General features: G+C 35.4%; 2 pseudogenes across 1 annotated transcript; both read right to left on the reverse strand.

Annotated features, from left to right (window-relative positions):
* Window positions 1-33,840: 33,840 nt before the first annotated feature.
* Window positions 33,841-42,455, reverse strand: LOC149541547 (pentatricopeptide repeat-containing protein At2g13600 pseudogene; annotated as a pseudogene). Its single transcript, XR_016355339.1, has 2 exons — window positions 37,599-42,455; window positions 33,841-37,370 (listed from the first exon to the last, which is right to left on the reverse strand). The product of XR_016355339.1 is annotated as a pentatricopeptide repeat-containing protein At2g13600 pseudogene (transcript).
* LOC149541548 (plastidial pyruvate kinase 2 pseudogene) lies at window positions 34,320-35,025 on the reverse strand (annotated as a pseudogene).
* Window positions 42,456-72,089: the final 29,634 nt, after the last annotated feature.

Here is a 72,089-nt window from a genome sequence, read left to right on the forward strand (position 1 = left end):
TATATGAATCTACGATTTGGGCTGATAATGAATAACAGGATGCAAATGGCAAGCGGTCAAAGTGGGCTACTTGGATTTTGCAAATTGAAACAATGATAGGAAATCAATTTTTGCAAATGGAATTGACTTAGGAAAGTGTGCAAATGGATTCATCATGACTTGCAAATTGACACACTTGGAGTATTTTAGAGGACAACATAGTGGTACAATCCATTTGATCTCACCCATCATATAGGAGTTATGAAATCACGAACAAGGGTACTGACAACTCTGCAAATGCTGACACCAGTAAAAAAGATAGAAATTGCGTTTGGAATCGCATTTGAAAACTGATCAAATGGATTCATCATGAACTAAAACCTGAAACATTACAAGTCTTTTACATCTACAATACAACACAAAAGGAAATTTAGCATTCTGGTCAACTAGGTCAAAATTATAACTTGTCAAATAGGGCCTTCTAGAATTATGAAAGTGTGCATCAGCATGACATTGATAACTGATCAACTTTGAGGGATTCAAAAATTAGTCAAATGGACTCAAAATGACTCAAAATATAAAACATAGGCTCTCAGGTATGGACACTAGATACTTTGAAAGTGGAAAATCATGAAACATTTTTGGGTGTGAGATATTCAGATGCAAACAAGGCCTCATGTCACTGTTTGACACAGGTGAAAATGTAGATTTGACATTAGCTCAAAACAAGACTTCACGAAATGGCTCGGAATGATAATCTAACTTCATGGAACAAGTGCACACACTAAATGAAAGGTGTTAGAAACATTAAACACCTCATAGGGCTCAAAGGTACAGTCAGGTACACGTTCATCAAAAAGCATTTTTAGGGCACATATTTTCTCAATGGTACTCAAAATTGACGATGCAATTTTTAGTCCCAAAAAGAACTTTGAAGAGTGACATATTAGATCAAGCAAGGATCAAGTCAGTCAGAGCAGAACAAGGATTTGGAATCAACAATTGGAGATTGCAAAGCTATCAAGTCAAAGACTTTCTAATACTCTCTAGCAATTGTATTAGATAATGGAAATCCTATGGACTTAGGTTGGCCTAGCAGCCATTTGTAAATCCTTTAATAGGGTGGTATTCCAAGTGAATGTACAAAAGTCCTCTAATCAGGCCTACTTTTAGTAGGGTAGTGAAATCCTTTAACTAGGTCACTTTTGACAAAGTGTACAAGTTTTTAACAGGACAGGCCTTTCACAAGGCAAACCATTAGAAGTGGTAAAATATTGTAAGCTTGAATAGTTACACATTGCTACAGTGATATTTGTGGGTGTCATCCCCACCCCAGTTTTACCTACTCATTTTGGAGGGTTTCTAGGTTACCATATTTGTGTGCTGTCTATTTTCATGCATTTCTTTATTTTCAAGTTCAGTAGATAGATTGGATGCATGTGAATGGTTTTAGTTAAAATAATTTGAAAAAGTAAAAATTAGTTACTTCTAATTCACCCCCCCTCAGAAGTAAATCATCCCATTTGTTAATTCCAATACCCTTAGCCCTATGCCTATAACTAGAGGCAACCCCCCTAGAAATCCACTCATTTGCTCGCTTTCTCTCTGGATTGTTGCAACCTCACATGTTCACACATCCTCTCTTTGTGACATCTACACTTTCTCCAAGAAACCAAGGTAAACCTTGTGCAAACATGCACACATTATTCACCCTCACATCTATACAAGGTACAAGATGTGTGCTACCTACACCTTGTCCTCGCCAAGGCATCAACTCCAAAACCATGCCTTCCAAATCCATCGTAGTTGCACATCTTGGGAGGGTACACACCTATGCATGTGTATAAATGCCCTTGGTGTGTATGATCAAGCCACAAGGTGCATTAGTCATACCTCTCACACATGTGCCAGGTGGACCAAGTGTGCACATGTGCCAGGTCCAATACAGGAGTAATTTTTTTCTATTTTATCAGTTTCTTGCTGGTCTAGTTGTATTGGTCCACAACTTTCAAACTTCTAACATTGGTATACTAGCATCTATCTCTTGTGTAGATTAGAATGACATCTTTATCATCCCCCATGGCAAAAAAGATCGCATCAAAAATAGTGACATTCAAATTTTAGGGTGCATCAAAAAAATCTTGGTTCATAGATAAATACTACAAAGTTCGTGACACTAAATTGGGCCACATAGACTAGAATGTGTTCTTGGTCCTATGTAACAAGCCAAGGGAGAGATCAAAGATTATATTTTCATTGATTTAATGTGGGTTGGTGAATGTGGCCTCACACTTCATATATTTTTAGTCCTATGAGTTGATTGTGGCACTATCCTATCATTACGTGCTTCAAGAGAAGGTAGTGAAAAGCATCACTAGATAAATGGTCTTGGGCATCCGCCTTGATAATATTGAGAAGGTATTTCACCTATAACCTCTCGAATAGTTCCAAAAAAACCTATTATATAGTAGATAAATGATACTAAGAGCATGAAAAAGAGGTGAAAGGCTTGGTGTAAGAGAAATAACTTCTCACCAGACTCCCTCCTAATAGAAGAGTTGGAATGGTGAACATGGTCTATGGGTACATGGTAGATGACATTAGTTACTAAATTTTCATCTTTAGTAGAGTCATCAGACTTCCCATTATAGGTCATTTGGAGACATAGATAGTCCACTTCATAGAGACCATCAAGAGGAGAGGCTTGTTGATTAATTTGGCTACAATCATTAGCACCAACCTCAATGAGTAGCTCATTTCAGTGAAGTTGGACCCTCAATTCTACATGACTTCCTACATTGTATATCCTTTGGTAGAAAGGCCAATAGATTATCTAGGGTTGCTGAAAAGAGGGAGCATGCAGTATGCTAGCACATGGCCATACATAGTATACCCTCAGTTAGTAAAGAAGAAACTCCCATTCAAGAGCCCAAAATACAAATTGGTGGATGATGGTTTTGTATTTTCTATATTTTGTTTCCTTGAAGGGGATTATGCAAAGAGGTTGTATGTGGAAGCTACCACCAAAGTAGCACAAGTAGGTGCTTACTTCATTTAGTTTAGTACATTTTCATATATCTAGGTAGCTAGGACCCTCATGTTCCCTAAGAAGCTTCCTTGTTATCCATCTGATAGATTGATATTGCTGGAGATAGCTAGGAAGTTGGCCTCAACTAATGATAGAGTATGGAACCAACATAAGAAAACATGGGTGTGGCTGATTATTATTGGAGCTTTTGATGTCAAGAAATAGAAACATATTGCCACATATGAAATTGAGTGGGATCAATATTCCTTGGATGATTATCCATTACCTTGCCCTTCTTTGATAATCATCTCGTAGGGAAGCAATTCATACCTGATGCTACGATTGAAGATCATAAATGAATTATGTAGATGACTATGATGTTCAAATCAAGAACTATTGTAGGATTTTTCTACAACTCTCAAAGAAGGAGCTCAATCTAACCATACCCTTGAAAGTATAGAATAAGGATAGTCTCGAGGTGTTGGATCCTCTCTATAGTAGGGACAAAATTTTTAAGCATCCAATAATGAATGTAGATATTGGGCATGAAGAAAATAATGATATACAACATTGGGCAAGCCATATTATTTAATTGATAAAGGATTGAGTTAAGAAGCCCTTTCATCTAGAGCCAGTTCTCAACACCAACTCTACAAGTAACTACGAGGCCCAAGAAGGGTAAAGGAACCAAGGTCACAATTCTGACATACCCAAAAAAGTCACCTATGAGACTAGAGATTATATACAAGCCTAAGTAGGAAGTAGCATACTTTCACAATGAAAAGTTCAAGGAGAAAAAGAGGAAGAAGGTTATGCAAGAAGAACAAGCCCAACCAAAAGAAACTCAACTTGATAAAACCCACACTTAACCTAAAGAAGTCTCATATCAAATAGAAGTCTTTCCATTAGTGTTAAAGAAGTCTAGAACTAAAATGGTGGTGGTAGGAGCGAAAAGGAAGAAATTAAAGAAGAGTAGTGCTCTATCTCCTCAAATCCTAGAAACCATAACTAAGGGAGAAGAGGAAGAGAAAGGAGACCATATTGAATAGCTCCCTTTGAATAAGAGGAGCTAGTCAACAAGGGTTATAGAAGAGGAGAGATAAAGGAGTGCGACATAAACAACCTCAAATATACAAAGGTAACCAATCTAGGTTGAAGAGTCTACATACTAGGAAAAAGAGAGGTGGACCGCATTTGTGAAGGGAGATGGATGTGATGTCTCTGATCTCTTAGAGTTTGATTTTATGCCTACCAGGACTCATTTGAAGGGTAGAATGATAAGGGATACTCCATAGAAAGAATAAATAGGTGATGATTGGAACCAATTACCTCCACTTCTGTAAGGGCTAGTGGGTATACCTTCTATGCCACTTGGGAATCTACTGTCACCCCCTACTCCTCTACAACAATAGGAAGCCACTCCACTACTACCACCAATCACATAATCTAAAAGCTAGATAGTAGGAGGGGATGAATTTAGGAAACATCACATCGATAAGGTCTCAAAAGAGGGATAAATTTTTGGAGAGAGGGAGAAAATGCTGCCTATGGAAGAGTCAAGATCCTCTCCCTAAGGACAATAATGGCTACTCCAGTAGAAAATTAATATAGAATGGAGAAGAACACAAAAATGACTAGTAGGGGGAAAAGGGTAGCTTTAGAAATGACCTCATTATCAGGTCAATAAATGTCTCCAATGGGTACCACTCCAACATGGTTGAAATAGGACGTACATGGAGTACATAGAGGTGAAAGGATTGGAGGCATTGACAAAGGTAATAAGGATATCATTGCCCATTTAGGGTGATCCCAAGCAACTGGTCTTCATCATGAAGAACCAGAGAAATGATCTGATAGCTTGTATATCCATTGTCCCTCCTTGTATAGTTATTGAGGACATTGCTCCGAAAGAGTATCAAGTAAAGGAGGTAGTATTGGGAAAGCCCACTCAAGATATGACCAGAATTTTGACTACTACAGGCCTTAAAAAAGTGTTCCAACACTTAGATGAAGATGAGGCAAAAATTTTGTAGTTAAGGGAGAAGAGTGATATGTTACAAGAGTATGTGAATGATCTAGTGGGCCCATTAGACCCTAACCATCTTGAGATTACTTTATTGGTTGCCCTCAACAAATGAGATCTTGCCACCGAATAGAGCAACTCAGTTTTGGATACATGCAAAAGATGGCATCACAATTTTAAAGATAGAGGCATACAAATAATTGAGTCAATAGTGAACCAAGATTTTGGGTTAATAGATAAAGTGACCACCTAGAATAATGACTTGGAAGCATCAAGAATGGTCAAGGAAAAGAGATATTAAATGTTGCTAGATATATATTTTGTGGATGAGTTAGATAAATTTGATGACTAGATAGAAAAAATTATGGTTGGTAATAGAGTTATGATTGGGCTATATGAAGATATCAAGAATGTAAAGAAAAGGGCCTTCAATCAATTTTTTAAATCTATCAAATATTATAGTGTGACTATCTTAGAGATTTTTTAAGATGATTCCAGGACACAATTGATCTTAGTTGAAGTAGTGATGCAAAAATTTCAAGCCTCATTTGAAACATCATCCTCAAAAGATAACATAAGGCACATCTTCATGGTTGAGAAAGCAATCGAAGAGTTAGAATCCAAACTGGAGGATTTTTTAGAGATCTAATAAGAAGTTAGTAAATATATTGCAAGGAGCCAAGGAAAAGGTATGAGTCCTTAGACTTTCCAAATACCTAAGAAATTTTCATCATAATCTAAAAGTTCAACACAATGCATCTAGACATCATTTTGGTAGAAGGGTCATAAAACCTAGATGTTGGAAACTAAAATATTGGGACTAGAAAAATTTTGCTAGTTTTGGTCATGTCACCTCTGAGGTGTGCTAGTACATAGGTGTGATTTTTGCAAGATGCACAAGTGTGTGAACAATTTTGGATCAATTGTGGTGGTGTTGACAGTTAACTATGAGTTCTATTTTTTAAGTGTTTCATGCACCAAAAATACATTTTGTGGTAGTTTAACTAATAGGCACATAGTTGAGCTTGAGTTTGCATCTAAAGAAGTACCAGAGACTCCTAGACCATCTAGAGTCTTATCTCTTCTTATATTCTCATTTTTTATGAGTTTCTAATTCATATAAAGGTCTATGCACCATGTAATTAATAAAATAAAGAGTGCAGGCCTACTTAGCACCTAGTTAGTAGTTTGTTTGTACATAATTTGCTTAAAATTAGTGATTATAGCATTTTTTTGGAAGAAAATATCCCTGGATTTAAAACTGGTATTAAGGATGGGGTTTCCTATAAATAAAAAGATGTAATATGCATTCAAGGCTGGTATTTTGATGCAATAAAGTATGTTATTGGTTCTCTCATTCCATGTGTGGTGTTTCTTGTTGGAATGTGTGTTTTCTTTATAAATTTTGTGTTCATTAACAAAGATGAAGCCAATGGTTTTATTGTTTGTTAATGATCATGTTATCTCTTAGTTTTGGTGTTCAGTTTTGACAAATTGGAGAAATGATCACCTTCAATTTATTACATAGCAATTTGTCTCATGTAAGCACACTTTCTATGGCTATATGATTTGATCAGTTGTGAAACATCTTATGGTTTTCATTGTTTCCTTTGATGATTGCATCGGTGGATTTGAGGATGCATTGCTCCTAATCTCACAAGTTTCTACTTAATCTCTTTCAAAGATTTATTTTTCATAATCATTGTGGCTATAACTTATGTCCATTAGGAATTTTATTTTTAGCAATTTCCTTTAAATTTCATATTTCCCTAACTCTATTATTTTATTTTGAACATGTGGTTGGAATAGGAACTCATATAGATGCATTGCTAAAATTTGCATTCATCATAAAAATTAGAAAATACAAAAAAAAATTGGTTTGTGGTTGTATTTCTTTAGAGTTTTTGTTGATTAAATTACCAGCAAAGGCCTCCTTGTGAACATTCACATTTATCTTTAATTGAGCTACCTAGTAGGTTGAAAATAATCATCCACAACCTTGGAGTTGGCCAATTTGATCATCTTTTCAAGTGAGAAATTCATAAGATTTTATGTTGTTGGTGTTGTGTAAATTGAACACTCAAAAAAAGTGGTGCTCGGAGGGAATTCTACAAATTTTTAAGTGTAAATTTCCATAGATCTACATATTTTTAAGTCTATATTTTCATAGACACTAAGGTGCATAGGTGCGCTAGTATCAGGGTGCATCGATCAACAAGGTGCTTTGGAGATTAAGGTGAACCCAATATAATAGTGTGTTCTCTCATAGGTATGAAAACTATAATATTGTGACCCAACGTCTTCCTTTTAGCAAGCATTGAGATCCTCACCCAACAAGCATGAGTTATTAGAACTTCACCATTTTCAGAAGCCTCACAATGACAAAAACATACCAAAGCTCTATCTGTTCACTCCATAAATCCCATCATCATCACTTTCCTCATATTCCATTTCTTCCATTCACACTTCACAAAACATCTCACAATAGTAAAGTAAGCCACCATCACTTCCATGCATGACTTTCATAGAAAACGCATAGGATTTGCCTATCAACTTACAAGGTCCACTTCATGGCCTCCCCAAGAATCCTAAAAATTTATACCCAAATTTCATCTACATTGAGACACAAACAATAGAAGATCACATCAAAGTCTTCAAAAAAATATGTAACAAAAAGAAAATTTAGCATGAAGATGTTGTCCTTCATATTTTCCTATACACTTTGGGGGAAGTTGTATTAAATTGGTACATAAATTTACTAGTGGCATCTATTTAAATTGGGCATCTTTTGAGAAGTTTATCCTAGATAAATTCAAGAACTTTATCAATCTAGCTATCCTACATCATCAATTCCTATGAATAAAAAAGGACCTAGTACAAATGATCTCTTAATTTAACCATCATTTTGACATGACATGCTAAAGATTGGAGACTCTCTACATCATAATCCTAGAGGTTGTAATTCAAATCTACTTGAATTCTATGGATCAATTCACTACTATATTCCTAAGAAAGCTTCTTTCTACAAATATTGATACTTTACAAAAGGTTTTCAAAGAAATGAACACTTTCACCAAACAAGACAATCCTAATGGTGGAGGTATGATGATCCTAGCTAATTGTTAGGATAAACCACAGACAAAAATAAAAACTACATGCAAATATAACCAATAACAGAAAATAATAGAACACACAGAAATGAACACAAGGCACCAAGATTTAACGTGGTTCACCCAATCCCTGGGCTACGTCCACCAAACAACAAGTTCGATCTTATTACAATCCAGTGATTACAACTTGATTACAATCCGTAATCCCTTACAGCTCAATACCGCCACAAGAACCAATTTCGTATCACAACATTATGAAAAATATCCAACCCTAAGCCCTTTTATACAAGTATTAAACCGCTTTAGGGTTATAACATGTCGGCCATATGTCATCCATAATATGTTAGCTACCATGTCGGCTACTGCCCAAAAAAAATTTTCGGGGCGATGCCCCGAACTCCACTATTTATGAAGTATGTACAGTACTTTCCTGATTAGTCATCACAATCTAACACTAATGCCTCCACAATGGTGCCACTATATCTTGTGGTGATATTGATGATGCCCAATCAATATACCCCATTGAATCCAATACCAGTGCAACAAGTTCCTACAATCTCAACCCCTACCATAACCTATACAAGATATGAGCCTTTGAAAGCAATATTTTACAAATAGGAGGTTGAACCAACTATTAAGGAAAAGAATAACATGACAACCAAATTGGAACAAATGAAGAAAACCATGTCCCAAATCACAAATGATATCACTCATCTATGATTTTCATAAGGAAAAAACAACAAATTCTAGTGATCTAATAGAAACCCAAAGAACAATAGTTGTGGGAAAAATTAGTCAAATAACTTTAATTCTTATGAGAATAATACTGTTGAAAATAAATTCAACCCATCAGATCATAACAACAGATTTCCTAGATAGAACCAATAGTGGAACAATCGCTTGAACAATGGAAGTGTACTAACTGACAACAATAATAATGTTTAATTTGTGAAAGTCAATCAGGTGGATGTAAACCAAAGTACATCCAATGAAATAACATTCTATAGTGAAAATCTGGACATAGGCCAAAGCTCACATGATACTAGTGATATTCCCCCTATCTAGTTCAACACAATATAGTTGGAATCATATGATACTCTATTGTATACTGAGATGGAAGATTTCACCAATAAAGAATTTGTGTTCTCTTTCAACCAAGAAGCATAACCTGAACTCACTGAAATGTTTTCCTTTTACAATGACAACTAGAACACATACAATTTGTGCAACTAGAAGGAACCACTAACTAATGGAATTTCTCCCAGATTACAACCTACTTCTCTTGATCCATGAGAAATTAATAGTTATGCACTTGTATGTACACCCATCTAGGTACAACAGTCTTAGGCACAAGGAGTTGTGCCCACTTTATTAAAAAATCTTTCTTGGTCTATAAAAAATACACTATCATCGAAGAATTGAAAAGGATCAAGGAAAAAATCTCTATGTATGACATGTTACAAATTTGTCCCACCCAAAGGGAAGCACTTTTGAAAATACTAGATCATACTAAGGATCCACTGATGTCAACATTCAAAGGTGAACTCTCCCCAAGTCAATACCATCAAAGCTCTGCCAACTATGTTCAAGACAAGATGAAAGTGCCTCCTTTCTTGCTAATTAATAAAATATTTAGGAAGAACCTCCATAATTACCTTGTTGATTAAGGTGCTTCATGCAACAACATGCCACTCAATCTCTCAAAGGCTAGGAGTCACTCCACAACCCACTAATCGGGTTGCAATCAATCTTGATAAGATAGAAGTAAAGGCCATTAAGGTACTTAAGGATGTATGCATTTGGCTAAAAAAAATATCCTTGAACCTAGGACGGCATCGACATTCATGTAGTAGACATTCTTAAGATATACAAAATGCTCTCATAGGGAATGGACTATGGCTACCATGGAAAGGACTAAATAACCAAATTAAGATCAACATTGAGACTAAGATAAAGAGGATGATCAGAGAGTACAGTGTGCCTAGCAAAGTATTGTTTCACCAATCTAACTTAGGGTGTTACAGAGTAACATCACTTGATACCCTCTAAACTAGGAAATCCAATGATAATCCTACAACAAGTTGGAAAAAGTCTATTCAGAAAGAACTCATCAGTCAGTTCAATAATAGAATGGTTACCAACTTTCATTACCTCATAGAGGATACAAAACCAAACATATTTCTCCTCCTTAGGTTTTGTAGGTTGTATTGCATGAGTCATTCAAAGTTTGAGTGTTCAAGTTGTCAAGACATTGTCACCTAGGTGTTGACCTAGCTATCTCTATCTACAAGTAGAAAGTTGGACAACCTCTCAATACTAGACAATCAGGCTACATATGATATTTAAGAGGATACTTTAAATGCCCCTTAGGAAATGACTAACATTAAGGAAGGAAGTTTAATATGAAGTTTAATGCATCATACAGTGAAACATCCTTAGATGGAGGGACTTTTTCCTCTCCTCCCAAAAGGTTAGTCACCATACATAGAAGGTGACACTTTATAAGAAGTCAAGGCTAGATCTTGTTGGTTGTACACCCTCTCAAAAGTGACTAATAGCAACTGACCCACATAAGGAAAGATGCAGTGGGTTCCCAAGAAGTCATTCTAGGATAAATCAAAAGAAAAGTCTAGAACAGATAAATATAAGTCTAAGATACCTAAATAAGAACCAATTTGGACTCTTAGGTTTGATGGATCTGAGTGTAAACAAAAAGCAAGAGTTGGGATTGAGCTAATCAATCCCAAAGGTAAATCTTTTAATGTTTACTATCGCTTGCAAGTCATATGCACCAACAATGTGATAGAATACAAAGCTCTAGTATGAGGACTTCTCTTCACATTAGAGAAGAAGGTCAAAGTCCGTATGGTGGAAGGATACTCTCAATTTTTGATTAAATAAGTCAAGGAAATTTATTCTTTTAATGACAAGAGGTTAATAGCCTATCACAATTGAATATGGGACTTGGTGGATGAATACAAGGCACAAAATTTGAAATCTATCCCTAGAAGAAGGATTATAGTTGTTGATGCATTATCTATCTCATCCAATGCACTGCAACCCATTGAAAGGGAAAAAAATCAAAAGTTTTTATATTGAACTTGTAGCTACCCCATCAATCCCAGACTACATCACAAACTTCCAGGTTTTCCAAGATGATCAACATATCTTAAAGTTCATCATGTGTAGTGGTTTGTTTAGAGGACAAATAATTGACAACAAGCCCAAAGAAAAATCAAAAGACCATGAAGAAGAAGATCAAGATGGCATCCTAAACCTCAAAACCAACACTATCCCCAAAGGGATAGTGGAATTAGAATGCATATTTGATCATGATGTGTCTTCATGCCATAAGAAATCCTCTGAAGAAAAGGGAAATGATGAGTTTGATTCCTAAATGTTGGGTATTAAAGATGATAGCAAGATGGTTAACATTATGAAAGCATGTACCATGCAATAAAGAGATGAAATGTTATGCCTTCTCACTAAGTACAAATATTTCATCACTTGAAGCTATCAGGAGCTCAAAACTTATGACCCCAACATCATCACGTATAATATCCCATTGAAGCCAGGTGCTAAGCCTTTTCATCAAAGGCAAAGACTGATAAATTCAATCATTTAGCCACTAATAATGAAAGAAGTTCAAAAATTGTTGAATGAAAAGATCATGTTTCCTATTTGGACTTCTACCTAGGTGGCTAGCCTAGTGCCAGTAAGAAAGGAAATCAAAGAAATAAGGCTTATATTGATTTCAAAAACCTAAATCGAGCATTCCAGAAAGAAAACTACCCATTGCCTCTGTTAGATGAAGTGTTGTAGATAGTGAATGGTACCAAGATGATGTTGGGTGGATACTCTAGATATAACCTTAAATGCAAAAGCCACATTTCAATGATCCATTGACAAAGCATTCAAAGGTTTGTTGAATAAATGCATCATCATCTACATGGATGATCTCATAGTTTTCTCAAAAGATAGAAGTAATCACATTGCCAACTTGAAGCAAGTACTCAAATGATGCAAAAAATATGGTATATCCCTCTATTCCCAAAAGTGTTCATTTGGAGTTACCAAGGGGAAACTCCTTGGACACATCACCTTAGAAACTAAAATCTCCATCAATCCTAAGCAAATTGAGACAATACTTAAATTGTTACCATCCAATAGTCGTAAGCAGTTTAACTCTTTCTTTGGAAAGATCAACTTCGTGCAAAAATTCATTAGTGGGTTTCATGGAAATAGTAGGTCCTCTAAATGATTTGTTGAAGAAGGGGATAAATATTGAATGCACATCTGAAGTCAAGAAATATTTTAAAGATATCAAGGAGGCTATTTCCATTGCCCTAGTTCTTTTCATCCCTGACTATCAACTTCCATTTAATGTCTTTTATTTTTCCTGAGAACATTCATGTGTTTGCATTCTCACACAAAATAAAGATGGTCAAGATGAGAGGCCAATTGCAATCATAAGTTTTCCTCTAAAGAACATAGAACTGAATTATCTGAACCTTGACAAATTGTCATTCACTTTGGTTAAAGAAATCAAGAAGCTCTTCCATTATATATTATATAATAATGTGTATGTCATTGTTTGTAATGTGGTAGTTGATTCATTATTGATGTAGAATGAGCTTGGAGAAAGGAGATGGAAATGGATAGCTATATTATTGGAATTTGACTTGGAAATCCAACCAATGAAATTAGTGAGGGGGAAAGTGTTGACCAAAATGATGATTGATAATGAAGAACAAGGCATAGTATCTCATGTATACATAAATGAAGGAACCCTAATGGATGTTTAGAATAAGGACATTGTATATTATCTCCTTCAAAATTGATACCCTCAAGGAATGAACAACCCCCAACACTAACATTTAAAGATGAAATTTGAACCCTATATGTCCCAAGATGGGAGACTCTACAAGAAGAACTATGAAGGAATATACTTGAGATGTTTTAACCATGAGAAAGCTAAAGAGTTATTCGAATAATATCATGGAAAGTATCAAATAAATCATGGGTCAAAAGAGGCTACGAATCATTAGATTTTGAGGTATGGATATTATTGGCCTACCCTTTTTAGGGATACCCATGAACACATGTGTTCTTATCATATCTATCAGACAAGTGCTAGTAGAGAAAGAAATACAGGCATGCCTTTGAAACTAATCTTCAAGGCTTTCTCTTTCACCAAGTGGGGACTGGATTTCATTAGTTTGGTGACCCACCATCTTCAATAGGGCATGCATTCATATTAAAAACCATTGACTATTATAGAACATGGATTGAGGTGGGTACATTTTGGAATTGCACTACATAAGTGGTCACCAACTTCCTTGAAGAGCATATCATGACCAGGTTTAGGATGCCTTGCTTTCTAGTATATGAAAAATGGGGTCTCTTTTGTATCAATCTCCCTTACTTAATGGGCCTTGGAGAGTCAAGTGATCATCAAGTTTCCATCCAATTACTACCCGCAAGGGAACAAAGTTGTTGAATCCACCAACAAGAATTTGATAACAATCATAAAGTGCTTACTTACTGAGAATCCAAGGGATTGACATACACAATTGAAATACACTATATGGAATGACAAGGTTAGGGTAAAGAATGATTTGGGTACATCTCCTTATTTATTGGTTTATGACCAAGATCCCTTCTTTTCCCTTAATTTCAAGATTCCTATGCTGAAATGCATTAGGAGATACATTGAAAATGTGGATAGATTCCAAGTCAGATTGATGAACCTTTTGGAGTTGGATGAGAAGAGGACAATGACACTAGAACATATGTCAAAACATCAAACCATCACCAAATACTATTTTAATAAAAGAGCCACAATAAAATATTTTTGAATCTCCAACTTAGACCTTATGTGGAATAAGGCTAAAAAAAACTTGGTATTCATACCAAATGTATTGCCTATGGGTTGGCCCCTATAGATTGTAGAGATTTTAGGGAAAAACACTTTTAGGTTGTACACACTAGAAGGGGAATGGATCACATTATCAGTTAATGGCCAATTCCTTGAAATACTATTTTGAGGCCTAAATTATTCCAAAAAAAAAAATTGAGTCATAGGTAGGTTTCTTTTTGTTATTTTTTTTTAGTCTGAGTTAAGGGATAGTGCATATTCAGGTATGTGAACCACTCAAACTAGCCTCAACTTTTGGAGGAGGTATTTATTCATCAAAATAGTAAGATGATTTCATCTCTTATAAAGACTAAGTACTAGTGGTATGTCTAGGAAATGAGGGGCTCACAACTTGTGACTTAGGCACTAGGATGATCTCTCTTAGCATTGATAATTCACATAAGGAAATGACAAACCAAGTTTCTCATAACTAGAGTTTGCAACAACTAAGCCTATCTCATAATTTTTTGGCCTAAGAAGAAGGCTTTTCTCTCATGACCATACCAAGATCACTTGTTGCTATATGAGTTTCCCAAAGTTCACTAAAAAAGGAATGTAGCAGACATCCAAAAACAAGCCATCAAGAAATCAAACACTACCTCTTGGTTACACAATCTAACTGCAAACAAGGGGGTACAAAAAAAAAAGAGTGGTTTCATAAAGGAATCTCCTAAAAAGAAGTAGGTCAAAAAAGGTTAGCACTACCTAATTGATACCTTGCTAAAATAAAATTAAGCTCCAAAGGTGAATCAAGTGTAAACAGATGAACTTGCAAAGTTGAAAAAAGACCTACAAAACTAAAATAATGCAAAAATGATGTCTCATGAAGAGCCCTCTAAACAAATTCTTCCATCTAGTCAACAATGGTCAGAAGTATGCTTACAAGAGAACTCTAAAAGCTCTTGTCAGTTAACGAAGGGTTGTTCTGAAATTGCTCGATGCTCATGGTGAAAAGTACTTAGGAAAGTTGGCAGAATTAACACAATAAACCACACACTAAGTATGAAAATGAAGGTTCAAGTTTCAAGTCAAGGTCCCAAGTAACTTCTCATAAACACTAGGAATCAAGTCCAGTCTTGATGCATGTCTGACAAGTGTCTGCTAATAAAGAAATGCCTTCATTAGTTCTTCCTTTTCATCAAGCTATAATTTATGGCTTCATAACACTCGCCCCATTTTTTACTCAAAAATGGGGACCCCTTTTTTTTACTCAAAAATGGGGACCCCCTTTTTTTTTTCTTTTTAGGATAGGGGAATCTATTCTCAAGAATAGGGAATCCTTCTAGATGCCTTAGAGAATAGGGCCCCCTTGTAGTTTTATGTTGAAGTCTTGTCAGTCATTATTGCTTGAGGTTGAGTTAACAGGAGGTTGATTTTTCCTCCAAAAATTAAAGTTGTACACATACACACCTTTGAGGAGTGCTAAGTGCGTGCAACACCAAAAGCCTATGGGGCACATAGGCATAGTACCACACCTTGAGAACCCTTTATGGGTGCACTAGGTGTGCATACATCATCCCACTGCCTAAAAATAAAGGTATACCCCCTAGTAATCCACCCATTCACTCTCTTTTTCTCTCTAGATTATTGCACCCTCACAATTTTTCACATCCTTTCTTTGGTACATTTGAACTTCCTCCAAGAAACCAAGGTAGAGCTTTTGTGCACATGTTTAAATTGTGCACCCTCACATATGCACATGGTGTGACATGTGCACTACATACACTTGGTCCTTGCCTAGGCATCAACACCAAAACCATGCCTTACAAACCCATCATAGTTGTGCATCTTGGAAGGGTGTGCACCTAACATGTGCACACATTCACCTAGTGCACATGGTTGATCCATAAGTCACACTAGCCACATCTTTCACACATGCACAAATGTACCTAGTGTGTTAAGTGTGCACATGTGCCAAGTCCAGTTTAGGGGCATTTTGTCAGTCTTTTCTTTTTGTTGTCAGTTTCTTTTCATTTTGGTTATGTCATATTTTATCTTTTTTAATCTTCCAACATTGGTATGCATACATGTGTCTCTTGTCCAAGTTAAAATGGCATCTTCACCATCATCCATGAAAACAAAGATCACTCTAAAAAAAAAGTGACATTCAAATTTTAGGGTGCACCAAAAAAAATCAGTTTGTGATAAACACTCTAAATTCTATGACACTGAATTGGACCACATAGAATGGAACATGTTCTTGTTCCAATGTAACAAGATAAGGGACAGATCAAAGGTGATCTCATCATTGATTCTAAGAAAGTTGGTAAATGTGGCCTTACACCCCTATCTATTTAGTCCTCCAAGTTGATCATGTCAATATCCCTTCATTACATCCCTGAAGAAAAGGTAGTGAAAAGAATCATTGGAGAAATGGTCTTGGACATCCACCTGAATAACATTGAAAAGGTCTTTCACCTACCTCCTATAATTAGTTCAAGAAAATAACCTACAATATAGAAGATAGATGGAACTGAGAGCACAAACAAGAGGCAAAGGGCTTGGTGCAAGATAAATACCTTCTTGCCAGACCCCCTCCTAATAGGAGATCAAAAAAGGTGGACATGACCTATGGGTACATGGTAGAAAACATTGATTACTACATTTTCCTCCTTAGCAGAGTCATGGGACTCCATGTGGTAGGTTATTTAGAGACATGGATGGTCCACTTCATCGAGATCATCAAGAGGAGAGGCTTTCCAATTAACTGGGCTACAATAATTAGCAACAATGTGGATGAGCAATTCATTTTAGTGAATTTGAACCCTCAATTCTACATTACTTCCTACATTGTATATCCTCTGGAAGTAAAACCAAAAAATTATCTTGAGTTGGTGAAATGAGGGAGCATGCAAGATGCTAATGCATGGCAATACATAGTGTACCCTTGGTGTGAAAGAAAATAGCATTCAAGAGACTAGAATGCAGATTGGTGAATGATGGGTTTGTCTTTTCCATAATTTGTTTTCTTGAAGGGGATTATGCTAAGAGGTTTTCTATGGAAGCTACCACCAACGTAGCACAAGTAGGTGCTTACTTCATTAAATTTAGTATATTTACATATATATATTTGAATATATGAGACCCTCATATTCCCTAAGAATCTTCATTTCTATCTATGAGATAGATTGATATTGTCAAAGATTGCTAGGCAATTAGCCTCAACCTATGATAGAATGCAGAAGAAGCATAGGAAAAAATGGGTGTGGATGACTACCATTGGAGCTTTTGAGGTCAAGAAAAAGAAAGATATATCTACCTATAAAATTGAGTGGGATTGATATCCCTTGGATGATAATCAAGTACCTCAACCCTACTTTGAAAATATAGGGATGGTCTAACAACTTGTAGGGAAGAAGTTCATAGCTGATGATGTGATTGAAGATCATTGGATAAATTAAGTAGATGAAAATGATGTTCAAATCAAGAAATATTATAGGATGAGTCTACAACTCCCAAAGCAAGCACTCAATCTAACTATACCCTTAAAAGTATGGAATAAGGATAGACTCGATGTGTTGGATTCTCTCTACAATAGGACCAAGATTTTTGAGCATCCAATAATGAATGCATAGATCGACCAAGAAGTGAATGATGATAGATAAAATTGGGCAAGGAATGTTATTCAATTGACAAAAGGAATGGGTTAAGAATCCTTTTCACCTAGAGCTAGTTTCCAATCTACTAATTCTACTGGAAATTGTGAGTCCTAAGGAGGGTAAGGGAACTAAGGTCATAGTTCTGACATGCCCAAAAATATCACCTATGAGACTAGAGACTATGTAAAAGCATGAGTTGAAAGTACCATACTTTCTTAGTGATAGGGACAAGGGGAAGAAGAGGAAGAAATATATGCAAGAAGAAGGATCCCATCTAGAAGAAGCTCAGCCTAAGGAATCCCAAGGTCAACCTAAAGAAGCCCTAGCTCAAATAGAAGCCTCCCCATTAGTGTCAAAGAATGATAGAATTGAAATCATAGTGGAAGGAGTAAAAGGGAATAAATTAAAGAAGAAGACCACTTTGTCTCCTCAAATTCCAGGAACCATACCTGAGGGAGAAGAGGAAGATAAAGGAGAAGAGATTGAATATCTCCCTTTGAATAAAAGGACCCAATCAACAAGGACCACATAAGACGAGACACATAGGAACACAATGCAAACACCCTCGAATATACAAAGACTACTAGTCTAGGTTAAATATTCTATAGACTAGGAACATGAGGGGTAGCTTGAGTATGTGGAGGGAGATGGCTCTAATGTTTTTGATCTTTCAAAGTTTGATTTTATTCCTATCAGGACTTATTTTGAGGGAAGTGATAAGGGATACTCTACATAGAGAATCATTGGGTGAGGATGGAACTAATTACCTCCAGTTCTACAAGGTCTAGTGAAAATTCCTCCTCTACCACCTAGGAATTCGTCATCATCCCCTCCTCTTCCATCAAAACAAGAAGCCACCCCACTAGCACCACCAATCAAAAAATATGAAATTTAAATAGTAGGAGGAGATGAATTTAGGAAACTACACAATCATGAGGTCTTGGATGAGGGCCAAATTTATAGAGAGAGGGAGAAAACACCATCTATGGAAGATTCAAGATCCTCTCCCCCAAGGACCATAATGAATACTCTAGTAGCAGAGCCATCTAGAATGGACAAGGCCCCATAAGGGAGTGGTAGGGACAAAAGGCTAGCTTCATCAATGATATCATCATTAGGTAAATACATGTCTCAGATGGGTACCACTCTAGCATGGTTGAAATGGAAGTATTGACTCACCAGAGGAGGTATGTGTATTATACAAAGGTGGAAGAATTGGAGGCATTGAAAAAGGAAATAAGGACACTAGCACCCATTTAGGGTGATCCCAAGAAATTGGACTTCATCATGAGGAACCAAAGAAATGATTTGATAGCTCATATATCCATTCTCCCTCCTCATATAGCTATCTAGGATATACCTCTCAAATATTATCAAGTAAAGCATGTAGTATTGGAAAATGTCACTTGAGATATGACCAACGTTTTGAGTATTATTAGCCTTAAGCAAGTGTTCTAACACTTGTATCAAGTTGAGGAACAAATTTTTGAATTAAGGAAGTAGAATGATCTATTTCTTGAGTACAAGGCCCATTAGACCTTGACCATCCTAAGATCACTTTATCAGTTATCCTCAACAAAAAAGCTCTAACCACCAAATAGGGCAACTCATTTTTGGATGCACTCAAAAGATGGTGTCACAGTTTTGAAGATAGAGGTGTACAAATTATTGAGTCAAATATGAACTCATTACTCGGTATACAAAAGAATGTTGACAATAGTGGACCAAGATTTTGGGTTAATGGATGAAGTGGCCACTTGGACCAATGACTTTAAAGAATTGTGAATGATCAAGGGCAAGAGAAATTGAATGCTGCTAGATATGGGAAAGTTTCTTGGTGACAAAGAAGTCAATTTTGCATCCAACTGAAGTGCTTGGAACTCATTCACCTATCCAAATAGAGTTTGAAATTTTTGCCAATAAGCTCATGGAGTAGTCAAACTATCCAAGTGAAATAATAGACTGTCTAAAATGTTGAGTGCAATCAGTCCCATGGCTTTATCCATTTTGTTCCTGTGTTGTAGAACCTCAAAAGGTCATATAAGAGCAGGCTGATTCACATCCAGGCAAGACCATAAACCTCTTGACATGAGAATTCTAGTCATTTGTGCTTTCCAGATGTGGTAGTTGTGTGGCATGAGATGGGTCATGGATGGATCCGCTATTGAGAGAAAGAATAAGACGGAAGTAGAAGGGTCTTAACTGAAGTAAATTACAAAAAAGAAAGACACCCCCCCCTCCACACACAAACATACAATAATATCTCCCAAATACCACAAAAACAACCATAGAAAGCAAAAAATTGGAAAAGAACCTAGATTGTTGATGCAAAATAGGAGGAAACACAAGCTTCTACTTTGATGCCAAAAATGGTAGCTCAAATGAACTCAAAATCTTACAAAACCAACACTAATGTCTCTTTCTCTAAGTCAGCTTTTTAAGGCTTCTTTCAGATCAAAAAAAGACCTCCGTATGCTCAAGTTATGGCCAAAAAACCAATTGCTGCTCCAAAAATGCACGTTGCTGGAAAATTACAAACACTGGCTTAAATTTGACGCCCGTATGGCTGTCATGGGACCATCGCTAGATTGATGATGTCGATGGCTAGAATGATGACATCAACAGATGAAAAGATGACGTTAGCTTGACGAAAAGGTGATGTCAACAATGTATGATTGCCGAAAAATGATGCAAGGTACCCAAGAAATGACATCAATAGGTCTGTAAATGATGTCAGCAGACAAAGCTGTCGCAGGGTGACGGAATGGCAAAATCCACCAGTGGCAGTGGTGCTCAGGAGGAAAACCTGACGGCGCCATTGACTCTGGTGGGGCGTGGGTTGCCCGCTGGCGGTGGGAGTCTCTGGTGGCGCTGCAGCAAGATCCGTCGATGGAGTGCAAAGCGGGTGGGTGGAAGGTGGCCGTCGGGTGGCTCTTCGGTGCTGCTACGGTGGCACCCTTTTTAAAAAAAAATTTAAATTTTTTTTCGCTTTGTTCGTCTGTACGGCTACTTGGGAGGCCAAATTTTCTTTCCAGAAAAATGCCTGCTGCTTCTTGTTCGAAGGATTTTTGAAGCCGTAATTTGGAGTCACAAACCCTAGTTTTTTTGTGCAATTTTTCTTCAAATTGAGGGTAGAGCAAATTTTTGGAGAATTTTTAGCCCAAATAGACGTTGCCATTGGATCCGAAATGCCATTTATAGCTTTGATACCATGTAGGAGTTGAGAATCTGACTCTGATAATGCGCCAAGATCACCTACAATGCAAATAACTTGCTGAAAAGAAATCTAGAGAGCAAAGAGCTTGAAGCAAATGCCGCACAAGAATATTTCACAATAGGAAATTAGAATTGCTATGTGAAAATGGAATGAATTTACAATGAGTGAGAGACTGATTATAAAGGCCTCATGGAAGCTTGTAGAACAAGCTGGAAAGAGGTAGGAGATAAGGTTGACAACTTAGCACACATCCACAAAAAGTGGAAAAGATAAGTATGCTAAAGGGAACAAACTCCCGTGTTGTCAACAACTAACCTCAACTACATGCATTAACCTAAGTAAGCTTAAGAAATAGAATAAATAATTAATAATTATTTAATTATTTACTCTAAAAACAACAATATATTTCGATTCAGTAGTGGAGTGACATATTCCTACATTTTGGTAGTGCCATGCAAAAATATGATCACCAAGGAAAAATGTACCAGCACTGGTGCTTCTTCTGCAACCAACCTGATCAACATCCATGTAACCCACAAGAGAAAAATCATCATTTCTAGGATAGCATACTCTGTAATCTAGTGTACCCTTTTTATATTTAAAAATTCTTTTTCAACATTAAAGTGAGTTTGTTCAGGTGTAGCTTAGAGTCATGAAACTAAACAAACTGCATGCATTAATCCAAGTTTTGAAGTATTTAAGTACAACACACTACCTATCATTGACCTATATTCAAAATTATTTACTTATGGTAAATCATCATATTTGACTAATTTACAACCAGTCTCCATAGGAGTGCTAACATAATTACAATCAACCATTTAAAATCGTTGAGTATTTCTTTTGCATACTAGGTCTATGAAAGAAATAGACAATGTTCAAGTTGAACAATTAACTCACCAATAACAACATTTCAAATTTCAATTCCATGATTTTTGTGAATTTCTAAGATAAAGAATCATTATTACAGCCAAGATAATATCTACATAAACTTCTACAAGCAAAATGTCTTTACTTTCAATCTTGATATATAAGGTGTTGCCCACTCCACCTCTAGTGAATCCATTAGATGTCAAGTGGGCATCCAATATGGAATACCAAGCTTTCGGAGCTCGTTATAGGCCATAAAGAGCCCTTTTAAACTTGTAAACACACTTAGGTTTATTTGTTGACTGAAAACCTTCAGGCTATTTCATATAGACTTCCTCATTAACATAACCATTCAAAAAGACAAATTTTAACATCAATTTGATACACTTTAAATTTTTCATATCAAGAATAAGATAGAAATATTTTGATGGATTCTATTCTATCTATAGGAGCATATGTTTCACCAAAGTCAATCCTTCTTGTTGTGCATAGCCTTTGCACACAAAATGTGCTTTATTTCTCATAACTTTACCAAATTCATCAAGTTTATTTCTAAAAACCCATTTTCCACCTATTACATATTTTTCATCAGGTCTAGGTACAAGTACTCATGTTTTATTTTTCTCAATTTGATTGAATTCCTTTTTCATTGCATTTAACCAACATTCATCATGTAATGCTTCATAAATAGATTTTGGTTAAAATTTTGTTTTCAACCATTTGAGCTTGTTCTTCCCATCTTACCCTCCTTCTAGTTAAAATTCCTACATCTTTATCCCTAATGATTAGAGACTGAGGATGTCTCTTGGTAATAATCGTAGAAGGTGTTTTTAGATAAGTTTCTATATTATGATTTAAAACATCTTACTGACTACAATTATATTTGGTAGCTAATTTAGAATCACTTGATTCAGAAACAACACATTCAAAAGATTTCTTAAGTCCTATGACAAAATCCTCTTTAACATCTTGCCCATGATTACTATCAAGAAGCAATTTTTCATTAAAAATAATATTTATAGATTCAATATCTTATTCAACTTAAAATCAAAGCATTTATAATCTTTGTAGAGTAACCTAAGAAAATGCCTTTGTTGGTTTTAGTTTCAAAGCTTCCTTGATTTTCCTCATTTCGTTTAATATAGCACTTGCAACCTATATTGTCTTAAATTAGAAGCACCTACATTTAATGATGATGTAGTACCCATTTAATGCGAGGTCGTCATTTATTTGCATCTCTCCTCCTTTCTTCCTCTTTCTCCTCATTTCTCCTAGAAATAATTAGAGCAAGATCTAATAGATCCTCTTTAATGCTCCTATTTCCATAGCCTAAAGCTTGAGGTAGGATCTAACCACCTACGTCTCTCCTTTCCTTCAACTAATCACTCATAATCTATTTTTTGCACTGTAACGGTCTTTTCTCAAATTTTGCATGTCATTTTATTTATATGGGACCTGTTTTAGGAGCCTAGGTGATTCTCAAGGGCTTTGGGCCTGGTTAGCATGAACGTAGTGCATCCCTACTTAATCAAGGATGTAGTGTATCCCTATTAGGTCAAATAGAGACACAATGCATCTCTACTTGGGGCCTATTTTGGATTAGGATCTTGGGTCCCATGTCTAGATTGATCCTGAAGGTGAGTCGACCCATGAGATAAAATTTTTCTAAGCCCTTTATAAACCCATCCATTTGCCTCATTTTGCATATCTCATCTCATACCAAGCATCCATTGCATGCACTAGCCCTCAAGCTCTCAAGTTCTCAAGCACTCAAGCATTCTTCAAGTATTCAAGGCATTCAAGCAATCTCTTAAAGATCAAGGATTCAAGCATTCAAGAAACTGAAGGAGTTTATGCAAGATCTAGAATTTTCAACATTCAAGATCTCCCTTCATACATTTGGAGTCCTTTTTTGCATCTTCTTCATTCATCCTTCCATTAATTCCTAAGGCGAATTTCAAGCACTTTCATTTATGAAGGTTTTGGTTTCACTTGGATTTCCTTTCCTATGGTTTTTGAAGTAGAGTAAAGGCTATTGCATCTACATACTTGATTACATTCCAAATTCAAGAGCATATCTATAGATTTACATTTCTTCATGATAGATCTATTTCTACTACTTGATAGCATTCTCTATTTTCTATATCAATTCAAGATTAATTTTTAAACTAAGGTTTGATTGACGTAAACCCCCACAACAAAAAATACAAATCCTTTATTTTGCAGATTGAGAATCATGGAAAGACAAAAATGTTGTTGGTTAAGATACCCTTTTCATAGAACTTAAAAAATGTAGAATTAGAATTAGGTTCAGACACTATTGATCAAGGCTATATTTCTTCTCTACTTAGGAAAAAGTCATCCTTGCCAAGGAAAGTCGACTTTGCCAAACAACTAAATGATTTCTAGGTTTTGTAGATCTCGTCATTTCAATTTGAAATGCTAGATTCAACACTTTCAGAGGCCACTAAATAGCCCATTTTCAGGTGTGTATCTTGCAAGGTATATCATCTCCCCTTTTCCATTTCAATACCATTTATCATTTCTTTATATTCCAACCTTGCATTGTATATCTACTTAAAACACTCTTAAGGTGGAGGTGAGAGGGAAACAAATCAAAGTAATTCAACCTTTTATGTTAGGTCATGCATCGACACTTCCTCTTGTGTTAATGAAACCTACTTTATGAGGTGAATATTGGTTTCCCCACTTTATTAGTTGGTAGGGTAGTTGATTCCATTCTCCCTCTACACACAACCAAATATTTTTGATGTATTTAATAGAAGCAAGTTTACCATACAACAGTTCAAAAGGAGTATATGTAGAGTTTTCCTTGATCTACACAAGATTCAAAACATAAATGGTTTTATGAACAACTTCTTTCTAGTACTTGTTAGATAGATTTGCTTTATTCAACATGGTTTGTGCCATTTGTTTAACAATCCCATTTTTTTGTTTCTACTACCCCATTGTGTTGTGGTTTATGGGCAATAACACACTATCTTTTGATACCATGTGTTCACAATAGTTAATAAACTCTTGTAATGTGAATTCACCTCCATTATCTAATCTTAGACATTTTAATTCAGATTAGACTTATGTTCAACCATTCTTCTAAAGACCTTAAACTTGTCAAAACTTTTTGATTTGTGTTTTAGAAAGGTGACCCATACCATTTTGGTATAATCATCATCAAATAACATGAAGTAATTTTTCACCATTTATAGACAATATTTTTGTGGAACCACACGAATCTGTGTGTACTAGTTGCAAATGTCTTCTAGAGCAATGCTCTTTAGGCTTAAAGACACTTGCATTTTTCCTTTTAAACATTCTTTACAGACTACATTTGTAGGTTTACTTAGGGTAGCTAAACCTCTAATATTTTGATTCTTACTGATGCAAATCAGATTGTCAAAGTTTACATGTCCTAAGTGTTTATGCCACAACCAATTTTCTTCTACTTGATTCATAAGATACATGCATGTATTATTTTCATGATGTGTTATATCAAGTAAATTATAGAGATTACCAACAATTCTTAAACCACTAGTGACCTTTCTTCCATAGTCTTTATATCACAACTTTTGGAATAAAATGAAACATGATAACCACTATCACATATCTAACACACACTCGAAAGATTATATTTTATAAGTTCAACATAATAAACATCATAAATATGAGTGTCATCGTTCAAACAAACATATCCCTTACCTTTGATGTATGCACTTGAATTGTCAGCAAACCTAACAAAACCACCATCAAAATCATCTACGAAATGAAACCTATTTTTGCTTCCTATCATGTGATGTAAACAACCACTGTCCAACACCCATGTCATTGTCTTGTTAGAAAATAAGGCACTTTGAGCCAACACAGATTGTTTTGTGGTAGGTAATGCCTTAGTTTTCCAAACTTTATTCACATTTTGAAGTACTTTGCACTGGGTAAAGATATGACCATAAAAATAACATTTTTGACACCTTTTTGTTTTTGAGAAGTCATAGGCCTATTTGTGACAAAAAATAGGTGTTTTATGTGTTAGATATTTGCATGTGCCAACCTTATGTCCAAACATATGAAAATAAAAATAGTACCTTTAAAAGAAACCATATCTAAAAGCAATTTTGTTGTATTTTGAATTACTTTGCTGTGGGTAGAGACATGACAATGAAAATAACATTTTTTGACACCTTACTATTTTTGAGAAGCCACAAGCTTGTTTATGACCAAAAATAGGCATTCTCTGTGTTAGATATTTGCATATGCTGACCTTATGTCCAAAAGAACGACGATAAAAATAGTACCCGTGAAAGAGATCATATTTAAAAACAATTTTGTTGTACGTATGTGATTGGTTTTTATTTTCGGATTTCATATGCTGCTTAAACACTTTACCTTTTTAAGACCACCATTAGTTAGATCTTTTTGAAACATATTAATTAGTTATTCTAGACTTTCAATTTTCTTTTCTTGATTATTGAGTAAAATTTTTCATTTTTCAACAACTTGATTTGTTGTCTCTAAATCCATTTGTAGGGCTTGATTTGTACTTTCATGCATAGCCACATGTTTCTTTAGACGTTTAACTTCTTCAAAAGCACACATAAGTTCTTGTTTAGTATCTATCACTTTATCAAGTTCTTCACTATTTTTAGAGTTAGAATATGTTTTTGCTTTAATGGACTTTGTTGGTTCAACAGATTGAATTTCTACCATGAAAAGAGTTTCCTCACTTTCACAAGGTGAATCTTCTAATTCATCTTGAAGTCTTCATTTGAAAAATAGACTTTTCATTTTAGAATTATTAAATCTCTCTTTTGGATTCAAATTTTTCTTTTTAAGAAATCATCCTAATTTATCTTTATCTTCATTTTGATCAATTTAATGTCACTTAGCAAAAAAATGTCTTGCTTTGCCATAGTTGAAACATTTAAAGGGTATTTTCTTTTGTATTTCTTTCTTAAATTTTTGACAATTAATGCTTCAAACACATTTGATAATTCAGATTCTGTAACGCCCTGCCAAGGGATCCAAAAGAATTAACTTAAAGTTTCACTAAGTTTGCTAAACATTTTTTTTTTTTTTTAAAGTAAGAATGTATAACATACACATCAAACACATAGTAGCGGAAGCAATAACATGTAATCATCGACAAACATACATTGCAAGTTACATTTCCTAAGGATCCCAAGACGTTGAGTCACGTTTAAATTTAATTAATTCTAAGTCTAACAACTATCACATACATATGAAAGAATAATCAGAAAGTCCCATGTCCATAATATACATTTGTTCCGAATGCCTCTCGGCAAATTAATTCGGAATGCTCAATCATCCACTGTACAAGTCACAGGGTATGAAAGGCTTAAAAGAATATACATATGTAAAGATAAATATACATCATCCTCAAATCCATGATACAAAGTACAGTAAAATAAATAAAATCATCCACCATACATGATACATCAATACATCCATAATGATAAAACATCTATCATAAAATCTAACCATCCATCATAATAATCCAAGAATATAGTGAAGGTAAATGCCAATCACGAAAACTCCAGCCACGGTGACCACGGACGGATCTCAATGGTAAGAGTAAAAAGCACTACCACCCGACCGCGTGGAACCTAAATGGTCCACTCCCACCGCGCTGAGGAGATAGTCTCAAGTCCCAAATAGGATAACAAAACACAAAACACAAGTACTCTCTAAGTCTGGGAAATCCTAAAAGTATACTAACTCAAGGGTTCCAACTTAGATAGACATCTAGACCCAGAGGCACCCCAAAGACACGTAGGAAACCTAATATGCAAGCGGGAAAGTGTCATCGCAAAAGTCACGTAGAAGTTACCCGAGCAAACCCTTAGGAATCCCGGGTCCCTACTGATCCCTGCGGCCATTAGTATCCTCTCGTACTGACGAGGCATACTATGGAATGCAAGGTCGTAACCAAGCGTTCTCTCTACCCCATCCTAGTCTGTACTAGCACTCAAGGCATGGGAGAGAACATACAATTATCTTATTAGGTTCATTTTCCCTTATTTAGTGTAAATGTTTTCACTTATTAAAACAACTTACAATGGGTTACTCCAGGCAGCCTCTTAGGGCCCCGATCCCCATTGCAAGCCACTTCCCGACTCTACACATAGATAACCTACCCTAGGCTCATGAAATCACAAATCAAGAATCATAATAAAATCACCTCAGTCCTATACAAGCAACTGAAAAACATCATAAAAGATAAGCCACAGAATTACATCAGTTCTTCATAAGCAACAGATAAGCATCCAATAATAATCATATGATCACGACAGTTCTCTATCAGCAACTGAAGGCATCAATGATAAATCACAAATCCAATGGTTCTCCAATGAGCAACCAGAAAGTAACCCAATAGTAAATTACAATACTGATCGAAGACTCCAAAATGGTCAAGTCAAAACATGACATCATCAAGAACATAACAAACACTTCAGTCCTCTCAAGCGACCGAAAAGCAAACCAAGTATAACTGATCGAGACTCAAAAATGGTTAAGTCAAGTATCTCAAATACATACACCTCAGCTTCACACAAGGAAACTGGAAAGCAATAACAAATAGTAAACACAATCATGTCATAGAGCACTTCATCACATTACCATGGTCGGGTTAAGAAAGATCGAGACCAAATCATCATGACATCACATTCACAACCCCGAGCCTCTGGTAACAACCTAAACTGGTCAACGCTAAACCAACCCCAAAACACTCAAAGCACAAGGACAACATCAAAGTCTCAGAGATTGGATTTGAAAGTATATTATTGAGTTAAGGTAAGGTTTATGTTCCAGTTTAACGTCGAATTCAAGTAACTAGGTTTTCATAACTACCCCTTACGATTAACCCAATTCTATAATAACTTCCATTAAGTCAATATTCCAAATCTACCATTTAATCAATTAATATTCATTATTAATTAACTTTAATTAAACTAATTTTAATAATCATTTGTTCTTATCTTAATCTATTCATTACTTGTTAATTTATTAATATTAAACCAAAATTATTAATAAATTAATATTTACAAAACTATGTTAAATGCATTATTATTTAATTATTAAATATGAATAAAAATTAAAATATTTATTAATTTAAAAATGTATATATTAAAAATTTATTAATTAAAAATTTTAAATAATAATACAATTTGTTTTATAAATAATAAAAATTATATTAAAAAAAATATAAAAATAAAATAAAAATAAAACTTTAATACATACGTTTAAAGCCAGTCGGCTTTGCCGCAGGCCTGCGGTCGCAGGGCCTGCAGCGGTAGGTATGTTGTACCTGCCATCGCAGTACCTGCGACGCAGGTACTGTCGGCCGTCGGCAGTGGGGGGTGGGTACGGGTGATCCCCTCCCCCCCCCCCACTTAAAACAATAATTTATATATATATATATTTTTTTGTATAAAAACAATTTGTTTTTAAAACGTTTTCTATAATTAAAGTCATGTATTATATATATATATCGATTTTCAAGTAAATTTACTTTATTAAATTTTATCAATCATAAAATTTAAATAAAATAAATCAATCATATTTATTTTCCAACTTAGAGTTTTCTTCATCCAATTTCGCAACCCTAACCTTATTAAATTTCTCAAATTCCATTTAATTCAAACTCAAATCTTGATTTAATTCTTATTTATTTCAATTGTTGACTGAGGTTTGTAAACAGTTTTTCAATCTAGATTTACAAATGAAAACGAGTAGCAAAAGATTCAGAACGAAGAAATGACACATTCGAGAAGGCAAGTTCTTACAATCACGGAGTAGACAGGAATATCAATTTGCATAATTCAATTAGTGATCAAAACACAAGACCCTACCTGAACCTGATGCTATTATGCAATCTCCAGGAACTGTAAGAGAATTCGCTCCTCTCAATAACCTTCTTCTCGAAAACTTTCTTGGTGTCAGCCTTCTGAAATTCGCTTCCAAAAATTGTCTCCCAAAAATTCCCGTCCAAAATACGTCCATCTCAAAAATGAACCTCCAAAGTTGTGATAAGAAATTTCTCCTCAAATCGGGGCACTAATTGTGCGTTTACCCGAGAAGACTCTTTGCAGAACTCAGTTAACTCCCAATTAACCTTTATTATCTTTTCTTTTATTTTGCATTCATCTTTCATGCATATTAAGTTGAATTATTAAATAACTTTATTTAATATTCCACTTGACTTCTATTTTTAATCTTTATTACTTTTAATCTCATGCGCACTTTATGAAATTAAAGTAACATTATTATTTTCACTTATTTTTTTTTATCTTTTAATAAATTTCTTTTATTTAATCTTATGCATAAGTCATGCGAACTAGAATCTTTTATTAAATAATTATATTTTCACTTTTTAAATTATTTTAGAAACTAAATTGATAAAAATATTTATTAACTCAAATAATAATAATATTTAGCATTTATTTAAAAATAAACTCTAAATATATTATTATTAAATTAACTAAATATTATCACGTTCTAATTTTAGACTTAAAGCTTTTATCTCCAAATTTAATTCCTTTCATTTAATTAATTTCCCAATTTAAATAAAAATAATAATTAAATATTAAAATGTCATAATAATCTTCTATTAAATTAAATCATTAATTAATCGTTTTAATTAATTTCTTTTATATTTAAACTCATGCTTAGATCATGCGATCTAGAAACCTTTAATAATTTAATATCTTTTCCACTTTTAATTTATTTAAGAAACTTTAATTGATAAAATATTTATTAATTCAATTAATAATAATATTTAGCATTTATTTAAAAATGAACTCTAAATATATATTATTATTAAATTAAATAAATATTATCACATTCTAAAATTATACTTAAAACTTTTATTTCCAAATTTAATACTTTTTATTCAATTAATTTCTCAATTAATTAAATATAATTAAATATTAAAATATCATAATAAATTTCTATTAAATTAAATCATTAATTAATCCTTTTAATTAAACTTAATTAATAGAAAATACATCAAGGACTCATAAAACAACATATGAAAACCCATCATAGAAGAATACATACTAAATCAAACAAAAAGAGTTATAATCACGAAATAACATCATTTGATGGATTCGGAGGGTACTTAACTCAGATACTTGTCCTAATTATCAATTAGGACAATTGGCTAAAGGGTTTAGGATTTGGACTTAAGAGTTTATCTCCCCTCTCTTACCATTGAGATAATGCGATAGGGTACGCTCATCCTGGCAATTCAGGGAAGTCGATACCCGGTACCTGCAACCTGCATAAAATTCACGCATGTACAGACACAATATTCTAAGCTAAACAGACAATGGCAGGAAGTGGTGCATCGTGTAGATCCCGACTAGCAGGTGACTACGACTCCCTTCCTTAACCACATCAGAAACACCATACATAAAGAAAACAAACACGCACACCATACACATGCAGTATGGGGTAAGTATCCATAAGAAAGCACATGTGATAATAAACCATCTAACTAATCATCATCGATAACTGAAAATATTGAATAATCATCATACATGCATGAAATATAGAGTACCCAGTAATCTCATCATATAATAAACTGAGTGTACAACAACATCTGATAATCTCTAAAATAATAATACTAATCATCAAACATAAATTGGCCTAAAAGAGTTTGGCAAGGATGACAGAAATGCGACTTAGGGGCAGGCACTACAGATTCATTGTATCCTTTTTCATTTCTGCTTTAAAAGTAGCTCCTTTTTAGGTAGGAGTGCAACCAACTCTTATTTAAGAGGTTGTAATTATGCCTTGGAGTTTGTGTAATGTCATTTTAGATGAAAATTTCTTTTCCACTAAAGCATATATTTTGGTTTCAAATTTAGGCAACAAAGTTCTAACAACTTTTTTACGTCGTATTCATCAACAATTTCTCCAAGACCCCTAAATAGATCTACAAATTCATCAACTCTAAAAAAATAGTATGCAATAGTTTCATCCTCTTTCAGTTTTAAAGAATCAAATTGTGTTTTGAGAGTTAGAAGTTTTGACTCCTTAAATTTGACATCTACTTGGTAAATAATTTCAAATTTCTCCCATATGTCATGAGTAGATTTGTAATACATGACCTTGACAAAAACATCCTTGATGAGGCCACACAAAATCAGAAACTTTGTTCTGGTGTTTAATTCATATTTGGTCTTTTTAGTAGGATTCGTAGGAACAGTAGAGGGAGCATTGTATATATTGATTACAATTTCTCACATGTTAATATCAACAAAATTCAGAAAAGTTTCCATCATAACTTTCTAGAACACATAATCAATTCCATCAAATAAAGGAGCTCTTATAAGAGAAGCACCTTCTTCTTGAGCCATGACAACGCTTCCAAAATTCCATAAATCAATCCCTAGGACATACGTATATAGGACCCTATGCTTTGATACCACTTGTTCAAAGGGAAGAGATTTCTTAACTATTTTAACTTGAAACACAAATAAGAAAACTAACCTTGTGACGGATATGTGTGCAACAACACAACACAGTTCTATTAATGAACTGCCTGCTCATATGAAAATAGTCTTGTGAATGTTTATGCTTTTGCCAAGACAAATAATAGATTCAAAGACATTAGTTTTGCAAACAAAACAATGAAATGATGATTTCTTTGTCAAGGAAGATTAAACATGTCAAAGCATTATACAACCATGAGATGAAAATGTTTTTGCAATGTAAAATATAACTGTAGTGATTTAAAGAAAGATAAACAAGACACAACATAGCATCACATAACACATGTATTTGTCGAGGGGGAAACCCTCAAAACCAAATTGGTTTTGTCGTAGGGAAGAAAAACCACTCCAATCATGTATCTTTATTGGTTCGTAGAGCACCAACTCATGAAGCAACTGATACAATATGGAATGTTAGTAGCGCATTAAGAATCTGGAGTTATAAGATCATCAACAATTTGTAACAATGTTATATTCAAATGAACTCAATCATCAAATACAATTCTTTACGTAGATACATAGACACACAACTTCATCTTCTTTGCATACCTACATCCCTACATAAAAAGATAATCCACTAACAAAAATTTGTTCCTTTAGAATTGTCTTTACAACTCTTTACATATCTTCACAAAGTTGTTTGTATGTCTTCTTTGATTACCCTCGACACTGGGTAATCAAACCCGACTAAGGGTTATAAAAATGGCAACCCTAGAGTCCTGAAACATTTTAGAGACTTTTTCAAAGTCCCTGTGCTAGGCTTTTCAAAAATTCTATTTAATCTTTACCAAGATAATCATATTGAGTTAACCCTTAAAACAAATTCAACAACTGAAATTTCCATCACAAAGCAATTTTGTTTTGAACCTGTAACATATTCAACCATTTTCTTGCAAAATTGAGTAACCAACCCTGATTAGGGTTTTAAAAAGATTACTGTTAAACACATCTTATCATCCCATTCTTTAACTAAAGCCTGAATTAGGGTTTAACGAACACTAATATACATATTGAACTAAAGAAGAATGCAGTTCAAACCAAATCTCTCTAAGTACCCGTACAGGAAAAAAGCTTTGTTTTAATCGTAATGACAACAGTTTAACAAATATGTTGTGATTTGTTAGTAAATAGATTGTTCTTCTTCCGATTCTCCTTTTAATTTGCCCAATCTGTAATGAAGAACAACTTTACATAACAATTGGGAAACTATTTATGAGGATAACTAGTTTCCCTCTGAATTAAGGTACAGCTCCCTATGTGAAAAATATTCAATGAATTTTGTTTCAATTCTAATTCCTACTGCAGGTATGTTCTTAACCAAAGAACAGCAAAGGAAATCGAGTTCCACCCAGACAAGTGAAATCTCAGGCAGGATCTAAATGCAAAGATGCTATGTTGATGATTTTCACAATCTTATGAATTTCCCAACGCAACAATTTGAAAATGCAAATTATGAAATACAAATGAAGAATGACTATGTAAGTTATGAAATGCAGATGAAGTATGTTGACGCAATTCCACAACTAGTTATAATTCTCTGATTATTCTACTAATTGGCTAAATTGAAATCAACAAAACAAAACTCTGTTTATTTCTCCATCTTCAATTCAACACAATGAAACAATGTTAGATACAGATGATGAAAGTGGACAGTAAAATAATGGCACTAAACTTGATTGACTCAGCAACCAGCTTCACCAAAATTTGCCAATCCCCTATATGCAATGAAATGAAAAAATATAAACTAATATGCCCCCTCTTCTACTCCAGCTCTCTGACTGTATGCAGGAAAAGAAGAACACCTTGCTTAGGAAAAGATTTGCAATAAATAATCTCCTTCAGCCACTGTTTGGTTTCCCTCCATGTGACTCTTCAGTTCTCGCATGATGACTTTTGGTTTCATGACTGCTTCTTTCTAATTCCCCTTTTTCTATTTGTCTTTTCAGATTCTCTTTCTAAATCTTTTAAATTTGATCATTTCCAACTTCAATGTTGGACTAGTATATGGAGTATCTTATAATTAACGCATCTATGTTGTTGTTTGGCATCAGTTCTTATCCGCTTGGTCATGTCTCCATTCCTTTAAGAATGACATTGCCTTTGCAAATGTCTCTTCAGCACTCTTGGAGAATGTAATGTATATTGGCTGCACTCCATGATAAAGAGAAAGTCTTTGTTGCACTCTTTTTTCATTTGTAAAAGCAAATATGGTGCCATAAGGCCGATATTGGCTGAGGAGAATAGCCATAGAAGCTGTTCTTGTAAATACAATAACTGAGGTGCCTAGTGTTTTTGACATCATAGTTGCATGAAATGCAAATATCTCACTCATGTGATCTTTGAAAGTGCGGCCCAGCTGAGCAGGAGGTTGCTCATCTAGCATTGTTGCTTCAGTGTGTATTGCAACCTTATGCATTACTTTCACAGCTTTAAGCGGATATTTTTCGTGGGCAGTCTCCCCTGAAAGCATAATTGCATCAGCTCCTTCTTGTACTGCAATGGCAATATCTGAAACCTCTGCTACTGTCCAAATTTTCTGTAACTCGAATCATAGTTACTAAATTCACCAGTCTCTGAACCAAAGGATCCTCAGACTTTGAATCAATATGAAACCTTATAAACTTTTCCTTATGACCACTTATGCGCTGAGATCTACTCCTCACCACTGCCAGTAATTTATCCTCAACCGCTCGAGGAATTTCCTCCTGCACTTTTCTGTCATGAGTTCCTGATGAAGGCACGGGGTCTTCCATTAACTGTTTATCATCATCTACATGTTGTGTGCGCTTGCTGCGGAGGATACTTGATATTGAGCTGGTCTTTCTTTTTGACTCATTTGTTGTCTTGAGTTTATGCGGGATTAGATAGCTTTCCTCGCAATTGCCTTGCAATAGCAAACTTTTCCAAACGATGCTTTGCACTCAATCCTGTTCACTGAGATTTCTTCTGCTTGTGCTAATGTGTTAATCATCTGAAATTCGACCACCAATGGTTTGAAGCATTCAGCAATCTTCTTGATTCATTTCCATTCCGCAACCCAAACTCAACAAAGTTCTTCCATTCATATGTGGATGTCTTTAAAACTTTTTCCATCTTTCTTCGTGGCCTCCACTGGTGACTTCGCATATTTGTATAATATGTATTGTGTGTGAACAGAGCTTAGTCTTATTTGCAAGGCTGTGGGTTTTGCATGATCTTCAACTGCATGTTCCAAGACGCTCGGGCTCATTCATCCTTTGTGTAGCCACGGGTCTCCTGCAAGCTTGTATTAATATCTGGTCAGACATATTGACAATATTGGCGGAAAAACCCAAAATGACTTCTCCAGCGAAAAAAATCTTAAAATTTATAATCTCAGTGATTGACCATAAGTTATATCTGTTCATTTATCGGGCTCAAGTTCCCTGTAGTCTTTGATTATATTCTCCATGATGCTCGGACTGAGTCAATGTTGTATCTTATGGCATTGTATCAATTACCATCTTGGCAGTGCGAAAAATCTTTACTGATCTAGAAATGATTTGATCAAATTACCGTCTAAGGATTTTTTATTATTATATTTTTTTTTGGCAGTCTTCCTCTCATTGCTGAATGAATGACCCTGCTCATGAAGAAAAACCTCCACTCTTTTTATCACCTTGACAAGACTCTGTTGCGACTTCTCAAGAGATAAATATTGCTCTTGAGGAAGAGCTGCAATAACTCCAATTACTCAGTTCCGGATATGACTCTACTAATTTGCGTAGAATCTGAATCAGGTGGATGCATAACAAGAGATCCATGTCTAAAATGATTAACAAACTCTCCAAGTTGGTGTTCACCCACAGCTTCCAGCGAAGTCCACTAAATGTAGGCAGCTATGAAGGGAGCATCCCGAAATACAATCCATGCCTTGCACGTGCACAGTCAATACACTATGAGAACGGCTGCTGCAGTCATTGAGGTAGTTGGGCTAACAGTGCAATTCTTTTGGCCAATATTCATTAAGTCTAAGGCATCATATGTGGAATTAACCGGCAAAACACTAGCATCTGGTACATTAAAGCCTTTGTGTCCATTATTTCGAATATCTAATTTCTTGTTCAAGGCATCTGCGTCTTCACTGGCTGCAGCTCATCACCCTTGAAGTGATGATAGACGTTACCCATATCAACTGTTGATGCACCTGGCATTTTATTCTCGTATCCTCTGCACATTTCCACAGGGTCTTCTCTTTTTCGGAAAATGAGAATTTGGCTTCTCCAGCGGAAAATGAATAAAGGAGGGCTTTCCAGAGCAACTTCTTTGTGTTTGGATCATTTATGCACTAGGTTGAAACCTTTATTATGTAGGAACTCTCTTTAATCTCTCCATTTATTTGCCTTCAATTTAGTACTTCATAAGCATTCTTCTCATACGGGCTCGAGCGTGTACTCCTCTCTGGCCGAGGAACACGATGCTTATATCAATTGCCTTTGATATAATTTTCAAGGACACATCATTGAATTGGGACTTGCTGATACTCATTATACTTATGTAGAGGCCAAGCATCATCTCCATGATGGAATACCACTTGTGAAAATCTAATTATATATTTTGCACAAATAGTAATTTTGTCAAAATATGCTGAAAAATGTGCTCAACATCTTCATAATGTGTCCGATGCCTTTGATTAAAATGAACATGGACACTTTCACCAATGAGTATAACATGGCTTATCTATATCTTTGATGTTGAGAAGAGAGACCATATCATCCCGCAGAACGACTCATTAAGAGATACTTTTCACTTCAGAAACATCATTTCCTCTTTAACTGTGTATCCACACTTGTTTTGGAAACTATACTGTTGGATTTGCACAACTTGAATTGTGAACTCCAATGATAATTATATCTTGAAAAGAATCGAACCTGAATTTGCATTCTGAAATTTGAATTGAGATTATGTTTTGAAGTCTATATTATTTTTCAATGAAGGATCCCAGTGGGAATTTGGACTTTTACTTCTCCACTGGCGGAATTTTACCTTCAGAGTTCATTTTCCGCTTTCTCTGTTATAAGTGAATTTCGAATGCATATCCCCAGTCATTAATCTGTGATCATCAAGTCAATTCAACTTCCTGAGAACACATCAGTAAAATTAGGGAACACCTTGAGGGAATGTCTTTTCATGGGAAGTGAATTTTTAAGTTTAAAAATGTACTTAAAGTGCACCTACATGATTTAAGAGTGATTACAAAACAGTTTCTTCCTTTTCTTTTAAACTGAAATTTCAACCTTTCTCAAAGCATAAATTGCTAACCATTTTAAAAACTTTCATTCATTAGCAGAAAATTAAACAGTATTACCTGCTGCCGTGAGCCAAAAACAAACTGCCTTGAAGAAGTCATGAGACAGTTACTATTTTGCTTGAATCTTGGCACAATCTTCATTCCTGCTGAGACTAGATGCATATAGCCAAAACCTAGAAATTGTCGTTCACTGGATCTGTCAAGAACTGTGGAAAGAGTGTTCAAGGCAGCATCTCAAACTTTAGAGTTTGAAAATCACGAAGTAAACTATATCATTCCTTTCTTTTCTTTGTTTGTGTTTGCCCGAAATACAACTTTAACTTTCTTTTGAATCCACTAATGAAACAATGTCTACAAGGAGTTAAACTGACCAAGTATATCCTGCTGTCATGGTTTCAAGTTTTTAAGTTTGCATGTTAATATATAGGTGTCCACACTAATTGATGACATAATTCCCATGGCAAGGCATATTTGTCTCTTCCATCAAATTAAAACACATCAAATTTTATACCAATGATACTTACTATCCATTAAATACCAATGCTGACCCAAAGTCCAAGTCAACATAGTGCCGGCTCAAAACAACATGGCCCATGTTATCCATGTCATCGAGGACAGAAGGGCAGGAAGCTCACACACTATGGTGGGAAAACAACCATCTACGTGCTCTACAACTTCCACTATTGGTGTTCTTTCATAAATTTACCAGAAACAACATCAATATCATCGTATCCAACAACACCAGCAGTTGCAATAGTACTAGCACCTGCTTTCCTCCATCCCAGACCCCTGATCATGGACTACCACTTCTCGTTCCTTTTGCCGCAGATAATCAATGTCAGTACTAGAAGGTGTTAGACTTTTGTCAGATTCCAACGTGGTAAAGAGTTATACTCAATGATTGAATCAACTACATCATCTAACATGTTCATCTTACATGAAGCTTCAATGAAGGTTTAATCTATTTTGTTGGCCTGAATCTTCTTGCTCTCAAATTACTCCAAAGCTCTCTTCCAAGCAGCTAAGGCCTCACAAAAATGATAGAGATTGTGTAGGCAATGAAGGAGTTGGTATGTGATAAAAAACTCTCACTTCAGTGTGACTCTCTACTATAAACAAGGTGTCCAATTCGCTGCCCTGAGCAACTACCAAGGTCCCTTTTGTTACTTTGACTTCAAAAGGAATTTGACATTCTTGAGAAATTGAGAATCCAAATTTTCATCAGCAATCAAATTTTATTTGAGCCATGGAATATATCTAACATCCTGTAGAGGCCAACTATTTCCATTTGTCAGTTTCAACAAAATATCTCCTATGCCAACAATCTCACAAGATTTATTGTTACCAAGAAAAACCTAACCGAAGTAACCAATTTGTAGGCTTTCGAAAAACTCTTTGCACAGAGTGGTCAGAATGCTCCCAATTCAAGCACCCAAACATCTGTTGTAAGTTCTCAAGAGAATCTAACAATTCTCCATTTATCTGCCTCTTCCATCTCCACTCAAATTTCTGTCAAGATCTTCTGGGCTATAATACCAATTGTTGAAATAAAAGAGAGCAGATAAATCAATTAGAGAAACAGAATTGGACAAACAAGGCACAAACACCAAATTTATAGTGGTTCGCTGACATAGCTACATCCACTCTTCAAGTAGAGCAAAAGTTTTCTCCAATATTTCCATGATACACCATAAATAATCTGCACTCATACTTATATATTTGTATATTTAAGTCTTTGATTATGAAGAGACAGCAAGAGAAGAATAGATGGAAGAAATGAATGGTCAGATGGCCATTGGATTTCATATTCTCAACCAGGAACCTCCATGCTATCATAAAGTAGGGCTTTAACAAACACCCCATCAGTGTATGTGGGTAGCAGTGTACACAATCTCACTATCTAGGCCCCTAGTATTGTAATGGGCGTGCAGAATGTTTGACCAGAGGTGGGAGTTAGCCAACATTGTATACCATATATATCTGATTTTATGAAGTCGGCAGGATGGTCAAGATCTTCAAACATTAATTAAAATCCAGATACGAAGTCTGGTTTCTTTGCTGCAGCTGCAGCTCTGATCATAATGCATGCCTATGTTCACAAATTGCTTCCCTTAGTATCACCAGTCATCTCCACAAGAGCATTGTTCTTTCTTGAAATGATGGAACCCATTAATCTCACACAACATTTTTTCTAGCGAAACTCATGGAGGCAAACTTGGCTGCATTGGGACGCTCAACAGATGGCTTTAGGCTCCCGATCGCTTAATCGGTTGTTACAAAAGGTCAGTTAAAATATTCAAATGGAAAGGCCAAGCTCTCAAGTCTATGGTAGCAAAGGAATGACTCCTTCAAGTTTTCCCTCCACATGATTCACTGCCTACCCTGAATCTGGGAAATGCCCTTCTATCTTTTTCTCCAAAGATTCTTTCTTCAACTTTTCATTGATTCCCTATTTGTGAATGTGATGTACCTCCTACCCAGAAAGCATGTACCAGTTTTTGCTCTTCAATCCAGCTACATCCAGGTATCTTTTTAATTCCTCTATCTTTCATCAATCCCCGTACCATTTGAGCCTCATCCCACCTACCCTCTTCTGCATAAATGTTTGAGAGAAGAACATAGGCAGCAGAATTTTCAGGATCCAGCTCAAAGAGAAGAGTTGCTGTGAATATTGCTAACCCTATATTCATATATGATCTACAGGCAACCAGCAAACATGTCCACACAACCACAACAGGTTTAATTGGCATTTTGAAGATAAAGTTCAGAGTTTCTTCAAGATAGCCAGCACGGCCAAGGAGGTCAACCACACACACATAATGACTAATTGTAGGCCTAATGCAATATTTATTACTCATGCCATTGAAGTTCTTACAACCCTCGTCCACTAAACCAGCATGACTGCATGCTAGTAAAACACAAGCGAAGCTCACTTGGTCAGGGTATATTCCAGAGAGCTTCATTAGTTCAAAGAGCTGAAGGGCATCCTTGCAAAAGCCATTTTGTGCATATCCGGCAATCATTGCGTTCCATGAGATTGCATTTTTATGAGTCATTTGGTCAAATACTTCGCGTGCCATTTGTATGCTTCCACATTTTGCATACATGTCTACCAGCGCACTTGCAACTACAACATCTGACAACAATCTGCATTCGATTATGTTTTGATGGATATCCATACCATGTTCCAAAGCTCCTATTTTGGCGCAGGTCGGGAGAATGCTAGCAAATGTTATGGAATCAGGTTTTTTACCTGCCAACTGCATTTGCTTAAAAGATTCCAACGCCTTCTCAAAAAACCCATTTTGTGCATATCCTGCAATCATTGCATTCCATGTTACCACATTTTTTTGAGGCATCATCTTGAACAGATTGCGTGCTGCTTGCACGTTTCCACATTTGGCATACATGTCTATTAAAGCACTGGCAACTAATACATCTGATAAAAAGCCGTTTTCTATTATGCTTTGATGGATTTCCATACCCTCTTTCAATGCTCCCATTTTGGCACAGGCTGGGAGAATGCTGATAAAAGTTGAAGAGTCTGGCTTTACATCAGTCAATTGCATTTGCTTTAGAGTCGTCAAAGCCTTTGCAAGAAACCCATTTTGTGCATATCCCGCAATCATTGCATTCCATGAGGCAACATCTCTTTGAGGCATTTCTTTGAAAAGCCTCAGAGCCTCGTCAAGATCTTCATTTTTGGCATATCCCGCAACCATCACATTCCAGGAAACTACGTCTCTCTGAGGCATTTTGTCAAACAGTTTACGGGCTTTGTGTATAATTTCACATTTTGCATACATATCTACCAGTGCACTTACAGCTACAACATCTGATGAAAAGCCACTTTCGAATATACTCTGGTGGATGTACATACCCGGTTCCAAAGCTCCCATCTTGGCACAGCCTGGAAGGATGCTAGCAAAAGTTGTGGAGACCGGCTGCACACCCGCTAATCGCATTTGTTTAAAAGTTTCCAAGGCCTTCCCAACAAATCCACTTAGTGCATATCCTGCAATCATTGCATTCCATGAGATCACATCCCTTTGAGGCATTTCATCGAAAAGCTTTCTAGCCTCATCGAGAACACCGTTTTGTGTATATGCTGCAACCATTGCGGTCCATGAAACCACATTCTTTTGAGGCATTTTATCAAACAGCTTGCGTGCCGCATCAATATTCCCACATTTTGCATACATGTCTAACAGCGTATTTTCAACAACATCAGACAACATTCCTCTCTCTATCATGTTTTGATGGACACACATACCCTGTTTTAAAGCTCTTAATTTGACACAGGCTGAGATTATGTTGGAAATGGTGAAGTGATCAGGCTGGATGCCTGATCGTTGCATTCGGTGAAATAGTGTCAATGCCTCGTGTGGGTAACCATGTTTTCTGTACGCTCCAACTATCATATTCCAGGAGAAGACGTCCCGTTCAGTCATTTGATCAAACACTTGTCGAGCATCAACTAAACTGCAACACTTGACATACATGTTGATGAGTTTATTTTGGAAAAGAGCTCCTGTAGCAACTGCAAATCCTCTGTGAGTAATGTGGGAATGGATTTGTTTCCGTTCTGTAAGACATTTCTTATATAATGCAATGAAACTGAGATTGAGATTGGCAATGGCTGGCATTGGCAGTGTACGATATAAATTGAAGCGTTGTAAGCGTGCATTGTTATCTTTATTGAATCTAGCTGCTAGACATTAACCAGTTAACCATTAACAATTCGATTGTAGCTTTTCAGCAGAACGTGGTCTGTGACATTTCTTTGAATTCAGAAGCTTCGTTGAATGATTTATCAGCGAATCACTAAATCGATCTGGAGAGGAGCCATATCTCCATTGGAATCTGATGTTTTTTCTTTTAATTATAACTTTTTGTTAAATCATTTAAGTTAGAAAACATTGTGTTTGAATAAGTGAGGGGGATGCTTTTATTTCAAATTTGTTGGGTTTGATAATCCCTTTTAACAAAATCATACTTCACAACAACAACAACAACAACAACCCCTTCCCATTTTTGCCTGTTAATGTAATTTGGAAACAATAAGGTAAATGCTAATTTAGAAGGAAAAAGGAGTTTTGGCCGAGTTTCAACTGTAGATGGTTTGACTATGGATATAAACCCTGGTGGGTTTTTGAATAAGGTAAATGGGTAGATAAGGCTTGGGTTTTTGGAAATAACCTGCACGATCTTGAGTGGGTTTTTGAATTGGAGGTATGGGTTGACAAGTATTGGAATGGACGTCATACAAAGATACCCGATCAGGGGCAAAGCAAAGGAAAAAAATAGGTTAAGGGAAAATAAACGATTTGTGGGGCTCGTGGGGCCTATGAGACCTGTAGATGACTGTTGGGAGTTACCACGTGATCGCCATCCACATATTACTCAAGGATTGAGATTAGACAAACCTAGAGGAAGACCCGGTCAAGATAGGGAGACAAAGTGGAATAAGGCAAGCCATGCTTTGGACTTGCAATGCAACCAAAGATGTAGATATGACACTCTCAGGGGTAGATTTAGAGGTAAACAAGGATGGATGGATCGATTAGGTAATGGGCCAGTGCTAAACCCAATAACTTGGAATCTCAACATAAGTGATCCCAACACAGTAGGAGAGTATTCCAAAAGTAGCAAATTTTTGATATCTATGGTCCAGGTACACCAAATAATGCTTCAACAAGGTTTTCAAACAAAAACTCAGTGTTTAGAGTGCAACCACGAGGTGGAAGCAAAAAGACACAAAACATGAATTGCAGGGACAAAGACCAAAAAAAAGCTCTTCTTACTATCTGCATTCTTGATAGAATGTTTAACATTCAGACTAAAAACGTAAGGAGTTGTGCCCTAATAGATAAGATCTATAATTTTTTACCCCATCAAGATCTTATTTCACAATAGGTAATTGAAAACTGGGAAGGTGCTTTGCATTCTTTTTATATTGATAAAGGAGAAGGTTTTTTTATAGTGATCTTCTAGAACAAAGAATCTAGAGATAATATCCATAGATTGAAAGGCTGGTTTGTTGAAGGGAGAGGACTGTATACCCAGATTTGGACCCCTAACTTCTCTTCCAGTAGAGACCCTATGCCTTTTTACTCATTGTGGTTAGCACTTCCTTCTCTACCTTTAGAATATAGGGACATTGATATTCTCGAAGTTGTGGGAAACAAAATGGGAATTTTTCTTAGGACTAATCTGGTTGGTATTGATGACTGTAAGAATACAGTCTAAATATGCATTCTAAAGGACCAAAATAAGATGTGCCCCCCACATATAGTGTTTAAATCAAAATTTGGGAATTTTGATTAGAAGATTGTTTTTGAAAATCTCACAAAAGTCAATGAGAGGTAGGGTAAGCTTCACCACCTCACCTCAAAACGTGGAAATGTGATAGATGGTAGGGACAGGGTGTGTTCAGACGATGTCTCTCAAGCTCTAAGGTGCTCAAATAGGGGATGGGAAGGAGAAGGTCACAATGAGAGATGTAATCAAGGGGACAACCCAATAGATAAAGACCGTACTATGGACATAGGGGATGTATTTAAAAAAATTGGTACAACCACTCTTCTACTAGTGGAAAATGAACCCTATCCTCATCGTAAGGATAGCCAATATGAAGGGTCAAAACAGATAGAATCACAAAGAGAGGCCAACCAACATGTTGTAGTTCAGAAGGTGGGCTAAAGTACTCCTAGGAAAGATGTCACAAACTTTTCTAGTTCAAAGTTACATCATCCCCTTCTTCAGTTGGCACAAACTTTTGTTTGTGAGCCACCTAACATCTCCTTTTTAAGAGTTATCATGCAAGAGGTATCCTCTCTTAAATCCCCTTTCAGATCTGCTATTTTCACCTTGGGTTGCATTGCAATCTCTTAGGTTGATTGCAAAGGCTTTTCCTTTCAATTGCCTTGTTCACCATCAAATCCTTGGCATTACCACCAAATTTCTTATTCACAGTCATTTAGGTCAAAAGTTCCCTTTTTATTCTTAACTCCTTGCCTGATCACTTTGTTCACTTGGTGGGATCTGAGCTCATAAGTGAAATTGCTGAAGAAGTGGCTAATGAAAGTCAAGAAATACAACTTCCCAATCTGCAAATAAATTCATCTTTGGACACTGATGTCTCCCAATCTTGCACAAATGGCTTCCAAACCTACATAGATAGTCTCCAAGTTTCACATGATCAAGATTTGGGGATAGGATTACATGTTGTGGGTCTGACCGATCTAAATGTAGATATGATGCTTCAACAACATGTTTCTTTTAATCCAATTATGGCTTCTAACTTTGAGACAAATGGAACGAATTGGGTCTCACCTCCTCATGCTTAGGTTTCTACTCAGAGACAGTCAGAAAAGTTGGAGGCTTATGGACTTTCATTCGAGCAATGTGAACAGTTGGTTGATAATATCTTCCTTGAAGTGGTTGAAGATGATATTGATGGCATAATCCCAGATGAAGGTCCTCACTTGGATAACTTCTTAGATGTTGAAGTGGGCTCTCCCAAAATAAATTCAATAGTCAAATCCCTCTGAATGTGTTCTATTACCCAGTGTTGTCTAGTGTGGAATCTGATCAGTCCCCAAGTGGGAGATTGTTAGTTTGTGGCGACTTCTCAGGAAAGTACTATACATACTTCATAAATTCTTTGGGGTTCAAATTTTTTTTCTAGGCTACTATTCGCCGATGGCACAAAATATTGGGCTACTATTTTCCATTCGCCAATGGCACAAAATTTTGGGTTACTATTCGCCAATTGGCTATTGTTTATATTCGCCAATGTATGGATGACATGTTGTAACTAATTTTAACCCTAAAGCGGGAAAAATACTTGTATAAAAGGGATTAGGTTAGGGATTGTTCCATAAGGTGATGTGAAAATTGGTTCTTGCGGCGGTATTGATCTGTAAGGGATTACAAATTGTAATTAGGTTGTAATCACTGGATCATAATAATATTAGACTTGCTATTTGGTGGACGTAGCCCAAGGTTTGGGTAAACCACATTAAATCTTGGGGTCGTGTTCTTTTTTGTTTGATCTATTATTTTTTGATATTGTTTATATTTGCATGTAATTGTTATTTCTGTCTGAGGTTTAATCCTAACACCCAGATTGATGTAGATAGTTCCCAAATTAGAATGTCCTCAGCTGCAAAGAAGAAGGGTAGCCATTCTAAGGTAAGAAAGACACAAGAGGAAATTGAAGCAGGGATTCAACAAACTCTTAACTTTGTGAAAAGATTCCTAGGAAATGTAAGGAGGAACAATATTCATTTCACAAATTGCTAAAGATTTGACAAATGGAAGGAGAGAGAATGACTCTCTGAGACCAAAATGAAGTTTTATCTTGGAATGTTAGAGGCATTAATGACTCTAACAAAGCTTTCCTTATCAAGGATCAAGTCTTGAAAGTGGGAGTAGATTTAGTAATTTTTTAGGAAACTAAATTATCTTTTGATGGAGGATAAAGATTATTCAACACTTGGGCTAATTGGTTTTTCTTTCATTCCCCTTCAAATGGTGCCTCGAGGGGACTAGCGTTTCTTTGGAAACCATCTTCCTGTTAGATTGTGGTGACTGATCAGGAAAGTACTGTACATACTTCATAAATAGTGGGGTTCGGGGCATCAGCCCAAATTTTTTTTTTTTTGGGCAGTGGCCGACATGGTAGCTGACATATGGCCGACATATGACCGACATGTTATAACCCTAAAGCGGTTTAATACTTGTATAAAAGGGCTTAGGGTTTGGTATTTTTCATAATGTTGTGATGCGAAATTGGTTCTTGCGGCAGTATTGAGCTGTAAGGGATTACATATTGTAATCAGGTTGTAATCACTGGATTGTAATAAGATCGGACTTGCTGTTTGGTGGATGTAGCCCAGGGATTGGGTGAACCACATTAAATCTTGGTGCCTTGTGTTCATTTCTGTGTGTTCTGTTATTTTCTGTTATTGGTTATATTTGCATGTAGTTTTTATTTCTGTCCATGGTTTATCCTAACAAGTGGTATCAGAGCAAGGTTGTCTTTCAGTTATCCTCTGTAGGAAAGTCTCACGGTTAAGTGGGAGTCGCACAGTTGAGTGGGAGCGATGGCAGATGAGGGTAAGTTGAGGGTTGACAGGTTTAATGGGCAGAACTTCCAATTATGGAAGATGCAAATGGAAGACTATTTATATCAGAAGGATTTATGGAAGCCGTTGGAAGGCAAAGCCAAGAATCAGGGAACTATGTCAGAGGCTGAATGGGATCTCTTGGACAGAAAGGCACTCGAAAGCATTCGGTTATGCTTGGCACCATCGGTGGCATTTAATATTACAAAAGCAAAGACGACAGAAGATTTGATGAAAACCCTAGCGACACTGTATGAAAAGCCCTCTGCTTCAAATAAGGTATTTGTCATGAAGCGTTTATTTAATATGAAAATGGCAGAAGGTGGATCTGTTGTAGATCATTTAAATGAGTTTAATCCTATTACTAGTTAATTATCTTCTGTGGGTATCAATTTTGATGAAGAAATTAGGGCTCTCTTGATTTTGTGTTCTTTGCCTGAAAGCTGGAATAGCTTGGTAATGGCGATGAGTAATTCTGTTCTTGGATCTAGTACCCTAAAATATGATGATGTGATTAGTGTTATTTTAAGTGAGGAAACTCGTAGAAAATCCTCAGGTGGATCTACATCAGGAAGTGCTTTAAATGCACAAAGAAGGGGTAGAATGATTGAAAGAGGAAGTAACTCTGGAAATCGTGGGAAATCAAGAGGGAAGTCAAAGGGGAGGAGATCTTAATCGAGAGGACCAAATGATTGCCGGTACTATGGGAAACTAGGGCACAAAAAGAAAGATTGCTGGAATAGAAAGAAAAATGAAGGAGATAAATCAGATGGAGACAAGGAGGCAAATGTGGTAAGTAACAAATCCGAAGAGGATGCTTTGCTTCTGTCTTTAGAGAGTGTTGATGATTCATGGGTTTTAGATTTTGGTGCTTCATTTCATGCTACACCTCATAGAGGTTATTTCATTGATTATGTCCAAGGGGATTTTGGGCTTGTTTATTTTGGGGATAATGAACCCTGTCAGATTGTTGGAAAGGGAAAAATTAAGATTAAGTTGTAGAATGGGAATCATTGGCTACTACATGAGGTAAGACATGTTCCAAAACTAAGTAGAAATTTAATTTCAGCAGGGCAACTCGGTGATGAGGGTTGTGTAGTTACTTTTAATGATAAAAATTCTAAGGTTTCAAAAGGTTCCCTTGTAGTAGCAAAAGGTGTGAAAGTAGGCACCTTATATCTTTGTACAGCTCATATTGTTCCTTCTACTTTGATTATTTCAGAGAAAAATGAATATTCAGGAACAATTACTGCAGTTGAGCAGGGAGAACAAATAGCTGCTGTAGATTCTGATACAACGCTGTGGCACAATAGACTTGGGAACATGAGTGAGAAAGGTATGAAAGTACTTCATTCAAGGAAAGTTTTACCAGGTCTAAAATGTGTGAATATGGATTTCTGTGAAAGTTGTGTGTATGGAAAACAAAAGAGAGTGAGTTTTGTAAAGACAGGGAAGGAAAACAAAAAGGAGAAATTAGAGCTTGTGCATACAGATGTATGGGGACTGGCTCAGGTATCTTCCCTTGGTGGCTCTCATTATTATGTTACATTTATTGATGATGCAACTAGAAAAGTATGGGTTTATTTCCTTAGATAGAAGTCTGATGTATTTCAAACTTTTAAGAAATGGAAATGCTTGGTTGAAAATGAGACTGGTAAGAAATTAAAATGTCTCAGATTTGATAATGGTGGTGAGTATTGCAGTCATGAATTTGAAGATTATTGCTCCACTAATGGTATTCGTAGACAGAAAACTGTTCCAAGGACTCCACCGGAAAATGGAGTGGTTGAATGCATGAACAGGACTATAATGGAGCGTGCAAGGAGCATGAGGTTGCATGTTGGGTTACCCTTACACATGTGGGCAGAGGCTGTCAATACTGCAGTATACTTGATTAATAGAGGTCCCTCTACTCCTTTGGGCTGTGGTATTCCAGAGGAAGCATGGACTAGGAAGAAGGTGAGTTATTCTTTTCTCAAGACCTTTGGTTGTGAAGCTTTTGCTCATATAGACTCTGAAAATAGAACCAAGCTCGAAGCTAAATCAAAGAAATGTGTCTTTGTTGGATATGGCATTAATGAATTTGGTTATAGGCTTTGGGATTTTGAAAATCATAAAATTATAAGAAGCCAGGATGTCATATTCAATGAAAAAGTGTTGTACAAAGATCTGTTGCAGCAACATGAGAAGAAAGAAGATTATTATGTAGTGCTGGATGATACTCCGAAAGCTGATGTTCCAGCCATTCCTCATGATGTGCAACAACTGCAACAACAAATACCACACATAGCAGTGAATGTTAGATGGTCAACAAGGCAAATTAGACCTCCACAAAGGTTTTCTCCCTCTTTGTATTCTATTTTACTTACTGATGCTGGTGAACCTGAAAGTTATGATGAAGCTGTGCAGGTGGATACTAAGATTCAGTGGGAGTCTGCAATGAAAGATGAAATGGACTCTTTGCTGAAAAATAAGACATGGGATTTGTGTAGGTTGCCTGCAAGTAAAAAGGCTTTACAGAATAAGTGGGTTTACAGGTTGAAAGAAGAGGAAGGAGGTAAGAAAAGATTTAAGGCCAGGTTAGTTGTAAAAATATTTGCACAGAAAAAGGGAATTGATTTTGATGAGATATTTTCTCCTGTTGTTAAAATGACTTCTATTCGTACTATTTTAAGTCTTGTGGCTACTGAAGATTTGCATTTAGAGCAGATGGATGTTAAAACAACCTTTCTTCATGGTGATTTGGATGAAGAAATATCTATGGCTTAGCCACAGGGTTTTGAGGTCAAAGGTAAGGAGAACTTAGTGTGCAAATTGAAGAAAAGTTTATATGGCTTGAAGCAAGCACCTCGGCAATGGTATCTGAAATTTGATAGCTTTATGCATGAGCATGGATATAAAAAGTGTCATTCAGATTACTGTGTTTATTTTAAGAGGTTGGATGATGATAGCTACATTATTTTATGTATATATGTTGATGATATGCTTATAGCTGGGTCTAACATGCATCATATTAAGGGGCTAAAATGCCAGTTAGCACATGCATTTGCTATGAAGGATTTGGGGGCAGCAAAACAAATCATTGGTATGAAGATTTGCAGAGATAAGAAGAACAGAACCTTGATGCTATCTCAGGCTGATTATGTTGAGCAGGTGTTGCAACGTTTCTGTATGGAGAATGCTAAATCTGTCAGCACACCTTTACCTGATCATTTGAAATTGACTAAGGAGATGTGTCTGAAGACACAGGAAGAGGAGGATAAGATGTCCAAGGTACCCTATGCTTCAGCTATAGGAAGTTTGATGTATGCTATGGTATGCACTAGGCCAGACATTGCACATGCAGTGGGAGTCGTTAGCAGGTATATGAGTCATCCCGGATTTGAGCATTGGAATGCTGTCAAGTGGATTCTCAGATATTTGAGAGGGACATCCAATAAGTGTTTACACTTTGGGGGATCTACTACTGATTTACAAGGCTATGTTGACTCAGATTTGGCAGGGGATATTGATACCAGGTGGAGTACTATAGGTTATCTCTTTACTGTTGGTGGGGCAGCCGTGAGATGGGTTTCTAGGTTACAGAAGATTAATGCTTTGTCCACTACAGAGGCAGAGTATGTTGCTGCTACAGAGGCAGCCAAGGAGATGATATGGCTTCAGTTCTTCTTGGAAGAATTGGGACATCCTCAGAAGGATAATTATTTGTTTACAGATAGTTAGAGTGCCATTCATCTTGCTAAGAATTTAGCTCTGCATTCTAAGACCAAACACATACAGTTGCGGTACCATTTCATTCGGTCAGTTTTGGAGGATGGACAGTTAAAGCTGGAGAAGATACATACCAATGACAATCCAACAGATATGTTGACAAAGGTTGTAACAAGGGAGAAGCTGAACTCCTCTTCAACTTCGGTTGGTCTTTTAGACTGAACATGAATAAAAGAACAGTAGAGTCCAGGATGGTTAGATCCAGTGGGAGCCCCATGTGGTAGTGGTATTGCTACAGGATCAGTCTCCAAGTGGGAGATTGTTGTTTAGTGTGGAGCCTGATCAGTCCCCAAGTGGGAGATTGTTAGATTGTGGTGACTGATCAGGAAAGTACTGTACATACTTCATAAATAGTGGGGTTCGGGGCATCGGCCCGATTTTTTTTTTTTTTTTGGGCAGTGGCCGACATGGTAGCTGACATATTATGGCTGACATATGGCCGACATGTTATAACCCTAAAGCGGTTTAATACTTGTATAAAAGGGCTTAGGGTTGGGTATTTTTCATAATGTTGTGATGCAAAATTGGTTCTTGCGGCGGTATTGAGCTGTAAGGGATTACAGATTGTAATCAGGTTGTAATCACTGGATTGTAATAAGATCGGACTTGCTGTTTGGTGGATGTAGCCCAGGGATTGGGTGAACCACGTTAAATCTTGGTGCCTTGTGTTCATTTCTATGTGTTCTATTATTTTCTGTTATTGGTTATATTTGCATGTAGTTTTTATTTCTGTCTGTGGTTTATCCTAACACTTCCCTCCATGTGCAACTACTGAGTATAAATTCAAATTGGTTAGCTGCCATTGTTTCATGTCCCAACCTCACTTTCATGATAACAAATGTGTATGGGCCCATTTTAGTACTTGGAAAACAAAAACTATGGGAATTGTTATCAGTTATGATCCATGATCTTGGGACAACAAAGGTGATACTCGAAGGGGATTTTAAAGTAGCACTTGGTGCTGGAGATAAAGTTGGGGGGTTGAAACCATCCCCTAGAGTTTCACAAGATTTTAAGGAATTTATAGAGGGCAATACCTTGCTGGATTTTGTGCTAACAAATGGGATATTTACTTGGAACAATAAAAGGAAAGGTACCAACCATGTAGGGGTCAGGTTAGATAGATTTCTTCTGAACTCTCATTGGATTTTGGAGCAAGGCTGTTGTGCTTCTTCAATTCTGCCCTTCATAGGTTGGGATCACTTACCAATTTTTTTACATATTCAATTAGGTAGAAAAGGTTTCAGATGTAGGTCATATCCTAAGATAGAATGTATGTGGTTTACTTACAAGAATTTCATGTCTCTGTTGTTTGATTGGTGGAGTGAATGTCCTTTTGTGAAAGGATCAAGAATGTCTCATCTTTCTAACAAATTATGTCATATTAAGTCAAGGATAAAAGAATGGAACAAATCTATTTTTGGTAACATCTTTGAAGAAAAGAAGGATCTTCAATACCAATTAGAGTAGTTGAATGAATATGTCATTGCCAATGGTCTTATAGTTGAGGTCTATGAAATCCTAAAAACTTTAAAAGATAAGTTGGATTTAGCCCTTTTGAGGGAAGAGATTTACTAGAGACAAAGGTCTAGGGAGTTATGGTTGTTAGAGGGAGACAAGAATACTCATTTTTTTCATGTTTCAGCTAAGGTAAGAAGAAATTGTAATGCTATCTTCTAGATTAAAGATAGGTTAGGTAGGATCCTTACTGAAGAAGGGGACATTTACAGGGAGGTAGCTGGGTACTTTGAAAGCTTACTTAAAATTTGATCATTCCGTATAAGATTCCACATCGGTGTTGGGTTGTATTCCAAAACTAGTATCAGACCAACATAATGCCAATTTGTTGAAGCCTTTCACATTAGAAGAAATCAGGAAGGTGGTTTTTTCTATGGTTGCTAATAAGGCTCCAAGCCTAGATGGCTTTACCTCGTTATTTTTCCAAAAATGCTGGGATTTTATGGGGAATGATATTTTATTGGCAATAGAAGAATCCAGGATCCATGGAAACATGCTAGAACAATTTAACATGAACTTCATCACTCTTATTCCGAAATGTTACCAACCAAATACATTTTCTGATTTCAGGCCTATTGCCCTTTGCAATATAATATATAAGATTATCACAAAAGAAATTTCCTCTAGATTGGCTGATGTGATCCCATTGATTATTTTAGAACAACAAGGGGGTTTCATGCTTGGTAGGGAGTCATTGGAAGGAGCTTTGGTGGCTCACAAAGTTCTCCACTCTATCAAGACTGAAGGTTCTCTAACTATGGTTCTTAAATTAGATATGATGAAGGCGTATAATAGGGTCAATTGGTCTTTCTTGAGGCAAATTTTGGATAAATTTGGTTTCCATAGAAAGTGGATTAAGTGGATTATGTCTTGTATTTCAAAAGCATTATTTTTAGTACTCATTAACAGCTCCCCATGTGGCTTCTTCTTTTCCTCCCAAGGGTTGAAATAGGTTGATCCTCTATCCCCCTTCCTCTTTATCCTATTGGCAGAGGGTCTCAATAGACTAATTTATCATAAACAGGAATTGGGGTTATGGGAAGGATTTAGAATTCATCATTCACAAATTTCAATGACTCACAATTTCTTTTGCTCATGACTCATTGTTGTTTGGTAAGGGATCATTGAGGGAAGCACTTATTATTCAAGATACTTTGAATGGATATTGTGAGGCCTCAAGGTAGATAGTAAATCCTTCTAAGTCCAATATTTGTTTCTTTAATATGAATATCCATATCAGGAGGGATGTTTAGAGATGTCTTGGTTCTATGATGGCTGATGCCCCCTGCAAGTATTTAGGTGTTCCTTTTTTTCAAGGTGCAAGTAAGGCTACTTATTGGGGTGGTATTCTTAATCTATTAAAGAATGGATTATCTCTTGGAAGGCCAGGTGGTTGTTGCTTGCAGGTAGGATCTTAATCATTAAAACAAATTCTTTCCTCCATCACTAATTATGTGATGTTGGTTCTCTTAGCCCATAAAAGTGTCATCTCATCTATTAAGAGCCTCCTTACAATTTTATTTGGAAGGTGAATTTGGTGGAGAAGAAAAAAGTTTCTTTGGTCTCATGGGATAAGATTTGTCAACCAAAGGTTAGGGGTGGAGTTGGGGTTCATAATATTCATGAGAGGAACATAAGCTTTAGGGCCAAGCTAGCCTGGAAGTTTTACAAGAATCCTTCAGCATTATGGGCAATGATTATCAGGATTAAATACTTGGATTTGGATGAAGCACATATTCACAATGCGGAACCCCCTTAAAGGATCAACTATGTAGAATTTTTTGGTTAAGAGTAGAGAAGTATTGTTGCCACATTCTTTCATGGGTTGTTAACTTGGATGATAAGACATTATTCTGGTTAGACTCATGGAATGACTATCATCTCCTTTCTTCATCTGATAAATTTAATTCAGCTCGGGCTATTTTGGAACCTCTATGGGGCTCCAAGGTAAAAGATTATGTCTCTTTTGAATATTCTATTGGATTTTTTAATCTGTTTGGAAAGATTTCTTAGGGCTGCCTATACCTTAGATAGAAAAGATAGAGCTTTTGAATGTTTTGAACCAAAGATCTCTATGTTGTAATCATGAGAGTGATAGGCTAATTTGGAGTAGAAGTGGAAGTGGACAATACTCAGTCAAGGAAGGGTATCAATCTCTTGTTGATGGGCAAAAAATTTCTCATGAAAGGAAATTTAAGTTTTGTTGGCATGATGTTTCTCTTCCAAAGGTTGGAGCTTTTCTTTGGTTGGCTCTTCAAAATAGAATCCTCACTTTAGATAGACTTTAATGACTACATATCGCTAACAATTTCTTTTGTGTCCTATGTGGTAAGGAATGGGATAATGCTACACATCTTCTTCTATCATGTGACTTCGCTCATGAGTGTTGGATGAGGGTCCTTGATAGACTTGGTTGGTATGGTCCACTTCCTAACTCTTTATCTCAATTGCTAGTGGGTTGGCCTCTCCCTCAGAAGGGTTCTTTTTTTGTAGAGATATGGAGAATTTCTCTGTCATCTGTTGTTTGGGGGATTTGGTGGGAAAGAAATAGAAGAATATTCTAGAAGGAATTTTCTTCGGTGGATAGGGTGTATGAGGAGATTGATAAATCTATCTCAGAAAATGTCAATGATTTTAATTTAAAGACTAAGAACTTGTCCTCCACATTCTCATCTATTGATGGCTTAATCCTAAATAAATGGCTGCTGATTTGTATTCCTTTTAAGGGTGTGTTAGTTGGTAATAAATCTAAGGCTGAGATCTAGAAACAAAATAAATGGGAAGCCCCTTCTTCTCCTCTTTGCAAGCTAAATTTTGATGGTGCATCTAAAGGGAATTCAAGTAGATTAGGTGGTGGTTGTGTCCTTAGGGACCATCATGGTCATATTTTAAAAGCTTTGCCTTGCAAGCTTCTATATGGGACTAACAACCTAGTGGAGGTAAGAGCTCTCAAGGATGGTGTTAAACTAGCATTATCTCTGGGGATTTTGAAACTGCACGTTGAAGGTGAGTCTCAAATTGTTACTTCAACATTATCCTAAAAAAAGGTGGTTAGTTGGGATCTTCAATATGTATTAGGCAAAGTTTGGAAGCTTTTGCCGAGGTTTCAAGAGTTTAAAATCAGTCATTGCTTCAGGGAAGCCAACCAATTTGCTAATTTTTTAGCCAACTTGGGGGCGGGTCTAGAGTTTGTCTTTAATGTATTTGACAAAGATAATATCTATGGGTCATTTCAGGGATGCCACATTTCAAAAAATTTGGCTAAAGAGCTTGCAACCTCAATAGTTTGACATCCCTTTTAGGTTAATTTGGCACTGGTATTGTTTGGGGGTGCATTTTAGTTGTAATTTGGAAAGGAAATGAGGTTTTACTATTTTTTCTTCCTTGAGCCCTCAAACTAGTTTTTCACATTAATAAATTTAGTATGGTGACTAATCACCTTTACTTGAAAAAAAAAATTGTTGGGTTTGACTGATTATGAAGAATTGAGGGCTCTTTTACCTTGTCAAGTTAGGTATACAAAAATAAGCGAGGGGATGCTATTATTTCAAACTTGTTTGGTTTGAGTGATTATGAAGAATTGAGAGGTCTTTTTCCTTGTCAAGTTAGGTATACAAAAATAATGAGATTTTTTTAATTTATGGATTAGGTTTATTTTATTTTATTGTCAAGTTTATTTGTTAGGATTTTGTCGTGTTAGAGTTTATGTAAATAAAATTTGATTCTTTGTAGAATCTTTATGAATCATTAAATATCAAGGATAACACATCTTTAATATCTATTAGTTTTTATTTTTCATTTGTTCTTACTTCCAACCATTCTCTCTAATCCTTAGATTCTCACAATTTGTTAAGATTCCCTATTTTTAACTTTTTTGTTCAGCTTAAATTTATAATTTATTAGGCTTTGAATTATAGTTTTTACCACATTTTTTGGACTTTCTTGTAATCATTTAAACTTAATGTTGCATTCTCATAGGTCACTCATTTTTCATGGTCTCATGAGAATAATATAATTGTGGATTGAATTGACAATCTTCATTTCTATTCATCAAAATGATGGATTAGATCATGTCATCCAAAATATTCTTTATCAAGTTTTGAGTTTCAATCTATAACATATTTTTTGACTTGTTTATACTTCTAAAAACTCAATCTTACATCCTCTCTCTCAAAGAGAGTTTATTGCATGTTTATGGGTATGACTTCCGAATTGTTAAACCATGATAAATGTGTGACTAATTGATTTTATTTGATTTAGTAATAAAGATTTGTGGGTCTTCCTATCATCAAATTTTTTGGGTGTAGAATAATTAGAATTCTTGATTGGGTAAGAAGAAAAGGGTGATCATAGGGTTAACTTTAGTGGCAAATATTCGTCAATTGGCAAATTTTCATCATCGACCAATGTTGGTTAGGTGATTTTTTTCCACATATTTGGTACAATGTGTCACCCCAAGTTTACCAAAAAAGAGTCACACTCTCAGGCCAATCACCATGGGATTAATGCCATTGGATCTCCTTGCAACGTGAAACAACCAATAAAAACTATTTTTGCACATGACAAATCAAACACATTGGCCTATGATTTTTGAAGAAAAACTTTTTAGACAACCTCAATTCACCCTTGGTTTTAAAAAAATGTCTTAGGAGAGGGATGCCATTTTCCCTAGAAATATACAGACATGTGTCATATACTAATTCAATTTTACCAACAATATTATGTATGGTCATATAATGGACGAACCATATTCACCTTAGAAATTCCATAAGACATGTTTGTATTACGTAGGCTTTGCCAAATATTTTTTATGCACTATAATATTCCTGTGGAATTTTCCAAAATGGAGTGATATAAATATATTCATAGATTAAGAGGTTGTCTCAATTCCAATCAATAGTGAAGTCTCAATTTCTCAAACTATTGAGATCATTGTCAGGAGAGTTACGAGTGGGATGACTGCAATTTAGGAAAAGGTGAGTAACTCAAATCCCTATTTGTCTGATCTTTGTAATTTTAGTTCATTCTTATTTAGTAGATACAAGTTAGAGTATTAGTGGTTAGTTATCATCTGGGACCAGTGACCAGTACTAGTGAGTCATGCAGTAACTGGAGAGACCTAGGACTTCTATATTTTATAGTCTAGGTTGTACAACTAATTAATAGTATTTAGATATATATATGTAATAGACTATAGTCAATTGTCACTTTTTGAACAACTTGAATTTTATGGTGACCTATATTTGTTAGGAGATGTCAAACATGAACAAGGGTAAGAGTGCTACATGTGGTGGAAGCCAAGAAAGGCCAACCAAATGCACTCGCAAAACCTTGTCATCATATTTTAGTGAGCAAAATCAGGGAGGGACAACATCACAAGTACATTTACAAGATTCTCAACCATTATCACTATCACATATTGAAGAAGTTGGTGATCCAGATATCTTCGATCACAATGAACTTAAAGAAGATATTCAAGTAAATACCCAGAGTAGCCAAAATCTCTAGGTCAATACCTAAAGTAGCCAAAATAATATAATAGACTTGGATGAGAATTCCAAAGATGCTGATGGTGCATGACCAATAAAGGGAAAAATGAATTACAATGCAAAAACTGATGCACAATCCAAAAAAGATTAGAATTGGGATCTATTGATCATGAATTTTCAAATAGAATGGGCCTCAATGTATCCATTCATTGAACCTGTATGCAATCCAAAAGAAGTTGAGCCTCTAGTAGAAAGTAGATGTACTATATGGACAAGGATAAATAAAAGGACAAAGAGGTTGTAGCTAAAAATTGACACCATATAAAAGCATATGGGTAAAGTTTATGAGAAGAAAATCATAGATGTTATGGAAAAATCAGTGACAAGATAGAAAATCAAGGAGGAATGTCAACATGTTAAGAATGCAAAAATCTTATAAATTTAGGAGAAAATACAAACAAAGCCTACTGAAGTAAAAAAATCCATTGAATATCTTCTTGGAAAAACAATGGGTAAAGTTCTCTTGTTAAGTGTTGTCTTCTATATTTTGAGCAAAGGGTGTGCCATGATAGACTACCCATCATTGAGTGGTTTATTACACTTTTTGAAAGTTTGTTATTATTTAAATAGTCACTAGTTAGTAAAAAATAGATGGGAATGGGCAAGTTGTCTTGCTGAGGTTAAAAAGGAAAATATTAAAGAAGAAATAAGAGTCAAATTTTATTGTACTATCTTTAGATGAGGTGACAACAATAGAAAATACTTCCTAGGTATGCATGCATATCTATACTATACACAATTTTTTGTGCCAACCCAATCTTATAATTATTGTTAAAATGAAGGGTAATTCAATAGTGAAAAACATATTTGAACTAAGTAAGAGTTCTCTAATTGAACATGGAGGTATAGATGAAATGACATTGCTCAAAAGTTGGTGTGTGTTAGAGCAAATGGAGCTTCAATAATGCAAGGCCACAAGAATGGTCTTGTCACAAAGATAAAATATTTTCTTGCACCTTACGTTGTTGGCATTCACTGCATGGCCCACAAAATTAATCTAGCTTTTGGAATTGTCAACAACTCTTCAAAAATATACAGAGTTGAAATTTTAATCAAAGAGATCTATAGGCACTTTTGTTGAAGTCCTAAATGATTCAAGAAATTTTAATAGTTTGTTGAGGGACTAACTAATGTGAGAAATCTTCTTAAGGATAATGATACTAGATAGATCTCTTTATATGGACCAAATCATCAACTTTTTTCTAAATATCCATCATTCCTTGTTTCAATGGAGTCAAATCATGACAATCAGGGTGGTCAATGGAAATATGGTGAGCTACTTGAAAGGTTAAGTAATGTATATATACTCTTAATGTTAACAAACATTCTTCCCATGCTAGAGGAAATGAGAAATATAATGAAGAAGATCCAACAAAGATTTATGTATATTGAAGAATATAATATGCCACATAAAATGACATGCATGACCCTCAATAATCTCTATAGAAATCCATATTCATTTTCTGTGGATGAAAAAATTTCAAGGTGGATGAGAATCATAGATTTGGATAATCCTGATAAGTTTTTAAGGATTGATGCCAAGGTGGAGTTATTGTTGGAATAAGTTTATGGGAAACAAGATACTAAGAGTTTTGGGGGGGGGGGGGGGGGGGGTGAATTAGGATCTTAAACTTTTGACTTCAAAACCAATTCCATTCAATCATACCTAATTCATCTCACAGATTTATGAATAAAACTATAATGCTGAAACATAAATGAAATACGTCATATCCATAAAATTTCAACACATAACACTATGATTTGGTTACCCATAAATACTTCAAGATGAAGGCAAAATTGGGGTGGGATGAAACCCACAAATCTTCATTGTTGCAACAATAAAGTTAACCTATTAAGCTTACACTTTTTTATCATAAAATATGATCTACCCTATGAAAGGTCTTCCCTGTTAAAAGATTAAGAGACTATTAGATCTCACCTTGTTAAAGGATTTTGCACTCACAATAAAGTAAGGACACTATTTGGAGATTTACATAGGTCTGTTAGGACCACTTTGATAAGAAATTTACCCTGTCTCAATTACAAAATAATTGATTTAGTACCTGACCCTCAGTTTTCTCTACAAGTTGATCTTGGGTCTCCTCTTTCTAATATCTCTGATCTGATTATCCTAATATGATAACTCTATTCAGTCATTCATTGTGCGGATTTCTCTCTGCTTGATCTACTCTTAGACCTCGCCTTTACTCCTTCACATGCACATAAATTCTTACACATTTCCCTTTAGGAATAAACCATGGATAGAAATAACAATTCCATGCAAATATAAACAATATCAGACAAATAATAGATCACATAGAAAAGAACATAAGACACCAAGATTTAACGTGGTTCACCCAATCCTTGGGCTATGTCCACCAAACAACAAATTTGATATTATTATGATCTAGTGATTACAACTTGATTACAATCCGTAATCCTTTACAGTTCAATACTGTTGCAAGAACCAATTTTTGCATCACAACTATGAAACAATCCCTAACCGTAAGCCCTTTTATACAAGTATTAAATTGCTGTAGGGTTATAATTAATAATTACATGTTGACCCAAAATCCCAATAAAATAGGGCCCACATTTTTTTTTCTGAGACCTAAAGAATTTATGAAGTATGTATAGTACTTTCCTGACTAGTCACCACAAACTAACAATCTCCCACTTGGGGACTAATCAGGCTCCACACCAAATAACAATCTCCCACTTGGAGACTGGTCCTGTAGCTATGCTACTACTCCATGAGGCTCCCATTGGATCAAACCACCTTGGACATTGTTGTTCTTTTAGTCATGTTTAGTCTAGAAGACCAACCAAAGCTGAAGAGGAGTTTAGCTTCTCCCTTGTTACTAGCTTTGTCAACATATCTACGAGATTGTCATTTGTATGTATTTTATCCAGCTTTAACTATCCATCCTCCAAAATTGACCAAATGAAATGGTACCACAACTATATGTGTTTTTTCTTTGAATGTAGAGCTGAATTCTTTGCAAGATGAATGACACTCTGACTATCTGTAAAAAAATAATTATCCTTTTGAGGATATCCCAATTCTTCCAAGAAGAACTAAAGCCATATCATCTCCTTGGTGGCCTCTGTAGCAGCAACATACTCTGTCTCTGTAGTGGATAGAGCATTAATCTTCTATAACCTAGAAACTTGACTCATGGCTACACCACCAATAGTAAAGACATAACCTATAGTACTCTACTTGGTATCAATATCCCCTACCAAATCTAAGTCAACATAGCCCTGTAAATAATTAGTAGAGCCCCCAAAATGTAAACACTTATTGGATGTTCCTCTCAAGTATCTGAGAATCCATTTGACTACATTCCAATGCTCAATTCTTGGATGACTTATATACCTAATAATGACTCCCACTACATGTGCAATATCTAGCCTAGTACATATCATGGCATACATCAAGCTTCCTATAGTTGAAGCATAGGGTACCTTGGATATCTTATCCTCCTCTTCTTGTGTCTTGGGACACATCTCCTTTGTCAACATCAAATGGCCAAGTAAAGGTGTGCTAACAACTTTACCATTTTCCATAGAGAAACATTGCAACACTTTTTCCATATAATCAGTCTGAGATAGCATCATTGTTTTTTTCCTCCTATCTCCACAAATCTTCATACCAAGGATTTGTTTTGTTGCCCCCAAACCCTTCATAGCAAATGCATGTGCTAACTGGCATTTTAGCCCCTTAATATGATCCATCTTAGACCTAGCTACAAGCATATCATCAACATATAAACATAAAATAATGTAGATGTCATCACCCAACCTCTTAAAATAAACACAATGATTTGAATGACATCTATTGTATCCATGCTCATGTATAAAACTATCAAATTTCAGATACCATTGCCGAGGTGCTTGCTTCAAGCCATATAAACTTTTCTTCAATTTGCACACTAAGTTCTCCTTACTCTTGACCTCAAAACCCTGTGGCTAAGCCATATACATCTCTTCATGCAAATCACATTCCAAACTCTAACTGAATCTTAGTATCCACCTGCATAGCTTCATCATAACATTTAGGTTCACCAACATCTATTAATAAAATAGAATACAAAGAGGGAGAAAATCTTTCTGGAGGTCTAATTCACCTTGTTGACCATCTAACATTCACTGATGTGTATGGTATTTGTTGTTGTAGTTGTTACACATCATGAAGAATGGTTGGAACATCATCTTTTGGAGTATCATCTAACAGTACATAATCATATTCTTTCTTCTCATGTTGCTGTAATAGATCTTTGTACAACACTTTCTCATTGAATATGTCATCCTTGCTTCTTACAATTTTATGATTTTCAAAATTCCAAAGCCTATAACCAAATTCATTAATGTCATATCCAACAAATACACATTTCTTTGACTTAGCTTCTAGCTTGGTTCTTCTTTCAAAATCTATGTGAGGAAATGCTTCACAACTGAAGGTTTTAAGAAAAGAATAACTCACCTTCTTAATAGTCCATGCTTCCTCTAGAATACCGCAACCCAAAGGAGTAGAGGGACCTCTAATAATCAAATATACAACAATATTGATAGCCTCTACCCACATATATAAGGGCAACCCAACATGCAACCTCATTCTCCTTGCGCATTCCATTATAGTCCTATTCATGCATTCAGCCACTCCATTTTCTTGTGGAGTTCTTGAAACAATTTTCTGTCTATGAATACCATTAGTGGAGCAAAAATCTTCAAATTCATGACTGTAATACTCACCAAAATTATTAGATCCAAGACATTTTAATTTCTTACCAATCTCATTTTCAACCAAGCATTCCCATTTCTTGAAAGTTTTAAATACATCAAATTTTGTGTAAGGAAATAAACCCATACTTTTCTAGTTGCATCATCAATAAATGTAACATAATAATGAGAGCCACCAAGGGAAGATACCTGAGCCAGTTCCCATACATCAGTATGCACAAGCCCTAATTTCTCCTTTTTGTTTTCCTTCCTAGTCTTCACAAAACTCACTCTCTTTTGTTTTCCATACACACAACTTTCACAAAAATCCATATTAACACATTTTAGACCTGGTAAAAATTTCTTTGAATGAAGTAATTTCATACCTTTCTCACTCATATGCCCAAGTCTATTGTGCCACAATGCTGTATCCGAATTTACAACTATTTGTTCTCCCTGCTCAACTGCAACAACTATTCCTGAACATTCATTTTTCTCTGAAATAATTAAAGTAGGAGGAACAGTATGACCTGTAAAAATATATAAGGTGCCTACTTTCACACCTTTTGCTACTACAAGGGAACCTTTTGAAACTTTCAAATTTTTATCATTAAAAGTAACTACACAACCCTCATCACCGAGTTGTCCTGCTGAAATTAAATTCCTACTCACTCTTGGAACATGTCTTACCTCATGTAGTAGCCAATGATTCCCATTCTACAAATTAATCTTAACTTTTCCCTTTCCAACAATCTGACAGAGTTCATTATCCCCCAAATAAACAAGTCCAAAATCGCTTTGGACATAATCAATGAAATAATCTCTATGAGGTGTAGCATGAAATGAAGCACCCGAATCTAAAACCCATGAATCATCAACACTTTCTAAAGATAGAAGCAAAGAATCCTCTTTAGATTTTTTATTTACCACATTTGCCTCCTTATCTCCATCTAATTTATCTCCTTCATTTTTCTTTCGATTCCAACAATCTTTCTTTTTATGACCTTGTTTCCCATAGTACCAACAGTCATTCAGTCCTCTCAATTGAGACCTCCCCCCCTTTGACTTTCCTCTTGATTTCTTATGATTTTTGGAATTACTTCCTCTTTCATTCGTTCTGCCCCTACTTTGTGCATTCAAAGTGCTTCTTGATGTAGATCCACCTAAGGATTTCCTACGCGTTTCCTCACTCAAAACAACATTGATCGCATCATCATATTTTAGGGTACTAGATCAAGGAACAAAATTATTCACAGCCATTACAACCATTCTCGCTTTTAGAAAAAGAACACAAAATCAAGAGAGCCCTTATTTCTTCATCAAAATTAATTCCCATAGAAGATAACTAACTAGTAATAGTATTAAACTCATTTAAATGATTTGCAACAGACCTTCTGCCATTTTCATATTAAATAAATGCTTCATGAGAAATACCTTGTTTGAAGTAGAGTGCTTTTCATACATTGTTGCTAGGGTTTTAATCAAGTCTTCTATTGTCTTCACTTTTGTAATATTAAATGCCATCGATGGTGCCAGCCATAATCAAATGCTTCCAAGTGCCTTTTTGTCCAAAAGATCTCATTCATCATTTGACATAGATCCTTGATTCTTGGCTTTGCCTTCTAACAACTTCCATAAATCCTTTTGATATAAATAATCTTCCATTTGCATCTTCCATAACTGGAAGTTCTGCCCATTAATCCTATCAACCCTTAGCTTACCCTCATCTGCCATCACTCCCACTCAATCGTGAGACTCCCAATCAATCATGAAACTTTCCTATAGAGGATAACTGAAAAACAACCTCACTCTAATACCACTTGTTAGGAATAAACCATAGACAAAAATAACAATTTCATGCAAATATAAACAATATTAAAAAAATAATAGATCACATAGAAAAGAACACAAGATACCAAGATTTAATGTAGTTCACACAATCCCTGGGCTACGTCCACCAAATAGCAAGTCCGATATTATTATGATCCAATGATTACAACTTGATTACAATCCCTAATCCCTTATAGCTCAATACCACCACAAGAACCAATTTTTGCATCACAACTATGAAAAAATCCCTAACCCTAAGTGCTTTTATACAAGTATTAAACCACTTTAGGGTTATAATTAATAATTACATGTCGGCCCAAAATTTTGATAAAATAGGGTCCCATTTTTTTATGAAGTATGTATAGTACTTTCCTAATCAGTCACCACAAACTAACATTTTCAATCTCCTCTCTTTTTTATTCTAGGGTTAGAATCCCCCTTAAATAGGCATTCTATGAAGTTTCCTAATCTTGATCAGTGACTTAAACTTCATCATCTTTTGTTGTTACATCCCTTTTTTTGATTGGTTGAATTGTACACCTTGGGATGCGTAATCAAGATATGATCTGGCTCTAAAAATATTAAATTTCATAGATATATCAATCAAAATGGTTTATATATGAGTTTGTGCCATTACAAACTCTCATACCAAAACTAAACTACTCAACACTTGAATGCTCTAATGCTCATTCATGCATAAACCTTCATGCTTTTACTCAGCTTGTATATAAATTTTTGTCTTAGCTCTTGATAAATTTTTAATATGCTTGGTCTTCGTTATATTGCTTGACTCATACTTCTACTCAGCTCGTATATCTTCTCAGTCTCTACTGAATGCTTGGCAATCACTATCTTGCTTGGTATAAGTATTGTATGCTTGGCCTTTACTAGATAACTCGATTGCAGTGATGACCTTGTAATCTTTCCTAGTAAATGAATTGCAAATGAATAAGTGTTTGGATTCTAATTAGAAACATAGGCTTCGAGATCAACAATCTCCCCATTTAACATTAGTGGCAAAAACACTTTGTCATGAAATCATTTCGTTCAAAAATGTATTCTCCCCTTGAGGCCAAAAGAATAATTGATTCTTTACAATCTGATATATTTGATCTATGATATCTATTTTTATAGCATATCTCCCCCTTTGGTTCTTATCTCCCACTTTCTCATTATTTCATTCCCCTTTTATTCTTTCTCATCATTCCCCTTTATTTTTGTCACTGATGGAGCTTTGGGCTTTTGGGGTTGGTTGATACATCTCAAAGAATTTTTGATGACTTGCCACAATATTAGCATAGCTGGTATTCCATCTTTCCTGTACTTGTTCCAAAATCTGAAATTGAATCTCTAGCTCGAAAACTAGGTCAATGAATCTTGCAATATTTGAAAAATTTGTCTATTTCTTCAAAATATCTCTAATAACAAAGATTACCTTATGAATTATCTCTATATGTGGCAATTATTATAGTTGAATCAATGCCAACTTGTGCCTTATCTCTACATCTTTAACCATGAGCTCGGCTAACTGCTTTTGACTGAATGTCAGTTCATTGTAAGAGAATGAGATTGAACTTGCATTCTTTCCCAATGTGATAACCCTTGCATTAATGCTTGCATGCCCTAGCTCTAATGAGCATGTAGTATCTGCTATAAAGAAATCTATATCACATAATTTCACATATAAAGAATTGATGGTCTCCAAAATTATTTCCAATTGTGTAATAGATGTAGAAAGCTTGGCTTCTCTCTATACAAGTTCATGCAAGACTTTCTGTAATACCTTATGCTCCATTCTCCTTTCAGATCATTGTAATAGCTTCTCATTTGTCTCTATATCATCTATCTAAATTCTGTCAACTACATATACTAGCTGGTCCAAAATTGTATGATGATTATTTACATTTATAATGTTAGAGAAAAAGGTTAATTCAATTTCTTTAATTAAATTACCTTTTCTCCCTTCTTAAGATTTCACTTTATGCATTTATTGCTTTCTCTATTTAATAATTAATTAGTAATAATTAAATAAATTTCAGCTTTAGGTTACCTTTTTCGAGTTTTGATATCTTTTTATAAGGATTGATCTCTTTGTAATAAAATATCTCTTCTTCATCTGAATATACAATTTGCATGTTTTTTAGATCAAACCCTTGCCTCTTCTTGTCTTTTTCTTCTCTATGACAGGCTTTCTACATGCATGTATTCGAGGGCTTCATGGATTTGATTTTCATATTTTCTCAAATTCTACATATAATTCCAAATGCATATGTGAAAATGTCCTTGACAGTATATAATGCCTATCTTCTCTTCTACTCTCTTTTGAATTGTTCTTTTTTTGCCTTACGACTTAACAAGATTCACAATTCTTGCATTTTATCTAATGTGAGATTCAAATAATATGTAGGTAATATAATTACCTCATCAAGATTCATTGACTCATCATCATCATCCTCTACATGAGTCCCATCCTAAGATCTAGAGGGTGTATCACTTGGTAGTGATAGTTGCAATTTATTCTCCCTTTCACTTGATCTCTCCTTTGGCTACTACATTGGTTTAGATATCACCTATTGTATAGGTGTCACATGTGTTGGTTCTATAACCTTTGCACTTAGAAATTAAATAGGAGCTTAAGTGGCCTCTTGCTCTTTCTGTGTCACTTCAACTTTTATCGATTGTGTGCATAAGTCTTTCTCAAAATTTACTTGTTCAAAATTTGCATAAAAAATGGTGGTTTATATACAATTAATATCTTAGCAAGTTACTCAACACTTGTAGCCTGTATAATTGGTGTGATTGTAACATTATTAGTCTTCTTGACTTTAAGCTTTGGATATTCAAATACATGTAACAAAATTAGGTTTGTATAGAGTTTTCTTGAGTCCTTCATCAAACCTTGAATTTATTCTTCAGTCAGCATATTAGGATTAGGTGGAGGGGTGTCAGTGTAATCTTCAATTATGGTAGTGTCTTTTTGTTCATACCCATTGACAAGTTGATGAATTTCTACTGTCAGCTTGCCCACTTCTTGCTTATATTCATCTTCAAATTTTATAGCGTCTTAGCCTTCCCTCACCTCTTCTGTTGGAGTAAGCAGTCCAAATGTTTCTTTCCATACTCTTATACTATCTTTCTCAATGTCATGAGCTTTATTCTTCAAAACTTTATATGCCTTGTCCCTTGACATAAAATTTTGAATAAAATCCTTAAGGGCTATAGACATATGTTTCTTCCCCAAATCTAGCATAACTTGTGCCAATATTGTTTCTCTAATTTTCTTTTTAGTGGACAATGCCAATTTCTATTTGGCATCCACTCTATCAAAAAATCCTATTGGAAATCCAGTTCCCAATTCTAGGGGTGTGCACCTGAACTAGATCATCATATCAATCATTGCGCCTTCAAGTTTAATTTGACCATAATTGTCCAAAGAATCATACTTAATGTCTTTGAATCCTAGAATGCTTTCAAATTCTACCAATATTGTAGATACCTGATCCATAGTCATTGGAGGGAGTTTGTCACTACTTGTTACTTTCTAATCTCATCAGATTTTGTCTTTTCTTCATCTTCCTCCTCCTCTTGTGCAACAATCAACTTTCTCTTTGGTTTAGATTGATCTTCTATCTGTTCCTATTCTTTGATGGACTCCTAGGTAATAGCTCAAGAGGAGGTAGTACTGACTTCTATTTAGTGGTGACCACCTTGCCCTTTGGCCTCTATGGTTTCATCATTTGTTGCACGTTATTGTCAAGGTTAACATTCACCTTAGGTTTAATTATTATAACCTTTCTCTATTTTGTGGCCTTCCACATCACAACTACATGCTCTTTTCCTTTGCCTTCCTTGACCTTTGAGGGTTTTCCTAACCCTTCTCCTTGTTCCTTCTTATTGGCCTCAAAAATTTTTATTTTCCTTTGCTTTCCAGCCTTAGCTGTATTGACATTTGTAGTTAGCTTGACAATAAAAGTATCATATGTGTTAAACTTCTCAACACTAGCATCAATATCTTTTGCTAATAGTATGGTAACTATTATCATTACATCATCTACATTTACCTCATAGGGCATTGGCCTTAGCCATGCTACTCCCAATAATATTACTTGTGCATACACAAAGTCTGTGTCCACAATGAAACATATTTCGTTATAATATTTGCCTACAACATGCTTTAGAATTCTCATCATGTTCTTCATTTTGACTTTAAACTCTTCAAAGTAGTTGTCCATTACTACCTCAAAATTCTCTCCCAACCTATTTATTAGGTCATTTAACTATTCCACAATAGTCCTATTCCTATCGCATCTAATCCTTCTAATTGTAGGAAAATAATTTTGTACATAGAAAAATATGAAAACTAATAGGGAACCAAACTTAGAAGAGGTGTTCTTTTCTTTTCTTATTGCCTCTAGATTATCTATAAGTTGATGCAACTACAACTCAGCAAGATCATATGAATGATTTTCTTCACAATTTTTTAGCCAAAATCAACTACTACGCAAAGTACATTGTTCAATCTTCTTGATTGATAGAACTTTTGTGCAATCATATGAACAAAAAATTCAATTAATGGATCCTCAATTCTATCTATTGACATTCCACAACCATTCCATTTCATGTTGGTCAAGTTTTTAATCTCATTGTTGGTTTCACTCCTTATGCTATTTGGTCGATCCAATGTGGGGTACCCAATTACCCTTCAAATAATTTCCTTGTTGATCTTGATCGGCCCACCTTCCAACCAAACTTTTCTATTATGAACTTGATCGAGTACAATCTTGATCCATTCAATCTTGAAATTTTTGAAAATCCTAGGGCATGAGTAAGCCCTTTATCAGTAATGATCTTGAATTTATCTTTTCGAATTCCATCAATGCATAGCTTTTCATATGTTGTGCTATCTTCAAAATCTCCAATGTTTCGAATCTTAAATTGATAGCATGATCTGATGGCTTGCACAATCAAGACTTTGGGTGGAATTGATAACAATGCTCCAAAATCATGAACAGGGGTTTCAACATTAACTGTATTTCTAAAATTTGGTGGAGCCCTTTGATCATTCCTAATGATTTGCATACTGCTATCCTTTATAATTTCACTTCCAAATGCCATTGTCAAATAGGGTTTTGAACAAAAACTTTCAAAAATACCTTCACTGAATACTTTACTTGAAATTGAGAGTAATACTTACTTCACTTCATAAATTTTCTGATAACTTGTTGAGATTATTTTCTTTGGTTGCTTAAATTGCCTTGAAATCTTCTCCTGAGCTCTTTGATTGCTTGGTGAGTAAAAATGAATGTTCAATATCGATAAATACCTTTGATCTTTAATTTTAGGTCTACAATTAATGTTTTCATACTCAAATAGTGTATGACAACTTGCTTAGTCTTTACTTTAGCTTGATCAAGGTTATTCACTCAGTCATAATCATTTTACTTGGTCAGTATGTAATCTTCCTTGATCACTTGATCTATACTTCATGGCTTAGTAAACATAGACTACCCATTGATGCTCAAGACTTTCTAATTTTCTAATTTTAATAGTTCTTAATGCATTTTTGTTTATGTAGATATAACTTTTCATCACTTTTGTGATAGGAATTAATGTAAAATATAACTTTGAGTATATAGTTCCTACATACCTTCTTTCTTTAGTGAGATGTGGTGTGATCACCTGCTACATTAGATTGGGTGATTATAGTGTCTTCTACTATGTTGCTTCTAGCTCTTACTATCTCTATCCACATCTTCTTTCTTTTTGGTTTGTCATTTCCATTGCTCGGTGTTGGTGCTAGTGTCCTAGTTTTACAATTCTTATTGATGTGCCCAACTTTGAGATAACTAAAACATACTATCCCTCCATTCAACCATTTCTTATAATTTCCTCTGAAACGTGTCTTGATGCAATTCTCTACAATGTCTCAATAATCTCCACAATAGTGACAACTGTACCATGTGTTGTAATCCCAATTGTAGGAGTTTCTTTTCTTTTTTGTATGAGCTTATTTTTTAGGTGTCTAATGTGAGTTCTTCTTAAGTCTACACTAATAATCTCTATGTCCATACTTTTGACAATTATAGCAACGACCTTGGAAATTAGATACCTTTCTAGTTGAATCATTGTTCTTTGATCTACATTCATGTGCTTGATGTCCTATTTTCATGCAATTAAAACAATTACCACTAGACTTAGGTTTAGGGATTTTCTTACCACTTTTTCTTTTGCACATATTGGCTATGTGTCCAATTTTATCACAGTGATGACATGTGGGTTTTTTTTTTGATTTTGTATTTCTTTGTTCTCCACTTTTAGACAACTCTCCTTCTTTAGTGGATGAAGATTGTTTGTTGTATCCAAGTCTAGAGGTGTCTTTTTCTCTAGACAACTTCACCATGTCTTCAAAATACTTAATTACTTCATTTGGTTTTTTCATCCTCTCTATGAGTTCCTTTTCATGCCTTAACTCACTTTTCAGTTGCTCATTCTATAATCTTAGATTTGTGATCTCCGCATATTTTCTATTTTGTTCCTAATTTGTAATCACTATCTGATTCATCATATCAAGTTGATTATTTGTAAGTTTATGAACTTCAAATGATGTTTCTTCAAGTCTACTAGCTATCTACCTTTTATCTTCTTTAGCCACGAGCTTACCTTATATTGATTTTTTCTTTTGTTCAATAGCTTCACAAAGTGTAACTAATTGAATTTCTTGTTCTATCTTGAGATATTTTACTTCCTTCTTCACTAGGACACTATTCTTTTATAGCAATTATGTCATTGCTTCATCTTTTTCACTAGTCCTTTGACTGTCCAATAGTCCTTCTATATCAAATTTTGTGTATTGAGTGTCATTTAGCTCAATAGCCATCTCTCTTCTTCTCTTTAGGTATTTCTTTAACTCCTCTTTTGTCATTTCTAATTATTGCAACATGATATGAATTTCAATCATCTAATTCTCAATGATCTTTCCCATATTATACACTTCCATATCCATGATATGATCCTCTCAAGTTGTTGGTCTTCTTGATATGAGAACTGATTCTGATACTAATTGTTGGAATAAGTATATGGGAAACAAGACACTGAAAAGGTGGGGGTGGGGTGGAGGGGGGGGGGGGGGGGGGGGGGGTGAATTAGGATCTTAAACCTTTGACTTCAAAACCTATTCCATTTATTTATACCTAATTCATCTCGTAGATTTATCAATAAAACTATAATGCTAAAACATAAATGAAATATGTCACATCCATAAAAGTTAAATACATAACACGATGATTTGATTACCTAGAAACACTTCAAGATGAAGGTAAAATTAGGGTGGGGATGAAACCCATAAATCTTAACTGTTGTAACAATAAAGCTAACCTTTAAAGGTTATAATATTTAATCATAAAATATGATCTACCCTATGAAAGGTCTGCCCTGTTAAAAGATTAAGAGACTATTAGGTTTGACCTTGTTAAATTATTTTACACTCACAATAAAGTAAGGACTCTATTAGGAGATTTACATAGGTTTGTTAGGACCACTATATTAAGATATTTACCCTATCTCATTTACAAAATAACTGTTTCAATACCTGACCCTCTGTTTACTCTACAAGCTGATCTTGGGTCTCCTCTTTCCTATATCTCTGATCCGATTCTCTTAGTTTGATAACTTTGTTCAGTTCTTCACTGCTATAATTGTTCTCTACTTGATCTACTCTTAGATTTTGCCTTTATTCCTTCACATGTGCATACATTCTTACACATTTTAACATGCTTGCAATCTCCTCTCTTTTTGATTCTACGGTTAGAATCCTCCTTAAATAGACATTCTATGAAGTTTCTATATCTTGATCAAATACTTAAACTTCATCATCTTTTTTCATTTATATCCCTTTTTTTGATTGGTTGAATTGTATGCCTTGGGATCATTACCTTTTCTAATGACACATAATCAACATCTCATCTGGCTCTATAAATATTAAATGTCATAGAAATTTTGGCCACAATGCTTTACATATGAGTTTGTGC

This window comes from Cupressus sempervirens, chromosome 8 (genome assembly GCF_028749045.1).
Source record: "Cupressus sempervirens isolate cs-2001-9-10 chromosome 8, ASM2874904v1, whole genome shotgun sequence".
Taxonomy (NCBI): domain Eukaryota; kingdom Viridiplantae; phylum Streptophyta; class Pinopsida; order Cupressales; family Cupressaceae; genus Cupressus; species Cupressus sempervirens.